Source organism: Strix aluco, chromosome 4, assembly GCF_031877795.1.
Source record: "Strix aluco isolate bStrAlu1 chromosome 4, bStrAlu1.hap1, whole genome shotgun sequence".
In the NCBI taxonomy this organism is placed as follows: domain Eukaryota; kingdom Metazoa; phylum Chordata; class Aves; order Strigiformes; family Strigidae; genus Strix; species Strix aluco.
In genome coordinates, this window is record NC_133934.1 from 34,711,827 (window position 1) to 34,783,915 (window position 72,089).

The window sequence follows — 72,089 nt, forward strand, 5'->3', positions numbered from 1 at the left end:
TTTTTAGTAGGCTCTTATTTTGCCAACCTTCTTTTATGATTTCACTGCATGGGTGTAAGGATGACTAGTATTTATGTGTCTATCAGTTCTTCTCATGAATTTGAATTTTTTACATGCACAGACTAAAAGTTAGTAGCCTTCTCTTTTGTTTATTTGAGAACACTGATGTTCAGGTTTGCTAGTGTATGTGACCTGCTTTGATCATATTGCAATAGAACTATATCAGTGATTTTAGAAGCAACAGGGTACAAGTTGATTTGCAGATTACTCTGAGTCCTTCAAGACTGGAACATTCTTATTTAATTAAATAAATTTCTCAAAAAGCTCATTTAAAATTTTTATTTTATGTCGTTGTGGCGTAGTAGTAGCTTTCTGTAGGTTGATATCCTTAGATGAAATGCAGTTTTCCATACATGATTCACAATACTAGGGAAATTTTTGTTCCTCTTACTGTCTTTTGAGCAAGTGATATTTGTGATATCTTTAATCTTTTTTGTTGTTTATCAGGCCTTTTGCTGTAATAATTGCTCTTAGAACTGTTATTTACATAGAATGAAATTTAGATTTTGTTTAAGCTAGATGTAACCTGACAACTTGAGTTCTTTCTAAGACTGTTCAAAGCCTCTGGTAATATACCTTTTCCCCTTTACACCCGCTTCATGTCAAAATGTCACCTAAACAGATGTTCATACACTCTAGACCTTCAAAAGTGTGTGTATTTTCTGCTAAAACAGCCTGATTGCTGGACGCAAACCAAATGGCAGTCTGAGAAAACAGCATATTGGAAAGGGAGTGTTGAATATGCACCATGTATATGTGTGCTCTATGTGTTTTTAAAGACACCTGCCAGACTACTGTAGATGTAAGACGTATGGGAAAACTTTTGGCATCTACCAACTCTTTTGGAATTTTTTATCTTGTAGATAGTGAAAAATATTCACATCTTATATAACAATTGGATTTTTTTTTAGGGCAATACAGAGATGAAGAGTTTTGGGTGGTTTTTTTGTTTGTTTGTTTGGCTTTTTTTTTTTTTTTTTTTTTCTTCTGTATTGTGTTTACCTTCTGCTAGTTTTCATTTCTTTCTTTGAGCTTGTCCAGTCGTATTTGTAGGACAAGTGGGACATTCCCTGAGGCATGACTAATGGGGTAGCTATATTCAATTCTGGACATTATCCAGTCAACTAGGTACTCCTTTTCCCCTGGAAGATTTTTTTTTCACACTTTTTAAATTATATTATTTTTGCACAGTTCCAGTGAGGCAAAATTCATGATCATGCTGAATACCTTTCAGACAAACACTTTTCCCAGGTGAAATTTTAACAGGTGTCTATTTCCATCTTTCACATGCCCATATGCTCAGTTCATGTTGAAGTCAACAGAGTCAGTGCAAGTCCTTTCACTTTAGTTCAGTCTGATTTCTCTTTCAGTTTAACTACCACTACTTCTGGGAACATGTGGCCTTGTGTTCCTATTGCAAACTTCAATTAAATATAATAGTCCATTTGCTTTCCTTCAGATTAATAGTTGCCTTCAAGGTAATACTGCCCCTTATTCCCCATGAAGAATTCCTCCTGCTATAGTCATTCTTTTTCCACATTTTTCACACTTGACTGGTGTTTTTGAACACTGCAAAGTGATATTATACACTGTCATTCTTATCTCTTTTCCCAAATACTCTTTCTTCTCTTACCTTACCTGTGGTCCAGAGCCTGTTTTCTATGTACTCTGGCTTTGAAAATGTTTCAGTAGCATTTTGGATTCTTTGTCATGTTTTTTCTTGTCAGTCTTGGTCATGAAGTCAGCAAAACTGACCTTTTACCATCAGTTTTATTTTGGATTGGATACTCTCTCATATTTGCCCTATTTTTATTGCATTGTTAAGCATAAACTGCGAGCTTTCCATCCCTCGGGATCTGGGACAAACCATGAAGCTTAGTCCCTACAGTGGTATACTATGTCCCTTTCTTGAAGCTCCTCAAAAAATGCTGATCTTCAGAATTCATTTGTACTTGATTTTGTTTTTCATCTTATTTTTGCTTCACCTCTTTGTTTAAAAATGCATAAGTTGCATTCCTCTTTTTTTATGTTGAGACTATCCCTGTCAGAATTCTGTATTAGAGAACACAGTAGCTGTTGGCTAAAAATAAAGACATAAAATATGGAAGAAGTCTTGGAAATGGCAGAGTATTTCAGTTCTTTTTTTCTAAATGCATGTATCTGACAATTGAACTGGCCAAACCCAAGTATTGGGGAAAATAATACAGAGGGAGACTTAGCCATTAAGTCTAGGTGCCTCAGGGCAAGATGTTTTTGTTGACCTGGTCTCATCCTTAGTTACATCTTTGTGTTGCAGTGCTCCCCTTAGGTATCTTTTTAAGATTTCCTTTTCCTAGTATTTTGTATGTGAATAGTTCTACTCTGGGTCAGGAAGAATCATTACTCCTTTAATGAATAATATTACTATAGTCCTTGAAGACCTTGGCAGGTATCTTTGTTGTTAACTTTTTTCAGCGGAGATCTCCTATTTCTCTTGTTTGGATTCTGGTGGAAATGTTGATATATAGACCATTGCTCTTTCAGGTGTTACACTATAAACCTTAATCTGTCTCTGCATCATATTCTTGAAAGAAGACACAAAACATTCTTTGGAGTTTCTATAGTGAGGGGTGATTGAGCTGTCCCTGTATTCTCCCAAAGCACCTATTTTAAGCTAGTGTCTTAAAACCACTTGCAATACCATTTTGATTCTGCCTCAGATGGTAAAGTATAATTTTTATCTATTTGGATACAGATTCCACTGGAAAAACTCCAAGCAGAACTTCACCCATAGCCAGTTTCTGTGTTGCAGGTTTCTTATCTATTTCTTCCATTCTCTCCATCATTAAACTCTCTTCTGTATTTCTTACACCACCAAGAAAGACACAAACAAAACTACTTTGTTGCCTTGTAAGAATCATGTATCTAGGACAAGAGCTTGATGATGTGACATTATAGAAGTCAGAGCAAAAGTTTTTGATGCATCCCTTAATTTGAGCTTAAATTCCCCCTCCCCCCCAGTAATTTTATACTTGTTCTACAACAAGATATGTTGAGTGAGAAAAATAGAACTCCTACCCGAAATTGTTCTCCATAAAATTCCTAGAGGCGAGGTGATGCTGAAAACTGTAATCAGATCTTAAACCTCAAAAGAACAGTGTTTTGTGACAGGAGGTGCTAGTTATGATGCCAAGTAAGAAAGGAAATCAGACTTTATAGAGTCTGTATCATTAAAGTATCAATTAAAATACTACTTGTTAGAGCTAACACAATAATGAGAGAATAGTGTAGATAATCTTACATCCTTCAGATGCTGGGAACCCTAAGCTGTGCAGCACCACACGTGCCGCCAACCAGCCTGCAGCACATTGTGCAGGCCCTGCCTGTAGAAAGAGCTACCCCGTTTTGGTCATTTGAGCTATTAATGGATTTCCTTACAAGAAAACAGATCTGTTCATAATTTCTACTGTCAAACAAAGAGGATGTTAACCTGAGAACTTCTTGCTGCACTTTTACATAAAGGCAAAGCAATGCAGGAGGTATAATTGCTGGAACCAAGGGGGAGTTGCCTGCAGGATCCTCCTCCACAATGAGCAGACTGAGGTTATCCTGCAGGCAAGGGGTTTGTGCAGCACAACACTGGCCTGAAGGCTAAACTGTACATGCAGCGCAGAACAACACTGCACAGCATAGGTCTGGTCCTACTCAGGTTAACCATCGTGTGGATCATTAACCCTTCTATGCACAGTTGTCTTCTGGTCAGGATCACTACAAACCATTATTTTTAGAAACTGTAAACAATTGTGTGTGTTGGGTATGTTTCTTGCTAATAATAAGGTTGAAGATCATACTGGTTTGGAAGATAAAATGTCCTTTCAACCACTGAGTGGCTCCCTCCAGGTGAGGGTTAAAGCACAGAAAAGAAACAGTAAAAAGTCTTGGCCTTATCCCTTCCCTGTGGTGTTCTTGTTTGGTGAATAAAGGATTGAAGTCATTACCCTGTCAGTCTGTTAGCTTCTCTGTGCATGAAGGAAGGATTTCAAAACTGCCTAAGTAGGATGTGAGCACTTAAGAAGATCAGGATCTTTTGAAAATCCCAGACTAAATTCAAATGATTTTGATGGATGTCAACATTTTCTCCCTGCTTTTATGAGGGGGGAAAAAAAAAGCAAGCTTTTGTCCTGCATATTTTTCTCTTTGATGGAAAAAAATATCACTATTGTATACAAGCTTTTATTTTTGCCCAGCCCACAAGTTGCTTAACTATCTTAACTGAGGGAAATATATACTCTGAAATATGTCCATCTCAGAACTAGACATGCCTGACCTACTTTGATGATCTGTTTCAGGATGACAGCAGGCATTTTAATGGTGCAGTACTGTAATACATCTTCAGACTGAGAGTTAACAGTAGCTCATAAACTTGTTTCTTGATTACCATTATTCTATGCTTTGGGTTGAGGAAACTGGTTTAAATATACTGTAACTGGGTTATGGTATGACTATTAATAAAACACTAACATTTAGCTTGTTAGGTAGCACTAGAGCTCAAGTGCTTTACCGAAAAACTAGGATGGGAAGAATCAGAGAGCCTGAGTGAAGGGGAAAATAATCCAATTTTAACTCATTCCAAAAATTTTCAGTTTACTTTTTCCTTAGTGTCTGTTTAAATGGAACAGTTAGAGTTGAAAAGACAATTTGATTTGGACTTTTGTTTTGTTTTTCAAAAACACTTTTCTCAAGGAATAGCTTGGGAAAAAGATTGTGTCACTGTCACTATATAGTATCTGCACATGTTCCCAGCCATTGTTTGGGGAAAGCTATTATAGGTAATAGATGCTGCTTCTGAATGAAGATGTATTTGGCCAAATGCTTCCCTCAGCTATGTCAGTGGAACTGCCAATACATCAAAGCCCATGAAATGAGTGATTTTCCAGAGGTATAACTGAGGGCAGATTTTGTGCTATTGTATTGAAGTATGTAGGCATTTTAAGAAAAACATGAAGTCTTTTGATCTGCTTATAACCTCTAGTAAAAGTACATGGAGTCATCTAGCAGAATGAAGCTCTTCTGTAGAATATTTCTGCGATCTCAATTACCTGATGGCTGTCCAGCTGATTCTTTAATTCATTATGCCATGTGTTACATTATTACATTTCATATTGTAGCCCTGAGAACATGTACCATCTTAACCTTTAAAGGTATTTTAATCTAGAAATCTTTCCCCAGAGAGGATGTATTAAAGAACTGTAGTGACTAATAATTACATGAAACATTGTCCTGACAGATTTATTTTTATGTTAAGTGATTAAAATTATTTTTGATTTTTATATCATATTGACATTTTAAATTTACAGAAATTTGGGAAATTTATGAAATGTCTGCAAAAAATGCTTCTAATGTTTGCAGCAGCACAATTCATCACTGATTTTTTTTATTAAGCTCTCAATAATTCTCTCTTTCAAGAGCTAGATAGGAAAGTTTGGGTTGTGCTGGATCTTAAACTCTCAAGTAGAGTTCTTGTGCTGGAGCTGTACTATGTAGTCTACAGCAGGACCGTGGTAATCCAAACCTATTCTGGTAATCCAAACTGCTGGCAGAAGAAATCATCTGAATACTCAAATAATTGCCCAAGTCAGCTCTCAAAATCATGGAGTCTGTGAAGAACTTTTCTTACCTGTGAACCACTGATGAAACTCCTCTCTCCTCTCGTGTTGGTGATATGGTTCTGCAGCTTATAGCCAAAAGCGTTATACAGTTGAGAATATTGACTGCTTTCTCTTTCTTGCATTCCTTACTATTGTAGATTTTCATAATGTGTTTTGATGTGTAACAAAATATTTAACAAGGCTGATATTTAAAGTATCCTTATTGGTGCCTGGGCAAACATCACTGAGATGAAGAGGGAATTAATGTAGCACAGCTATTGTTTCAGGCTTTCTGCCTACTTAGTCAATCATATTTGCATGCATGAGTCTTGATTCTTGTTTTAAAACTTTTCTTTGCATCTGAAGCAGACAGATGTGTTTCAAAAGTCTAAATAAAGCTGCAAGGCACTTTCACTGTCACTATAGCAAATGCTGACCTTACATAAACTCATATTGGTTTCTATGTGTGATGGGTAAACTACAAACTGTCCTCAGTTTGAGTTTGTTTCAGATATTTGGCAAAGCACAAGTTTGAGTCCTCTGAAATCTAATGGAAAGAAAACAAATGAAAACTTTCTCATGTGAACTCTTGCATTCAGCTTCTTGTCTTAGTGGGAAATAGGACAGCAGGAGTGTTCTTCATGGCATCAGGTTTTCTGGCATGCAAATTTTCAAATATTCTAACAATTTGGAAACTCAGTGAAGTATACTATTAAGTGGAGATAATAGCTCCTCTAACTATATGAAGAAGTGTTTGGTTTTATTGTTGTCTTTCAAATGTATCTATGTCCTTCTAAAAAAAATCTGCTAGAAATTACTCTTGTCATTGATCCATTATCTCAACCTATGAGAATGTTTTGTTGGTTTGTGAGTTTTTTTGTTATTGAAGGTTTTGAGGGATTTTTTTTGTTATTTATTTGTTTTGAGGTGTTTTGGGTTTTTTTACAGTTAAAGAATTTAATAGATTTTTCAGGCTAAAGACTCCCTCAGATTTAAAGTTTACTTCTAACTATCATACCAAGTTCTTCTGGAACAGAAATCTTTGCCCAATTCATGTAGCAAGTATAGTATATTTTCATATGACCTGCATAGAATTCATCAGCCCTTAGAAGTTATTTTCATATGAGTACAGTTCCTGCAGAATAGGACTGGGATAAAATAGGACAGATCTAGGGACTTAATATTGTGAATGCATGCAAGCATGCCTAGATCCAGGTGGATATATGTTACAGATGTTTTCACAGCTTGACTTATCTTTTTTAGCACAGATCAGTCTCCAGATCATGCTTTTAGAGTTAAAAAAACCCTTATTTGGCAAGAAATATTTGGAAGCCATAGGTCATTTTAAAAAATCTGTCATCAATGAGTATTTTACTATTTCAGAATAAAAACATCATATCGACTTTTGGCCCTAATTCTGGCTAGTCACTCTTTTCCCTCCTATTCTTCTCATCAATATGCTTGGTTTAAATCTGGATTTTATTGATTAAGGCCATTGTATAGTAACATGATCCAGACTGTGACATGAATAATGAAGTGACTTGATTTCTGTTCTTGGCAATGGCTCTGAAATATTTTTCAACTCTATCTGTCATCATTTAATTTTAGGAGTTTCAAAACCTGAGCTATTTCTGTGTCTAGACAGTACCCAACCCAAAAGGCACTAATTCTAGTGGGGATCCATCCAGCTAGCACTCCAGAAAAACAAATGCAACCCCAAGTAAAATAGCAAGGTCTAAAAGAATGGCTCTGAGTGACTGCTTCATAGAAATGAGAATATTCATAACTTGAATGAATCTGAATACCTTACCACTGAGAAAAACAATTCTGAGGTGCGGAACAATATCAGTTATGTGTTGAAAGTGAGCAGGAAAGAACCTGTTTCCAGTGAGAAATGAGCAGATCCTACCAGCTTTTACAATTAATTTCTTTTTCCCCTGGAAGATCTTTATAGTGTCTACAAGCTGTAAATACCCATGAGCCTGTGATGTTCTCCTGTTTGCTTATTTGGTGCAAACATGGTAGTTTCTGTTTTGTGCCAACTTTTATGCCATTATTTCAGTAAATTTCTAGTTTTTATCAGCCTCTTTCACTTTCCTAAGACAAAATCTTTGCATTTGATTGCTATGGATCCCTCAGGAAATATTCGTTTGAGGGAGCTGGTCCATTTCAGTTATTCTGCTGAAGAAGGAAGCCTTTGCTACAAGGATGGTTTCCTATCTTAAACCAAATTAAATTTTTAATCAGATTTACACATGTTGCATAATGTCTATGCAGTAATTTATATTATCTGAGAAAGATGATTGATAGTATATATAATTTTCAGCACCATTAAATCTTATACTTTAAAGTAGTTTTTGCAATACATACTTTCTTGTATTTCTGTAATAATGCAGTCGTAGTAAAAAACTTCATTTGCAAGGGGCTTAGCATACCTTTCCTGTTTAACAGAAGTTAACTTTAGCTCAATTATTTCAGTAGGTAACTCAACATGCGTTCATGTCAGTTCTCCCTCCTGCTCACAATTTCCACCTCTGGACAGGTTTTTATCTGCAGCAAGCATACTCAATCTGTAACAATAACACAAAGAGTCACTTCTGCTCCTGCTTGGGTTTTCAGTGAGGACAGTACGCGCACTACGAACTTACATGGGTTTCAAGGATACTTAGTCCACACAGAGACCTAGACTGCTACGATCTGAATATGTGCAAACTTTGTTTTTAAGACTCAGTCAAAACTGCAGACTGATTTTTTTCAGAGGAACAGCAGGCTGGACTTCTTGACGGCTGCTCTCAGGCAAGAATTCACAACCCTAGTTTTAAATGGTTAAAAAGCAGGACTTTAACCATACACTTTGTCAAAATGTCAGATTTGAGATTTGACATTATAAGAATGTAATTTCCCCAGCCTAATTTTTTAAATGGCTATTCTGACTGTGTTTTCCTCAAGAGCAATGGCTTGAGGCAGACATCCACCACAGATAACATCAGCTCAAGTAGTTACATTTTGGGAAAGTTTTTTTATAAGCAACTGAAAATGCCTTCCTTCATAGGGAAAAGATGGACTCTCTGAAAGGGGGCAGGATGAACAACCTGCTTCTGAAAAGAAATGATTTAGCACGGTACAAGATGTGCTTAATAACTAATTACATCATTAGCAGTTAGAACTCAAATAGCTTAATCAGGATTCTTATATATATCATCGCAAATGTTCTTTAATATGAGTAGATGGTTCAGAAGAAAACACTGTGCTAAGAGAACAATAAATAGATCGTGTCAGAGTATTCTTTTCATCTTTAATCCATAAAACCCCCTATTATTAATAAAAATCTTTATTGAACTGGTATCCAAACCAGAGTAAAAACTGTGCTGTATCTAGCAGAACCATAATTACTCTGCTAGGCAATACAGGGGTTAACTGTTTGTTGTTCTCATTAAGAGTTGCAGAAGGAAATGGTCCTTCACTAATTGAAGATACTGGCTTAACAAAACAAGGCTGGACTGGAACACTAAACAGCACATGTTAGGTAAGCAGTGAAATTAAGAGAAAATATATACCTGCTGATGATACAGAGGTTACTCATTTGAAATCATAAGCTCAAAGCTAAAAGTGATGGAAGGGGATGTATCTAAATTTCCTTGAGTTCATCCCTATTTCTGGCAACTTATCATTTCCAGGGAGAATCACAGAAATTGAAAATACTGCCTGTATTGGCTTTGTGAACGCACTTTGCCATGTAGTCATGTCTAAGGATAGGTGTGTCTTTTATATCCTAAATGTAAGGATGTGAAAGGAAAGAGAGAAGCAACATCATAGGTTTGAGTGGATGTCACCAAATTTTTTTCTAAAATATCATGTAAATTCAAAAATAAGCAGTGGATTTGCCTCAGACATATGAAATGACGTTAGTGTTGCATTGTATACAGTCCATTGAATACCAGCAAGGATTTGGGTATGAAAAATAGCTGTGTAGTACAGTTAGCAGCCTTGCTATAATCCAAAACATAGTGTATGAGGTTGTCTACCTTTGCTTTGAAAGTTTGTCTTCTGCTGTACAGATGGTATAATATTAACTGCCAGTAACAGAAAAGATCATCCAGGAGACTACAAAAGCTTCTGAGATTGTTACAAAAATATGGATTAAAGTTAAAACATTAAAGTTAAGACCGAAAAGCATGGTATACTCCAGTATAAATGGGGAGGCAGATCATATAGAATAAAAAAAGTGTCTCTGGAGTTGCCTCTCAAGAAAAGCTGTATAATATATTGTCTAAGACTAGTAACACTATATGTGCACTGGTGTGATACGAGATGAAGTACAAACATCATCATGACATAGTGAAAAAGAAACATTTTGGTTCTGTTATTCTTTTTTGGATGGACTTAGGTGAATATAGAAGAAAAATCAATTGATGTAGACTGCATAGTTATCACCCCATATATCACAAATCATCCTGTGGACCTAGATTTAATGGCCAGGAGACTTCACTGCATGGTCATTGTGCCAGTCAAATCCAAGCCCTGCTGACATTGCAGAGGACGTGAAAGCCTTAGCTGTGTGAGTGTGAGCATTCATGTTTATTCCAGATGGCTGGAACTGGTAGAAGGCATACATTACTGCTGCTAATATTCTCGGGACATTGCATGATATGCTTGCTGAGATGAAACACAGGCAGGGACTATTTCACCTCAGTTTTCTCTAAGGAATTGTAAATTACCCTCATGAGATATTCAGTAACACACAAAAGATCGGCTGTTTATCAGCCTGTTTCAGATCGGTTAGTGTAATGGTTTCTACAGAAATTCTCACTCCTTGTAATTTAAAATACGGGTCCTGGAGCACCAATATATGAGATTCAGTGCAGCAGGCTTTAAGGAGGAAAGGAGTTTTGCCAGCCAGCAGAGGAAGAGGCAGAACTGCTCCCCTTTAAGATGCAAGGTATAGCTAGATTAGAGGATTATATTTCTACCAGAAATCTGACAGGAACTTCTAGGGTAGGAAGTAAGGAAGAGATGGGGATAGTGGGACAGAATGAAGTTCCTCTGGCTGTATCTGTACAGAAGTTGAGAAGGTTTCAGTGCCTTTCATTACTTCTGTTTCCTGTTTGAGATTGATTGGAACTTTCTTCCCCAGTCCTTCTCAGTCTTGTTCACCCAGAATAAGAACAAAGTCTGATAATTTGCTGTCTCACATGTATCAACCTTTCCTTTTTACCAAATGCTTATCATCGTCTTTTTTTGTGACTGAGAAGAGATTACCCCTTGCCATCACACTGATAACAGTAATTTCTACACATGGGTAAGAGAGATTTGGTAAGTAGGAAGTTTCAGACAGGCAGGCACTCCTGCAAGGAGTTTCAGCCCTCTGCTTAGTGGTGGCTGGGAGTGACTTTAAGCAGCAGGCCACAACAGAGGTGAGAAGGTCATGTGAAAGGCATTGATTTTCAACCTTATTAGTGCCTCATATGTGATGGGAGAAAAGCAGAGTACAAACAACTCTCTGGCATCAAATTAAAAGATGGGTATGCTGGTAGCACACACCTGGAATAATCAAATGAAAATGATGATCTTCAAAAGTCTAGTTCAATGCACTACAGTAGTCTCAGCCAAGTCAGCAAAGATGTAGATTAATTCAACCTCACGTCTTGCTTTGTTTTCTTGCTTAGTTTGAGACAGATTGTATTTATTGCATAGGCCAGCAACACACCAAGCTACGGAATATTCATTCCCTAAACATCAGATGATTTTATGAGCTCACATTTAACAAAAGAAGATGCAGAGTAAGAGACTCACAGATATTTATGTGCAGACCAAACACTTGTTGAAAATTACAGAGGTAGAGCAGTATATACAATATCTTTAAAAGTAGTGGGCTGAGATAAAGGGATAAATAATAAAGGAGGCTACTGATCAGCTGTTGCTCCAGATTTAGGGGAAGAAAAAGAACAGGTGGTGTTGGCAACACAAAGAAAGCCACGTACATTTTATTCTGAGAGTAACAGCATGCAAGGCTTTGAGCCTATGCAGACAAGCTGAAGAAATTCCAAAAGTATGTGCTGGCACTTATGGAAAAGGTCAGATACTTAACAAATATGTATTCTGGACACTTCCTTTATTTCTGTAGTCCCATCTATATCCAAGATGTAGTTATGCAGTTATCTGTTGGATTATTTTTTGTTACTCATCAATCTACTATATAAATCGTAAACCAAAAATGCAATAGTTTCTTTTTTGCAACAATCAGAAATCTGTCCCTTCTATGATGTTGGGAGAACTGTTCTGCTTATGCCATAAGATTTCAGTGGTGTTATAAAAAAAGTGCATTTACTTGAGTCTCTGAGTTCCTTTGTGGGAGAAAGCCATATCTTCCAGTCTATTTGTAACATTAGACAGAAAATAACTTCTTTTCTGATACAACTTTGTGTCCAAGACTAAATTTCTGCTACAGCCGAAGTCATGCCAAAGAACATGTTGCCTGCAGGGCAGAATTTTTATTACTGTCTTGGAGCAGCACTGTCTTCCAGAATGGTTTTGCATTTCAGGCCTTGCTTAATATCACAGGTGCTCTAATACAGATCTACTTGCAGTGAAAGAGCTGCCTTAAGAACAATATTCCTACAGTTACAAAGATTTCATTCTGAGCATTTTCAGGAAAAACTCTATTTTTTTTACTTTGTTAGTAATTTTAGGAAAGACTCCAGGGAAGAGAGCAATCTCTCCAAAACAGATATAAATTATAATTATAGATTATTACTTAATGATGAGAAAGGGTGATGAATGAGCATACATGTGTATATAAAGATGTATAGCCAGTGGAACCCAACAAAACAAATTTCAGTATTGAGAGGAGATTACATTTCTCATTTGTAATTTTCCTTTTATGATGAAATCTGACTCAAGGGCAGAATTTTTGTAATTGCTGTTGATACCTGGATAAAATTTGAATTGTTCCTTTAAAAATTGCCTCTCCAAATTCTTAGCGGAACTCAGTTAAATGTTTTCTGATACAGTAATATTTCACACAAGGATTGAAATAAGTAGATGGGGTGTTTTCTCAGATAATATTTTTTTTTTAGTATTAGGAAATGGCAAGGACTATATTTTATAACCACATTACCATACTAGAACTTCTATATAGTGTAAACTACAGAGTTTTTACAAAGACTGCTGGTCTGTACTGACTCAAGCTGGAATGCATCTGTAGCATGAACAGTTCATTAAGACTGAAGCAAACAGGTATTTTGCAGTAACACAGAAGAGGAAACCCCCAAAGATTTCTCCTATTCCTTAGATTAAGCTTTCTCTTTCATTGTTCAGTGATGCTTCATGCGCAAGTACAACACACCTCTGCTAAGCAAGGACACCACCACCTACATCATGGTAGACAAACTGTCAGGTCTAGTACGCACCATATGGTGTTAACGTACAGTAATGACAGGTCAGGCTTCAGCGTTTCGGGAGTGGTGGCATAGGTGACATGGCCTTTTCCGTGTTTGCTTAGTAGCAAGTAGCTCGCCTCCGACCCGCTGCTGTTCTGGGCTGTTTGCCCAGAAGTCTTCCTAAGAAATACTAATGCCTGACAGCAAGAGGGATCATCCATCATGTGCCTGTCTGCGGAGATAGCAGTAGACTCAACTGCAAAACTCTGCTTGGTGTTTTTCTCTGCAGTGCTTTAAGGTACTCCTGCAAACCTGACAAAACGGCAGTGTCCCTGAAGTATAGTGGAAGCATCTGTTGAACTCAGGTGGCTGATCATGCTAACCAGCGAGGTATATAAGCAGTGAGAAAGAGTAGAAAAGATCAGTAGTATGTAAGACAGAGACTTACATACTGGTATTCATTTTGTCACAGCAATATTGTAATTTTTGTGCCACTGTTGATAAACTGTTGCTGTGCTTAATAAACCTCAGTCACACAATAGCAAATGAAATTGATACTGACTTTTAACAAAAAAAAAAAAAAAAAGATGAAGAAGATGACTGTCTTTGAATCTAGCCCACAACAATGACATGGCTGGGGTAGTCAGGTTTCTTGTTTCACCTCAGAACTTCAGTTTCATATGTTTGCTCTTCAAGCCACTTGCTAGCTCAAAATAAAGTGGAAATTTTTACACAGAAGGCTTAGGTAGAATTCGCATGTAGATTTATCTCTTGGGTGATATGGTTTTCACTACTGTACTGTTTAGAATATAGGTAATGTAATGGTGGTTTCAGTTAATTTTTGCTGAAAGGGGAGTAAAAAAGAAACCTTCACATCTGAAAAAGTGTTGTAAAGGAAACTGAATATCATAATTTGAATCTCATCTGTGTACTGAGAAAAAAAAAAGAAATTAAAAAAAAATAGATATTTGACTTATATTTTTCAGAAAATAGACTTAAAATGGCAGAATTCTTTCCATTAACATTCCACTATGAATACAGATAACAGCCAGTACAACATAATTTTGTATTTGTTATATAGAACATAAAGTACCAAAAGGAAATGGTTGAATTAATACTGGAAGAACTGAATTTATATCAAATGTATCATTATTCTCTGGTGTCCAGTAGTAATTAAAACTGGGAAATAGGATTGCAAATGAGCTTTTTGATGTGACATCAGCAAATCTACTGTAACCAAAGGATGATGGGCTGAACTGTGCCTTTCACATAATCTGATTGAGAATGTGTTTTACAGACACAAGTGTGCAGTGAAACTTTAAAATAAATTATAGTTTTTAATGCAGTAGAATAGACTTAATTTACAGAAACCCATATATTATTTTACACACATCTATCAATCATAGCTTAAAAGTGACACATAAAGATTTTACATGAACAGGTATTTTGTATGTTATGCAAGAAGGAAGAAAACCAAACGTGTAAAGTAATATATGAAATTACATCAAGTATTTCTCCTCTGTTTCATGTAAAGGATCTCTTAGTTAATAACACATATGGGATTTGGAAGCGTTGCATTTCTTCTAATCAGCCAGTGCTGAAATGAGAAGAAATTCTCTAATGTTTGGTGTTGAGGCTTACACAAATTACAGATAACACCTTAATATGCTGCTCTTCCTTTTGGGGGATACAAAGCAGTTTATCCAAATAATAAAGAATATTACAACCCAGCTGTGCTTCTGCTGTGCATTCAGGAACTTTCTGCCCTGTACCTGCTGGTGAGGACTAAAAGGTATCCACACTACTGCAAGATGTTTTCTCTTTTTGGGAGGTGGTAGGGATTCTGCACATCTATATTTTAATACTTTATGTGATCATGGAATTACATATTGCCTTATTGCACACAGCCCATGGGGAAGAGCTAAGGTTGTGGTTTCAACCCCGAATCTTGCATTTCCTGGCTAGTGAGCAATTAACATATAATGTTACTTGCATTTTAATACCTTTGGGCTGATCCTGTCACTATTAAAGAAAACAGAAAACTCGCACTTGTTTCAAAAGTTGAAATCCTTGTATGTAATACATATAATTGTATTTCATACCGTACATAATTATTTTATGCTTTTATAAGCTGTTCAAAGATCAGTTTTCCAAAATTTTCTCCTTATGTTTAGCATAATATACCATTTAAAGAGGAAGCAGAGATTTAGCATTATTAATGAACAAATTAAATGTCAATTAGCGCTGACATTATAGCATCAGAATTCTAATCCACAACAGAATTTCTGTTCAGCATACTAATCCATGCTCATTAGCTTCGTATTTGTGATGTTAATATTTATCTTCAAATTAAACAGCAAATAAGGCAAACTTTTAGAGAAAATATTCTATATATCTTGGAAGAATTTAGGGTTTCTGTAAGGTCTGTTCCATGAAAATGTCAGATTTTGAAAGTATGGGCTCAACAGTATTTTATTGCTATAAGTGACCTGGATTTCCTTGGAAATTAAATAAAAACAACACAGTTTCTCACCAATCCCCCTCTGCTATATACAAAAAAAGATAATTTGTGTCTAACCCATTTGATGTTTATTTGTAGATTTTAATCTCTTTGTAAACTTCCAATTTGCCAACATTTCCATTAAGAGAAAGTACTAGCAACAATATCATCACCTGATTGAAAGAGACAGGAAAATCTGTGCTTTATTATAATAAATAAATTTTAAAAAATAGAAAAATATGACACACTATTTACAAATCATTAGCCTTACATTTACTTCTCTTTTAAAAAGAAAAGGTAGAACTTCAAACAGATAATAGCAATTATGTATTAAAAAAACCCAAAACATGTTTGCTGATATATAATAATTGAATTCCAAACTGATTATTTAATAGTTGTGAATTTTTTTTCTGGCTTTCGTTAAGTCTAAATTCTGTCCTGAAGCTCTCAAAATGTAAGGTTCCCGCCAGTTCATTAATTATTCACTTTAACTAAGTTTCATGAATGTAGCGAAGAGAAAAACATTGTTAGTTTAGCTTATCTAGATATACTTCATGGATATCATAATGTTCACATTTCTGTACTTAACACATGCATAAGTAATTGTCTAAATTAGTAGCCAACAAACAAGAGTGTGTGTCTCTGTCAGTAAAGAAATTGGAACTGTGAAAAAATAGAAAAGAAAAAAAAGAGACTATAATTTCTCTTAAATGTTCAGGTAGGAAAATAGCATTTACTGATGTGATCTAACCCATACGATTCAATGGGTAATTCCATGCTGAAGTACCACAGAATATGTTTCAAAATCTGCCAGCTATTGATAACTCCAGGGGTCATATTCCAGACTGACCAACCTGATTCTGTTTTAAATCAGTGTACAACTTTTTCTCTTGCATTATTTAAATGTGCTTTGGAATAAACATTTCTAGAAGGAGAGACAAAGTGAGAAAAGCTCACTCTCCTAAGCAAACTGATAACTGCTGACTTTCCTTATAACCACAATTTTACTTTGTTACATGTAGCATTCTATGACCATGGGGATGTGGAGAAAGCTTTGGCATATTCATGGTTTATTTATTTTAATTTTTCAGCAAGTATCTCTTTTTAAAAGGCTTCCTGCAGAAACACAAAGTATGTTTCCCTCATCTAAAGAGCATGAGTTTGTTGTGTTGATATCACCTCAGCATTTCCAATTTCCATAACTGCAATTATGTCACAAACTTGCATATTGGTTTTGGGCAGGTATCAGGGAAATACACTGAAAAAAGTAACAGATTAAATTCAAATACAAAAAACAATTCCCTCAATCTTTACTACAACTTAAGATATACAAGAAGTCAAGTCAAGATTGCACAATAGTTCTCTGTTAATCATACAGACTAAAGACTGGATTTGAAGAGTTTGGGGTGTGTAAAGATGACATTGAATTAGACAGACAAAATGTACCAAACCCACTCATTAAACATTTAACTACTTTAAAAAAAAAAAATTAAATCTCAAGAGTGGGACCTAATTGAGTTGGAATAATAGGAATATTTAATTCATCTGTTGGCTGTCTACATTTAGCTTGCAATTAGAAGAGCATCACACTGGGAGCTGACAAAGGAAATCAGGTATTGATGTCTTATCAAGACAGATATTTCTCACAACATTTTCTATATGGAACTCTGATCTAGAAATGTGTCCCCAGAAATAATGTTTTCCTTTTTTCACTAGCTTGGTCAGATTTTTGCTTGTTTGGTATTTTGCTTAAATTATATTTATTTTCACTTTGTGAAATATGTTTTACTCAGTTATTTTTTTCCTACAAAAATATTTCAAAACTCAATGTCTCTAGTGGTGGTATACCTGGGCAAACAACAGTGGTTTGTGTGACTTGAAATGCAGATCTTAACCACAGCAAAAAATCAGTCTAAGAAACAAACAGGCCATATTTACATCAGGATATGTTGTGTTATGCTTGTTTAATTTAAGATCATTCTTAGTTATTTGAGATATAGATGTTAGTTTTTTACCATGTGTTATGAATGAGAAGTAATAACAAAAAATTGTGAATATTAATCTTGTGTCTAACAGAGATGCTACTACTTTGGTGAATATCTTTAAAGCTGGTAGCTAAAAACAAGTTTCTATTTTGATAATCATAGTTCAAAGACAGATCAAGACATGTATATGGTACATATTAGGGACCAGTTGCACTGGCAATTAATTGTAGCTGATTGGTGGTATTATGTCATGATCTGACCTCCATTTCAAGTAAACCCCAATAATATGATAATTTCTTACTGCTCCATATTTCCAGATAGTGAAATTGAATGAATTATATTTCTCAAGTGGTGATAATTTAAAGATAGTTTACGTTCATAAAGCATTTAGAAGAATTGGTATAGTTTGAAATTATATATACAGACAAGTGAACTAAGAGCTGAGCTTGTCACTATGCAATTGATATATATCTTTGTAATGACCCTTTCATTTAGCAAATGAAAAATTTCACTTCTTTATTTGGTGTAATAGTTTAAATGAATATTGTATCATAACTTGTAATGTTGATGTTATGGTCAATAAATTATATAATTTCTGATGACTACTTCTATTCACAGTGTTCAAAATATATATATTTGTTGATCTTCATTCTGCTGTTATTGGTGACAACGATCATAGCTTCAGATTATGCAATGAGCATTGCGCAGAGGAAGTCCCTCAGAGTGCAATGTAAGCCTTGTTATGATAAAGACAGGTAGAACTATTTCAGTAGTAGCAAATAAGTGAAGGAAAAACACAGATAATGAAAGCGTTAATTCACTTCATTCAAGAAGTATTTGATGGTAAGTCATGTGTTCATTCAACAGCTATGTCCATGCTTTGTGAGCGCTCAGACAATGAATCCAACCTCATTTCCAGCAGAGAAGAGAGAGGATGGCTTTCAGGTTATCAAACTTAAGGTCAAGTGTTTCAACAATATGAGTGGCTAGTATGTGGTTGTTAGGGGGTGTTTTGCTTTTAACAAAGAGAAAAAGGGAGGAAGGACTGAATATAAATCAACCCTTCTTTCATTTGCTATGAATGGTTATACAGAGACAAATGATATTTTTTACTTTCCCTGAGAGCGCTTGTATTCATAACGAACCTGAACCTGTAACTCTAACATCTAAAATGTCTCCTATATTATTTTTTGTTGTTCCTAGCCAAGTACAATACTACTCATTTACCATTTTAAATTATATCTTATTATTTTCAGAAAACCACCATGTTTCCTTCTGGATTTTTGCTCAATTTCAATGGTTGACCTAGAGTTTCAAAAAGGTGACCTCCTCTCCTTTAATAAGTGTACTTTGGTACGTGTGAAAAATACTCAACATAGCTAAGCTGTTCTGTGCAGTTCCCTAGGTACATTATTCTGCTTCTGCTTTGGGATAATATAAATATAATATGTGGTGAACTAACTGTAGGTACTGTATTAATTGAAAACAATCCTGTATAAAATACATGCATTTTCTGTCTGAAGTCAAATAAGGGGAATGGTATTTCCTATGACTGTATTGAATTTCTTCAAAGGGTCATGTTTGTGTTTAAACCTTACCACAAAACCATAGAATCCACACCTTCTTAGTTACATATAAAAACACTTCACATATAACAAGTCCTGACTGAATATGTACTTAGCTTTAAAAACAAAAACCTGTAAGGCTGTAACTCTTATTAGATACCAGATGCTTTTATTTTCTATGGAGACCAAAGTTTTCTTTTGTTCCTGTAATAGGATCATCTTTAAAAGGTTTTTTTTTCTTTTAGGAAAAAATACAAAACCCCAAATTTGCAGTGGTTTGTCCTAGAAATCTTTGGGTTTCTTATTATTATAGTATTCCTTAAAATACTTGCTCATTGTTTCTTATAAGGAAAAGAACTCCATAGTTTTAAGCTTTATTTTATTCTCTTTTGATGGAAATTGTTTTCTATTTTAAATAAAGGCCTATTTAAATGAGTTTGGTGTCTCTCACAAGCCTGACTGATCGGTGGATGAAGTTAAAGAATCATCCTGCTCTTTTGTTCCTTCTGGTTGTTTTTCTTCTGTCTCAGTTTGCCAAGCTAGTTCACCAAGCAGCTGCACAATTTCATATCAGAGCTAGAGACAGCGTGACAGAAACAAAAGACCCGCAGAAGGGAGAGCAGGATCTGCCTTAGACAATGCTAACATTTGTCATTTATCATATCAGCTCTGACTGGGATTCACAGAACAATCAAACCGGTCAAAAATTAAGGCTGAAGATCTCCTGTTCGGCTTGCGCTGACACTGGGATGATGTGCCAAAAATTAAGAACCATATCAGAGAGCTGATCAGGCTGAACACCCTCCCTCCAAAAAGCTTGCTACAGGCATGCGAGAGAGCAGGCAACAGCCTGCTAAATAACAGGTCTTTGCAAAATCCTGCAAATTGCAAGCAGACAAACCTGAAAACCGCTAGTTTGCTTCAAAGAATAGATGGACTAGAATTCAGGTATGTTGCCACACACATTTTATGTTTGGGCATGAATATGATAGGGAAACCCGTGGCTCCTTATATCAAAATCAGAACTTCCATTGACTTTAAGGAAAAGTTTTTCACCTCAAAGTACTTATTCTTCCACCAGTGTCTCTAGCTGGGGAGTTTAATAAGGAACAAACACAGGATTTTAAACCTGTTTCTAAACTCAGCAATATAATAAGAAGTTGCACCTTGATTATATGAAAAATCTGTCTGGTTCATGCAAATTTTACAGTAGCATTTTAAAATTGACTCCTTTTCTGGGAAAGCCCCCTCCCAATTTTTTTCAGGTTTCATCATTAGGAATTAAAATGTCCTGAGAATTGTGTTAACTTTATGAACTTCTAGTGTCATTTTTCCACGAGTGATATGACATTATGGTTCCTTCTTGTTGTTGATATAGGTAAAAGCTGGGGCCGTTTTACTGCTATTTTGGAACTATACAGTATCATGGAATGCAGTCCCACTATTTTTATTTTAATATATGTATTTTACATAGAGACACCCTAAAGGTAAAGAAGACCGAAATCAAATAATGGTCTAATACTCATCAGCATGCCTGTCAGTAGACGGATAGGATATGTAATTTTTGTTACCTATGAATGGGATTTCAGACGTAAGGGAAGCCAACTTTCCTTTAATCACGTTGTTCTCGTAGCCCACAGAGAAGGTCTCTGTCAGGCACCCAGGCAGACACAGGTGATTTTAACTAAGGAAGTTTCAACCTCAAGAACTGAGTGCAGATGTGAAATAAGGAGTGATACAAGTTATACATGCAGCAAATGTAGTAGTTTGTAGAAATTCCTCTTTGACAGAAAAAAATCATGGACAGTGGAGAACTGAATAGAAAGATATTTTTGAATAACATACTCTGTCTTGCCTTATACCTTCCTGCTATTTTTCCCCTGCCAAAAGATCACAGTTCTGTTTTGTCAGAGAGTAATTTGCACCTACCTATATTCTTGTTCCCACTTTAAATGTTCTTGTCATAAAAACATTGCTTGCTTAGTGTGTTACTTAAATATCCTCCATTGACTAATTGCCAGCAGGGGCAGACATAGTAGCAACAAAACTCCTTCATGGTGAAGTTAACCCTTAATGAGGAGGGTATGTATTGACAGAGGACGTAATTACAGGCAGGAAAGCAAAACTCCAGTGCCTTGTCCACTAGTATTTCTCCACACCTTTGTCAGCAAAGTCAAGAAAGAAGAGTCTAAAATGAATCTATAGATAAATGTAATCAGTTGTTTGCAGTTATTTTACAGGTTGACTTCTGATAATACAGTATTTGCTTTATTTATGTCCAAACCCCTGTTGTGTTTTTCTCCAACTTGATGAATTGGCAGAACTTGCAAATGAAGGAAACATCCTATATACTGCAAACAGTGCTGCAAAACCTCTTCTAGAAGGACTGAGACAAAATCATTTTTTTTTTTTTTGGTCATTGTTCTGTACAGAAAGCATTCTTTGCAAAGTGTCACTAGAAAAATACTTTGAAACCTAAAATACATCAGAAAGTATATCTACACTAGAGTTTTAGTTTGGATAAGAAATGAAATTTTTTAAGTAAATCTCTTCATTGTCCTCACTTACCTATACTTTTGTTCACATCTTGGGACATTTGAATTGGATTCCTTTTTGATGAAACTAGACTGGAAGGTGTGCTTCAGGAAGACTCCAGATGTACTCCACCTGTAAGTAAGCACCCAGTCCATGCCATTAGATTTATCCTACTCAAAGTAAAACTTCCCCAAAATACATGTATGGATGACAGGTCCCTAAAACCAAATTTTTTGTTCTATAAATACACTCAGACTATGCTGCTTGCAAAGGTAGAAAAGCCTCTGTACGGTAACAAGATACTGTACAATAACAAGATACTATTTTGTGTATGGCTTAGGTTTATGCCCACAAAAAATGACATTGATTCATTGTCTAGCTAGGCTACCTCAGCTGCAATTGTAATTGTAATTGTATGGTAGACTCGCATTGCATGTTGCTGTTTGGGTAAGTGGGTCTAGAAATCCCTGCTGCACTAAGGTATTGCTTAACATAGTGGTCAAATATAGCCCAAAGGCAATGGAAATAAACTTTGGAGTAAGTGAGATTTCACTGGTCTCTCTTTCCTTGATAATTTTCTTCAGCTCACTAGCATAGTTCTGAGTTTATTCAACTGTGCAAAATGGGAATTTCTGAGACATGGAAGTACTGAGTTCTTGAAAAAGTTCTGATGAAATAACAGATTTAAATTTTTTTGGGGGGACTATTTGTTGCGCAGACTTTTATCCACTCTCAGTCTGAGAAAAGTAGTTTCTCATATAGGAAACAGAATGATGTATAATAGAAGATGTTTCATGTGAATGACTTGTTTGCTCACTATAACTCTTATTTAGTCATGCATGCTTGCAAGATTGTCTCTACTCGTTTGGCAACATTGTCACTTTAGTATATGGAAATGGAGGCACAATAATGTTGACACATATAGTCATTCAGGAACCTTTAAAAAGATACTAGAAGTAAGTCTCTGCTGGAAACTGTACTTCCTTGCTCCCATAAACTGGATGTATGCCCTAAGAGAACTGTCCATGCATCCACAGAGAAAGGAATACCTTGAAGATGAGAAGTATCCTCTGAAAATAGACTGTGCCTCAGACAGATTTATTGGATCGGATTATATTCACAACAAGTAGTACAAATAGGTTAATTTGTTTTTATCCGTAAATCAGCTAACTGCATGTGAAGGAGGTAATCTCAGTTGAGGGAGACAAAAAATAGTGTTAATTACATTTTTAATGGCTATCTTACCCCAGCTGAACTTCTCAACAGAGTTTGTTAAACTTCAAATGAGCAATACATGTGCTTTGAGGTTTACAAACAGAGTGCTGGATATGGAACTAGTGAGATGAAATCTACTGTATTCATGATCATATCAATTGGTAATTCATAATTACTTAGAATCCTATTTTTGCCCAATATTTGTAACCATATAATTAACTCAGAGTTTAAGGGATTCAAATAACTGGGAACTGACATGGGAAAGTGAGTCCAGGAAATTAGTTCAAACAATTCTTAATTACTTTTTGTTGGTAATTATTAACTGTGAGATTTCAACAGATACAGTACCAATTTTTTTTTGAAGGATGAATTGATTAGTGTATCTTGATAATTTGCCTCTGAAGTCCTTTTTACTTTCCCTGTGATGTAAAAGGCAATTTAACGCTTTTTTAATAGCTAATTTTAAAATCAAACAGCCAATATCACCTCGATAGCTCTTCTAAGAAGAAGTTTTCTCCTAAGAACCATGGCTTTCTTAAAGGCCACTGCACTACAATTATTTGTTAGTCTCTAGGGCTTCTAAATTGTGATGCAACAGCAAAAACATATGGTTATTTCTATGATATGTTACATGTAGGGCTTTTGAATATGACTAAGAGGCACACATACACTGAGAAAGAGTATCTGAGAGAATTAGGAAAGAGAAAGAAGGAGTGTGAGAGAATGTGTTGGGGAGAGCTTCATTTTTCTATATGTCTAATAGGAGGTGAACTGTATCTGTTCTTTAGTTTTGTGGTGAATGGACTCAAGGTCCCTGGTGTCAGGTTTGAACCTGCTTCCTTTCCTTCCTTTCTTCTTTTTTTCTACTTCTCTCTCTCTCTCTCTCTGTCTTGCTGTATACACACCCCATGTATGCATGAACCACTTACATTGATTCTCACAGTCTTTCTAGATTTAAATGTGTTGATGAAAAGAGGATCTTAACTTAACTAGCTCTTTTTGGGGCATCAAGGTAGAGAATAAAAGATTGCTGTTAATCCTGGGCTGAGGCAGGGGAGGGGGTAGATGGCTGCTTCTCCTGGCAACACAAACATAAGAAATAAATTCCATACACAATGTAACTAAGGATATCTGAAATTATTTAAGTAGCATTAATTTCAGTTGCACTATCTTGTTCTTAAAATAGAAGTTATGTATACATGAATAAAACTGCTCTTTTGTTGTTGTTGTTGTTTTGTTGTTGGATTGCTGCATGGCATAAGGATGAATTGTTTTTTTTTCTCTACCTTGACTCTTTCTGCCTTCTGGGGAACTGTCCATTATCTTGTTCTTCACTGAAAATGAAAAACACGCCTCAAAATATTGCTGTTTTCTGAGATGAAAGCTATGTTTTCTGATTCTCAGTGTTGAACAAAGAATGGGTCTGAAGCATCTAGACTTCACCTTCGACTTTGTTGCGGAGTGCTCTGCTAGAAAGGTATTGCAAGAGCAAAAGTCTTGCTCACTCATTGCATTATAAAGCTGCTACCACCTCTGTTAAAACACCTCTGAAAGCTGATGGAGTGAGATTCTTGCAGATTTATATGCCATGGTTGGTCAGCACTGAGACTGTAAGAGAAATTTTCCCATGAGACAGATGAATGTGCTTTGGCAGTTTCTGGGATGTCCAAGTGTAAGCTAAGGCTACAGCCTTTCAGCCTTACTGGCACTAACAGGGTGTCTCCTCCTTAGTGTTAATTTCTGTCAGACAATACTGATCTCTGCAGGCATCCACTTTGTCCAGTTTGGCTGCAGTTGGCCAGAAGTATTGCAATTGTATGTGTGCACATACACACTTTGAAACAGCATGACAGCAGAAAGCTTATTCCCTCAGGCACGAGTTAAAAAGCAATGACCAGAAGCGAAGTCAAAACAACTTACATTGAAAAGAAGATGCACATTTTTAATCAACTGTAGGATTTGGGAAAAGATGGGCTAGTCCTTGCTTGGCATTTCAGGACTGTGCTGTACAGGAGCAAGACTATAGTCCACCCTCTCCTCACATTAATTCTGCTGAATTCTTTATTTCTTATAATCAGAAGTGATCCTAAGTTACTAAATCCTTAATTTTCATATTGATGTTATGCTATAGAGAAAACGTAGAATCAATGACATTGTAGTGTGGCACAGACGTCCTTTGTTTCCAGTAAGCAGTAAGCTAAACTTTAGTTTCCTAAAAGGTTAAAATTTCTGTTCTGAACAAGAAAATACAAATCCAGTGCCTCTCAAAATTGTTGAGCTACCCTTAAAAACATCAGGGATATAGAGTTGCCTCAGTTTTCCACCACTTGGTTGAAGAGTGCGTTGCACAAAATTTGTTGGGGACGAAGGCAGTATTCTCTGCTTATGGAGGGTTCTCGGGAGGTGCTGTGATTGGGGATGATGGTATTAATGGATTTTTTCTAATGCTGGAGTCTGCCTCTTTCATGTAAAGTAGCAAAGCTTGGGATTTTCGTGTATTTATTAGTATTTACACAGAAGATGCAGAAACAATATTTTTTAGGCAGTAAAATTATTGCAAAAAACTAGTACAATATCTGTGAAATTCAAATTATTAGGATGGAAATGCACTGAGATTAGACTTCAGTGCCAAAATCAAAGATCATCCTTATATTTAAATTTATTCTGTCTAGTGAAAATGCTAACTATATTTGTGATTGTTTTATTGTCCATAAACTGCATTAACTGTTGCCATGAAGATAGCTAGAATTGTTTCTTTCTAATGAAAGGGGGGGAAAAAAAATGATTTCACAAATGACTAGAAAGATCTTCTCACTTTTCAGAAAGGTGTCATGTTACTGTGACTGGACTTATTTAGTTGAACATTTTAAATGCCTTAATAAAATGCTTTCATTAGCAGTGTTTGCATTCACTTGCCACATTTTTCATCTTTCTTTTGGCTTTAGTAACCCAGTAGATTTGATTTCTTTCAAATTCAGCTGTCAAAAAATTTAGTTGAGTAGTAGAAGCTCTGTACTCAAGTCATTCATAAACTAGATACTTCATTTGAAATGGGTTTTAACAGTATAATTAGTTGTGTTTATAAGGGATATCAAGATTCTCTAAAAAATACAAAAAGAATATCACAGGAGTAAACAGAACATTTTACTCCCCTCACTTGTCAGTTGAACACCTTCATGAATATTGACTAATTTAACATACAGTGTTTCCTTCACCCCTGAAAAAAAGAAAGTAAAACAAATAATCAGAAGAAGATTAATTTAGTTGGTTATCCATTTGACAGCTGATGTGCTGAAAAAGTCTGGCACTTTGTGTACCTGAAGTGCATTTTTCTATCTGTCAAATACTTGCTGTCATGTGATGCTTACTTATCTGTAAATAAAAAAATTGTTACAGCAAATGTATTTCAGAAGATGCATCTTTAAACTACAGCACACATTACACAGGATGTATCAGAGCTGAAACCATTCCAATCATAAAGCCCCATAGTTCTTCTTATCTATATTTGCTAAACATTTTTAAGCAATCTGCTAAAAAATAGATTTGGGGAGATGAATTGGGTATGTTTTTCAAAACATAAAAAATAAACAAGTGTACAGCATACATATACTACACTACCCCTGCCCCTGCCATTCCCTGCCTTTTTTCATTGCTGTCAGAACCTGAGACCTGATGCAGTCATTCCACTTCATAATTACTGGCAGTTTCTCAAAGAAATCAACACTTGGAAGCATCTATTTTCTACCTCCTCCCCATTTCCAAACAGATTGAATTTTTAAAAGCAATATAAAAGTAATTATTTCTCTCTTTTTTTGCAAGAAAGCAGTTTAAAATTGCTTTTGGCAAAATGATGTTTCTACAACAATGGAATGACTATTATATAAACATTGCCTACAGGAAGGACCGGCAAAGGAGGATGTAAAACACTCCTTTGAGATGTGCCATCATTGGAAAGGTGGTATATGGAAATGCTCAAGAAATTTGCACTATGAATAATTTACTGGGAATCAGATGTGACATACAGTATCTTAAAAATCCATATATAAAAACAGCTTTCTTCAGCACACCTTCTTGTGAGTTGGTGGTTGTTTTTTTTTTTTTTCATAAACAGATTACTCTAGAGAAAATAGCTTTCAGATATTAAGTTCACATACATATAACTGGAGGGAATATAAATCTACCTGTGCTCCTGTTAGACCCTTATCCCCAAATCATCTTTCTATTAAAATGAGAAAAATAAACTAACTGCCCGCACCAAAAAGACTGTATTTGGCAGTAATTTAACAGTGACTAATGTTACACAGAACATTTAATTGTTTAGAGATAGACCAGAAGGATATTTTGTGAGAGAGGGAGAAAAACTGACTTTTTTTGAAATATTCCATCTATAAAGAAAGAGAAGACTAATCTGAAAAGGCATAATGGAAAAAATGGGTGTTTCAATAAAGTTTATTCAGGTGGAAATGGCATTTCCTGTAGTTCAAAACCAGAGGTAATGACTCCTCTACTCAGATTACCAAGGACAAAAATAAAGAGTTTTTTTGCTTAGTCATTGGAGAAATGGAGCACTGTGCCACTACACATGTGGTGCAGATCTGACCCAAAGAGGGCTTAATGCAAAAACAATAGTACAAAACTATTCTTAAACTATTCTTTTACAGAGTGAAGAAGCTACTTTTGCAGTACTACTCTGAATCTCTCTCAAATTGTCCCTTTATGATCCAATTCAGAGTCTGCTAACACAAACAGGGAAGCTAGCGCCCAGACTCTGGCCTTCTGCGGCCTCACGCCCCTTACTGGGCCTACCTTACGGATGCTCTGGCAGGTAGCTCCATTGCTTGGATCTGCTGCGGACACTGTGTGGGCAGTTGTTGGAAGACAGCTATCTGAGAAATAAATACCGGTCAGCAGAGGGACTTAGTTCTGCCCAGAGGCAAATGTGAAAATGGGGGCTGATCTATAAGGCAGCACAGCTGTCACTATGAACAGGGCAGCACTGCACAGCTGCAAAGGAGTTGCAAATCCAACTGTTTTGTCGGCTGCTCACAGTCTCACCCTGAACACCCATGGCTACTTCTAAAATGCCTGTGTGTTACGGAAGGATGGTGTATCAGCTGCCACCATTCAGTATTCTCATGCTTTTGGTAGGAAGAAAATGCTTTGCAGGAAAGCTCCTGTGCTCTACTGACAAGGGACTACAGCTAGCCCTTAGGTACTCAGAGTGCAGAGGGTGAGTTTTTTGCATATTTGCTGCTGTACTGTATTACATGTCAGGACTTTGATAATGTGGAATTTTTTTACATGCATGAAAAAAACTTATCTTCTTAGACATGTTAATAACTCCTGAAAAGAAAGGAATGGAAAACCCCTCTCTGATTTAATTTTCTTTCCAGTTCCATATTTACACATGAAAAGTACACTGCTGATTTATCATTAAGTTGGAGACTCAAATTAACAAGATACTTGCTGTTTCAGACTGATTGCTGTGATGTGGCAGAAGTAAATGTTGTGTTATAGCCAATTTCAGGCACACCACGAGAGCACAGCAGGGTTGCTGCAGGGTGTTAGGATGAGACTTTTCCTTATGAGTTGCCTGGCTGGTAATTGAGACTCAGTGTGTTCTTGTGACTGAGGGGCTGTGTAGGTAGGCTGTCCATCAATGAGGCTTCTGGGCATAGTTTTATCAAAACTCTGGCAAATCCCAAAAGGTCCACTCAGGGTGCCTGTTCCGTTTTTTTGTTGTCAAGTTTACTCTTTCTGTCTGTCATAGATCTATTGCGAGATTAAATTTAACATGCTTCCAGCTGTTAGCCTGCAGATTTTCCATGTATTATTCAAAATGCAGACTAGATATTTCAGATGTTATTTGATTAAAATATTTTAATATTTTATATTTAATATTTTAATATTCTTTAAGAATTTACCAAAGAAAAGACAAATAATAAGAAGCTACATGAGCAAGACCTGCAAGGAAAAAAGATCCAGATAATTCACAAACTCAGAGTCAGCATCATTCAGAAGATAAATATGGAACAAGAAAGTCTTTCAACCTCAGCATGTACCAAAGACCATCACTCTAGTGAAATAAGCTTGCTTAAAAAAATGCTTTTTCAAGTATATATAGACCATATAGATGTAGTCCAAATAGACCTCTCTAAACTCCAAACTTCCCTAAAACTAGGGAGTCTCTCTCTTTCCTTCATGTCTTATGTACAAACAAAGTCCTAGCAGTTCATGGTGAAACACTGTATTAATGTGAGCTCAGGTTTTGCTGTTTGCTATTCCTTCTTATACTGTTGAATGCTGGAACCAAAAACCATGTAAGCAAAAAACAAAGGAGACAGTATGATTGTCATTCTAAATACTAGTCTATGTTAGATTCTTATTTGCTACTGATTTTTATTTGATGCTGTATGGGTTATATCCTTCTGTATCCCTTACATTGATAGGTGTTGAGTTCCTGTCCCAACCCAATATCGGGGGAGGTTTTGATATGACCCCAAGGGCGAGATTAAGACACAAACAAGGTCAAATGCCGTATACCCAAAAGAGGTTTTTATTATTAAAAAAGTGAAGAGGGGTAGCAATAGGACAGAATGGAAGGAAATAAACCAAGGATGTGGGATAGGGCTGCAAGAATAGTCACCACCATGGATCCAGAGGCGTCCCATTGGTCCTCAGTCTTCAGTTCTTCAGTGGTGGGTGCACATGGATCTGGCTTCCATGGTGGATGCACACTGAGCAAAATTTTCTGCTGCCTTTTTGAGTTCATCGTATCTGCTGATTATCATATCTGCCCACCTTTAGGTTTTTTTTTCTCTGGTCCCACAGGTTTTGTTGCATCTGGCTTCAGGGCAGGAACTTTTGCCTCTTGTCACCATTAGCAATGCATGCATGGGGTCTGGTGTACACAGTAGAGCCACAAATGGCTACAGGATGGGGCCAACTCAGTCCACGTCTGCCCCTTTGAGGCTGCTCTAAAGAGTCTGACAATGCAACCGCAAAGAAGTGGGGGGGTGCATCCTTCAATACACTCTCGCTTCTCTGGGCGACACTCCCCAGACCAGTTCACAGGCTGCAGCAGCTTGTCTTGGAGGTTTGCACAGACACAAGCAAGCTTTGAGAGAGTCATATGACATTTCAGTCTCTCGCAGTTCCCCATCCAGTCTAGAGAGATTGACCATCTGACCCCCATTTTAAGTGTGGTATAAGCAAAAGACATTATTTTGATTTCTGGTGATTCTATTGTACAGATTACCCTGTTTCATTCCACCAGGGTGTGCATGCCTTCGGAGCCTCCTGTGATGCCAGCGAATAGCAGACCTGATTTTCGTCAACTGCGAGAAGGCACTTATGTGGATGATTAACGATTCCCTGCTCCAGGAGTAGTGTTCACTGGTGGATGTACTCCGCTAACTAACTTCAGATTTCTCTGGCAGCATGATCTGTAACAAGTTAGCATTTGTATTCAGTATGCAACCTTCCAATTATATTCAGTCTAAAAGGAAAAGGTGGCTGGGTCCTAACTTTTAGTGGAAGTCTGGTTGTATTATAAATTCAGAGAAATTAGAAGAATTTCCTTGCTCATGTTAAAACCGAGGTTCTCTGTTCTTATTGTAACTTAGCTATTACTCTTTGCTTTTTATTTTTTACCACTTTCAATATAATTATTTCCTTTTAACTCTCTAAATTCTTTGCAATCTCTGCCTTCTCTCTTTTACCATTTGCTATTTAAGCTGTCATAAATGTATGGAAAACATCCATTGAGATCCTAACTATCTGTTGAGAGTCCTAGCTAGTTCTTATACTACATCCACTGCATTTCTGCTACATTTTAATCATGTCAAGGAAGATAAGATTTTTCTCTTCAGTAAGAAAATTTAAAACCTAATGAAAACAAAAAAGAATAAGAACAACTTTGTCAAAAACTCCAACAATACTAATTTTAAGTCTGAACTACTCAACTAGTAGTTCCCCACCAGCACATTTCCTCTCTCTCTTTTTTTCTCAGTTTAGATAATTTTTGCGTAATCATTTTATGACAAAATTAGAAGATAACTTATCCTTTTAAAAGATATTGAAATAAAAGTTGCACGCATTCTACAAAGGAAATTTTACGATTTAAACATTTTGACTGTGAGAGTTTCCTTCCGTAGTGGTTAAAAATTTGAATATGTGCTGTGGTTTGAGCTCAGAGGGCAACTGAGCACCATGCAGCCACTCATCCACCCCTTCCCCCTCAGGACTGGGAAGGAGAAAATAAAGAAAAAGGCTCAGGAGTTAAGATAAGGACAGAGAGGGATGATTCACCCATTACAGTCAAGGGCAAAAGACAGACTCATTAGGGGAAGAAAAAGAACAACATAAATTTAATTCAGATGTTAACAACAACACTTAACAGACAAAGTAGGACAGTGAGAAACATTACCACATTTTAAAAACACCTTCCCTCCCCGCTCCTCTTCTTTCCCCGTCTTGGATTTACTCCTGATTTCTGTACCTCCTTCCCCTCAGCGGTGCAGGGGGCAGGTAATGGGGGGTGCAGTCAGTCCCACTGCTTCCTCCTCCTGGCGGGCAGGAAAATCCTCACATTCTTCCCCTGTTCCAGCATGATTCCCCTCTTATTGGAGACAGTCATCCACAAACTTTCTCTAACATGAGTTCCTCCCACAGGCTGCAGCATTTCCCAAGTTGCTCTGGCATGGGTCCCCTTCATGTGTTGCAATCCTCCCAGCGCTGAACTACAACAGCGAGGCTTCTTCCCACAGAGTCCCGGCCTTCTTCAGGCACAGCCACCTGCTCAGGGGTGGGTGGGTTCCTCCACAGGCTGCAGGTGGGCATCTCCTCCATCGTGGACCTTCATGGGTGGCAGGGGGACAGCCTGCCCTCTCACCACGGGCCACAGGGGAGTCTCTGCTCTGGCGTATGTCTCCCACTTTCTTCTCCTTTCTTCAACTGACCTGGGTGTTTGTATCGGTGTCTTCCTCACAACTCCTCCTCACAAATCTCCCTTCTGCCTGGTTCCCCTTCTTAAATACATTATCACAGAGGCGCAGCCACCATCACTAATTGGCTCAGCCTTGGCCAGAGGCGGGTCTGACTTGGAGCCAGGGGAGATATGAGAAGCTTCTCAGTGGGCCACGGTTGTAGCCCCTCCCCCGCTACCAAAAATCCGCCACACACACACAAACTCAAGACAATATGCCTGCCTCCTCTGACAGTTTTACTATGCTTGTCCTAAAAGTTTCATAGTTTAATTCTCACAATTGTGCAGAAATTATGAAGGTGATTCTAACAATTAAAAAAAGAAAATAACGTTCTATATATTTTTAAGGAACATGCAAATTTCAACAGAGCTATCAAGACAACATTTTTCCTCAGCTCCAGGGTGGAAATTACAGTTCATATTGTCACACAAAAGAGAATGCGAGAACAAAACTTGATCATCTTGGTATTCACCTAAATTGTGCAAGATGTAAGTTTTGTTTTAGACAACACGACTTGATCATGGATTTTCTACATGCTCTGAGCTTAGGCCAGACTCATGGTTCTTTAGTGGATAAGCCTTTCTTTTCTGCAGGAAAGACTCTGAAAAAAATTAAGAAAAAAATGACAGAAAACACTGTGGATTGGGAAAACAATTTTCTGTCAGTTCTGATCTCAAACTTCTTTGCTGATATAAGATTTATCTTCATAGTGTATTTTTAAGGTGATTATCAACAGTGTCTCCACAAGAAGTGGAGAAAGGGTATGTTACTTTCTTTTAATTTAAGAACTTTAAAATTGTGAAGAAAATAGTGTGTTATGTATTTCCTTAGGAGCGAAACAAACATGGCACTGGAAAACCCTTTCAAAAGAGAAATGCAGGGACTTTATATTTTAGTCAGTGCTCTTATAGAGTAAGGAAGAAAAAAGTCATTGCATATGACAGAATTGAAACATGAAGAACACTATTTCGAGGATGTAGTGTTAAAGGCAGGCTACATGTTGAGAAAATGGTGGCTGGTATAGTGGTCCTGAAGCTTGGTGAGGATGTGGTTTTTAGATGCTAGTGGCAACAGTTTCAGAAGAGATTACAGGCTGAAAGTCACACTGAAGATACTTGTGACAAAATACCATTTTCAGTCAGTAGAAACAAGTACACTTACTGACTCTTGGCATGCAAATTGTGTTTTGCTCTCTTTTTATCTCTTAGCAGAAATAAGCCTTATTTCACTAACTTGCATTCTGAATATTTTGTGATAACAATTACTTCGTGCCTACCTCTTAAGTTTTGTTCCATTTCATACTTTTTTTTTCTCTTTCTGAATGCTGAATAAAAGAGATAGTAACAATTGCAAATGTAAGGTTCCAAACAATAGAGTTTAAGATTTTAATATTTAAGTCTCATTCTAATGGGTTTGAATGTTTCTGTCATGTTTAATATGTGCTGGATCCAGGGACACAAAGTTCTTCATAATCTCATTTTATTTTATTGAGAGCAAATACTTAAATATTTATACTAAAATGACAGTTGGAGTAAGATAAAATGGCAGGAAAAATAACAAGACTTTGTATTGTGAATTAAGAGAAATGAGTATATGTACAGCTAGACACCCATCCACAGCAATCTAGAAATTTTGCAGAGTTCTTTTCCTCATAGTATTCATAGAATTTTCCCCCAAAAGAAACATCCACTGGTCACAGTGCTTTGTGAATAGAGTTCAAATTTATGCAGAATTCAAAAGCAGCCAGGGGACCTTGGGATCCCCTTATTTGAGATACCTTATTCATGAAAATTAAAAATGGCTGTTTTGCCTAGGGCTTTTGAGAACTTTTTTAAAAAAGCATAAAAATTGAAGAGAAATTCCTTTCAAAGGAAGGCATTCATGCTTAATTCTAAACAGATACTCAGCATGCCAGATTTAATGCAAACACTAGTAAGAATGCCAAAATACAAGAACTACACACTATAAGTGTCTCTGCATAAAATAAAATATAAAAAAAAGATTATAGGAAGATAAATATTCATTTTAGTCCTTGTGCTCTATGCAATAGGGAGAGAAGGATATGTGAACATCGGTGTCATTGTTTTCACAGGTGTGTGTAAGCGCTGGACAAGAACCAAAGTATTGAGTAGTTACAGTAAAATTTATTCAGACTTCTCGGCTCATTTCTGGTTAGCACAGGGGAGATGAGGGTGATCAGTGTGCCAGGAGAGAGGTGGACTCAAGTACCATTCTGAGCAAGGACTAAACTCTGCTCTCTCATCTTTAGCCTTAAATCTGTCGCTAGATGGGAACAGGCAGTGCTTTCCCACTAATGCAGGCACAAGCTTTGCTGTACCCCTTTTACAGCTCATTTTTTTTTATCTTGTGCTTATACAACCAGCACTCAGCACCTCTGATGTGTAGGATTAAACCCTTAAAGCTGGCAGATTATATTTGTAAAATATAACTTCTGCAAAGCAGGATATTTGATCTGTAGCAAGCTTATCCCACCATCTTTAGTTAAATCATGTATATCCGCATAGGAGGTTTCAAATGAATATGTCCATAGGGGTTATCTTCAGAGATATGAGCAACTAACAAAACCTCACCTGTTCTGCATTTCACAACACAGAAATGATTCAATGGGTTAGTTGTGAGTGACAGTAGGAGTGAGAATTACGGTGTGCATGTTCTACATTTCATCCATAGCAGAAGAAAGCAAAAGGTAGCAAAAGATGCAGGAGAAACTCTTGGCATATTTGCTAAGCAATAGTGTCAAAGGTGGAATATCACTTTTGATTTCTCTCTATTACTCTTTATATTGTTAATACTTAACAGTGAATGACATGCCTGAACCTCCTGAACTTGAAGTCCATAGATAACTTTGTTTCAATAACTGTATCTTTAAGTTTTATTTAAAATTTAATGTGAGCTTTTTTGGATGGGTGGAGCTCCAGTCAGATCTATTGTGTAGTTTGTGTTTTATCCATTTCAGGTAATTTTTAATTAATGTGTTAACTTGAGAAAAAAAGAAAATTAAAACCACCAAAAATCCTTTGGGCCTGAAAACCGTAAAGTTTATTTACAATGTTAATACAACTGGTCCTGCATTCTGTCTAAAACCTGATAAAGCACTCTCATGGACTCAGGTCAGAGAATACAGGGCGTTTATTACCTAACATTTTATCTGTGAATTACATTGAGACATGGCAGTGATTTTTTAACAGAAAATTAAAGAAGGGGACAATACTAAGTAACTATGATCTAATTTTGCAAATGCTATGTATGTCAGGGTCCCACTAATTTGCAGTCCTGAAGTTGAGTAGATTTTAAAGAGGTAGCAGTTCACATTAAAGATGTGTATTATTTGGTCACACAGCTCCCAGTAAGGAAAGAATTTACCACTGATGGGACAACTGACAGTTACCACAGTAACATTATCACTGAATGTTCTTAAAGTTAATTCACAAAGTTATCTGGGAGGGGGAGGAGGAAAGGATGATTAGATGCAAAGAAGAGTGAAGTCCTGCAAGGTAAAGAGAAATTGATTTTTTTTTTTTTGTTAGAATTTTTTGGAAAAGGCCTTATATCCCTGAGAAATCTCCTAAAGGAAGGAGAAATGATAGAATTAAAATTCTGCCTCCTGGACTTAGTACAGTTTCTGTTTATATCTCAGAAAGATTGATTTCAGCATTCCAGTGCATTCTTAGTTATAGTATCCAAATAAAATCCTCCATAAATGGAATTACCAGTGTAGCTCCCGACAGAGTAAACTATCTGTTTTTGGCTCATAGTCCACCCTAGCTGTTGTTTGACTTCTTTTTAAAAAGTTTCCTGCTGGAGAACTACACTAGCAGTGTAATTAAAAGCCCAGCAGTAAAAGCTATAGTATCTGAATACAAACAGTTCCAAAAAATAGCTTCTGGAGCAAGACTAAACTGCACTTACTCTTGTACACTTTGTTTAAAAAAATGTGGGTTTTTTCCCCCCTCAAACAACAAAACCAGTGTAGCTTTTCTGGTTGTAGTTGATAAAACTGATCAGACAGTAATTATTTTCCTAACTGCAGATTGTGTTAAATTCAAAATTGATATTATCAGCATTTCATTAAAGAGAAGCTTTATCTATATATATTTATATATATTTATATATATTTATATATATTTTAATATATATATATTTAACATAATATATAATTACGCCTGTAGTAAAACAATTGTCACTACATTAACCACACTTGCCTCACCACAGGGACTATATGCAGGAAGAGGACATTTTGTTCTGTTAGCGTAAGAAATCATCATCTTTATCAAAAACACTGCTGTTATTAAGCTAATAACCTTGAATAATTGCAGATGACCGATTCAGTTATCCAGTTCCAGGGTCAAGAGTAGCATGTTTGAATGTAACTTTGTTATCTCTTGTGTTCCTTAGTCCCTACATATCTAGCAATAGACTAAGCAAACTAAATGGATTTCAGAAAATGAGTTTCAGCTGAAAATCCTGTCCAGTAAATTATCTGAGAAAATCTAACAAGTCTGAATAGGATAGTGTCCCTACAAACACAGTAGGAGCTGGGGGTATATGCTGCTGGCTGCTGGCTGCTTTGTGTTTTTCATAGAATTTCCAAGTGGCTGGAGAATTCAGTCAGAAAATCATCTTGGAGGGTTTCAAATTCACAGCCTAATTTCCACTCTGTTGGCAAGACTGAGTAAGAGTAGCATACTGACTGAGGTCCAGATCTTGCAAAAGTGCTAAGAGTGTGTTTAATTTTACACGCTGTTAAAGTTTTCAATACTTATACATAAACTTCACCCATACACAATATTCATTTTGCAGCAAATATTTACTCTCTTTTCTTGGACAACTTGTTGCTCCCATCTTCTTTCTTCAAATCTGTCCATACTCTCTCTCTCTCTCTCTAAATACTCACCACTGTGTCTGTCCTTATTTTACTTTGAATCATTTCCTGGAATACAACAGGGTTAAATTCAGTTTCTGAAAAGGAAGAAATTAAACCAATGTTATAATATTAGCAGTCACAGATATTTGGAAGCTCTGTGATGAAATAATATGTACCGCTACATAATTTGAAATACAGAAAATTCTTTAGAGGTGTATTGATAAGCTTGTTCAATATAAACTTTATCAAAACTATATCAAAAAGAGAAATCTATCAAAACTATATATAAAAAAAGAGAAATCTATCAAAAGCTGTCATTATGATGATGAAATTAGTCATGCTTCTTGAAAAGGAATGTTTTCTTTGTGTATAACATGAATGTCTCATCTTTATTTTCCCCCTTATGTATAAAAAATGTCTAGAAAGACTATTTTAAAATTGAACTGAGTTCCACATGCGTGGTAGGGATAATTACTTGCTGATTTATATTTGACATGCTTCCTGAAGCTAATAGTCAGCAGGGTCTTGTTTGCATTTGAGAAAATGACACAGTGTAAGGACATGTGTAAATCCTGTATCAACAGCAATTATTCATAACTAGGTCAGGCTATTAAAGATGTCTAAGGAGACTGTCATGTACCTTTTAATTTTAAACTAAGTTATCTTAAAAAATCCTAATTGTCCGATTCACATGCATACAAAATTCACAAAATTATTAATTTATGAAAACATCTAATTTCCCTATTTAAAATCTTGACATTTAGCCTATGTAATTAAAATCTTGTGAACTATTCTAATTTGTTAACACACATTAGAAGAGAGTTGCAAATACTTCTAATTAATTTGTAATCATAAATAGTAGAAAACACTAAATACTGCAGCATGTCTATTTTGTTGTGTATGAACAATTACTCCTCTTTTTAGAATAAGTTCTCTTCCCATTCCATTTCCTTTGTTAAACAGAGGTACAGGTAGTGGCTGAGAGTTATTTTACAGATGATCCCTGATTTTCATGGTGAATTTCAGACAACTCCCTAGATCTATTTTGAGATGTACTAGACTTAAAGATAAGTATATAGCACTATCGTTTCTACTTTCTTTTTTTTTTTTTTTTTTTTAAATCATTACAGACATTACTTTTGTCTGGTTGTCAGGAGTGTGAGTTTTCACAGTGGAAACAAGCTAGCCATCATTTTTTTCATATCTGTTAAGTTCTTACCGCTCTCTCCACACAGGTAAAGCCACAATTTTAAGAATTTTACTAACATGCCTAATTCCTTCCATAGCATTAGACTTTTACTTAAGCATCAGGTTATTCAGTACTTGGGCATGCAAAGAGGCCTCTCATAAGCAATTAACTGTGGCTTCAGGACTGCAGTGTAGTCCCCCCTGCCCTTTCACTGTCTGCGTGGCAGAGCTGAGTTCTCTTCAGTCTTACCCGCTTCAGCTCTCTTCTGCTTAGAAATTATCTTTCATTTATATTTCCACTCTGTTAGACTGCTCTCTTTTCACTTCTCTGATAGACATTTTTCCTCTTGAGATCTTTGCTTACAAGTTTCTCTATCTAGCTTAAAACTCACAGTCTCTGCAATTTGCAGCCCAGTATGTCATTGTAAGAACCTAATATACTGCTCTGTAAGTGCTTGTGCTGTATTAATAAACATATCATGAATGTTGTTTTTTATATTGTTCCTAGTGCTTAGGTTTTCTATTAACTAATTTAGTTGTACTTTACTTCCTTCTTCAATTACACTTGCAAGACAAAAAGGCACACTAAAAAAGAAACACAGTATGGAGAGAACAAAGCAGAAATAAAACTTGGGAATTTTTTATCATTAAACTCTGTTAAGATACTTAAAACCATCATCAGGATATTAATTTTCAAATAATAAGTTTCTTCTACGATTTTCACTAGAGAAGCTACAAAAACTGTCTAAAAAAAAAGTGATTAAGGAAACTCATTGAACATTATGTCATATTCATATCCCGTGAATTGAGACACAGATGTCTCAATCAGTTATGTTTGCATTTATTTTTAAAAAAATTGCTAAACAGCAGATGGGTGAGACCCACTTTTTTTGAAATATAACGAGCAAGAAATGATGTGTTGAAAGTGTTTTTGGCTTAGTCTGACAGCTGCACTGTGATTTAGAGTCTGATCCTGCATTATGACCTCAAGCAAAACTCTGTAGATGTCAATGGGACTCTTATTTCTCTAAGAATTGCAATATCTGACTCTCAGCTATATGGCCAAATTATGTCGTATTCTGGATCCATCAATATTAATACTTAAGAATTGTACATTTCAGAGCAGCTCTGTGACTATATTTGCTAGAAAAGGCTTTTCAGAAAATAAGTCTTTTTGCTCTTGCACTTGTAAGAAAACAAGAACAAATGAACAAATTTTAGGATTCTTGCCTTCCATCTTTATCTCACCCATGGCCTAGCTCTGAAATGTATACTAACATTTTTGATGGTTCAAATTTATTATTATTATGATTAAAATGTTGGGATCTCTCCAGGCACAAGATTAATACTATAAAGTGTTCAGTTTGGGAAAATCCTCAGTAGGAAAACAAAACCAAACCAACCAACCAAACCTGGTTCTGCCTATACTGAATATTTTGGCTTTTGTGAATTTTCTTTATTTACTTTACAGTATATAAAATAGGTGTAATATAATCTCAGTCTATAATCATTGCATAGCTTAATGAAAAAGAATAAACTCCTCCCCATTATCTATATCTCTCTTTTTGGGCATGGCTAGGTAAGTGATCAGAGCACGCCTGAGATCTATAGTTAACAGCTCAAGAATGAGCTTGGATTCCATTAAAAAAAAAAAAAAAAGTCAGTGGGATTCTATTTCTTGTGTCAGGATCTCTTTTCCTCCTAAATTCCTTAGTGCAATTCTTTCCCCTCAGAGTTTCTGAGTAAATCTACTGACTTTGGGCTTGTTTGTATTCCTTACACAGCTGTTTTACTTATATATGCCTGAGTTCTTGACAGGACATCATTGAATTTTTCCAATTAATTTCAACAACAAGAAGGCAAATTGATGCTTAGATGTTTGGGTGAAAACTCTTTGGTTTGTCTCTTTTCTATAATTTATGGAAGCAAATCTTGCAATGTCCAGGCTGAATTATTGAGTAATCTAAAGAAAGCCAAGGAGAGAGTCATGTTCATGACCCGGCACAGTTACAGAGACCAGCATCTCATGTAGATTTTGTTACTATTATTGGATATTCCATCTTAAAGAAATATAAAAACCTTGAAGTATAACAAAGGTAAAGGAAAAATATTTGAGATTGCTTTCTTTCCTCAGACTAACATTTATTTCCCAAGTTCCTTTTTTCTATCACAAATAAGAAGGAAGAAATATGAGAAGGTAGAAAAGGGGATACATGAATTATGAAAGAAGAAACAATTTAAAAATAAAACTGTGGACATCAGGGATAGAAACAGCAAATGATGGTTTTTAGTAAGAAGTTCGTGGTGGACTGAGTGCTCAGCCAAGCACTCTGGGCAGACAAAGGCTATTTCAAGAACATGGAATTTTAAAAATGTAAACTTATTCTTACAGGGAAGTAAGGTTATTCCTTTGTTAACTCTAGTTTTATTATAATACGTCAGGCCTGAATGGATAAAAGCACCAAACCACACTGCAATTAAAGAGATCTACTGTAATTACAGCATGATTTGTCAATAATTATTGGAAATTAAAGTACATACAAAGGTCTATGAAAGATACAAACTGAAGGATGCTCAAAAGGACACATCTTCACTTCTTTACTACCAGTGTACTCAGACACACTCATAGGCACACACAGACACAGAGAGAAACCAACTTATACTTTGTTCTTATATTGAAGAGAAAACAGATGAAAAACCCCTAGCAGCTAAGGCTTTAGAACAACAGCTGCTTTAGAACAGCCAGAAGCCCTGCCAACCTGTAGTTTTGACATGGATATTAATTTACCTTCCAGCCATTTTCCATAAAGAGATTTACGTGGTTTGCGAATAACAATACTTCTGTCTTCAGAGTGTGAGGTCTGAAACAACATGTGCATGTATCTATGATTAAAATGTTATTCTATTTTAGGTGTTATATTTTTCAATTACTTTTTCAAAGCCACAATTTAAAAGTATGTGATGTTAAACAAAAGTTTTTCAAAAGTAACTACTTTTTGCCTCTTTTTGCACTTGTCTGAGAGCATTTCTTTACATTCATTTCTTTTGAATAATAAGCTGTATGCATCCACTCAAAGAAAAAAGCCTTTAGAAACAAAAATATACATTACACTCAATGTGTGTAAGGACATTACAGAAGATCATTATGTAAGGGCAATGCGCTTTCTCATGGATCCTAACTCACAAGCAAATTAATTAAATAGATCAGTTCTGGCATTTACACAGGTTGTACACAAAAAAGAAATAATTTTTATCTTAAATGACAACACATGTTAAATTGTCTAAAATCTTACTTTGTATAATACAGCAGTATATAATACAGGAGTGTTGCATTCATCCACATATATACTAGTGGAGCAGAGCAGCCTGTTTTGTTTTCTGTACTTAGCCTCTTTCTTTCCAATGACAAAGTATGTATGACCACAGAGGATGGAAAATATGAGAATATACTTCAAATATTATGGAACACATGTAACTGAAGTTTGTGACATGTGTGCGTTTAAACAACACATACAACACTCCTATGGGGAAATGTAAGGAACAAATAATATGTGACAAAAAAAATTGCATAGTTTAACCAAAGACACATGGGAGAAGTTACATATTTCCTTAATGACCAACTTGAGGCTGATTACGTGTTTTGATTCTAGGATGCTGATGCAAAATTTAATATGAAAATGGCTCTTTCTGTGTCTGTAAGGTATTTATTACCTTAGTTCCTCTTCTTTTGTTGCTATAGTGAATCACATATATCTCTCTTAAATTGCGTATTTGTTGTGTGTACTCTTGGCTTTGCTCTGGGGGCACTAGACATGGAATTGTTTTAAAGTAGTGGGACATAACATTGATTAATAACAGTATACATGCTCTGATCTTGCATAAATGACAGTTAGCTGGGTCTATTGTAGTAAAATATATTCTCCAAAGAAAAGGAGGTTTTTGCTGAGTTGATTAATAATTGGCATCAACTATTAAAACAAAACTGGTCAGAAATAATGTTAATAAAAAATGTTGTGACTCAAAAAATAAAAATCAAGACAGAATAATATCCTTTTTCACACCTATTAGGCACAGCTATAACAGGAGTTGAAGCAAAAGCCTATGAATGGCCTGCTATTTATAGAAGCTCAACATATTTCTGTGCTGAAAAATAGTAAAAGCTGCAATAATGCTGGCAAAAGATTACCTTTCCTCAACACATAGTTATTTAAATAACTGAGTTCTGACATAGACCATGATTCCCTGCATCCTCCTATCCTGTTCTTTGACCCACAACTTCCATCAGCAATTAGCTGAGACCATTTAGAGATGTTTTTCAGATATTATCTTCACTTTACATTTCAGTGGCTTTCATGAAAAGAAAGAAAAAGAAAGTGTTGAGTGGAGGTCATTGAACTGAAAAATGTTTCTTTTTGGACAAAGAATAGTCACTGTGTATGTGTGTATGTATATATGCATATACACACACAAACCACCAAGCCCCCCCCGCCCCTTGTGTGTATATACATATGTGTGTGTGTATATATACATATACATACACATATATATATACACTTTAACCTCAGTTCAGTTTAAGTGCACTTGAAACTATGATGATTTTAAAGAGGAAATATTTTTGCACTAAAATAGAAATTGTTTAGTGAAACATGATCTATCAACAGGACTTTTCCCGACAGATTTCAGTTGTTGGAGACTCTAGCTACCTTCAGTTCCTTTGATTTTACCTACTGGTCCCCATCTCATCATCTTTTCTTCTCAGCTCTCAGTATCTTCCTTCTGAAGGAAGTCACATTTGGAATAATTAAAATAGAATAGATACAAGATTCTGAAATGCTTCAAATATTCTTTCTATACTATTTCACTATATTTTTATCCTGAATGTGTCTGCCAAGTTATTCTTATGATTGCCTGACAGTTTCTGTGATCTTACACATAAATTAGTAGTTTAGAGTCACTGAACTTCATTGTAACTCATATGGTACCTCAGCATGAATGACTAAATGAAGAGCTCATTTACAAAGCTAAATGCAGTTTTGATCTTTGCCTGGCCTGACTTCAAGCCCTGCATATGTGAGGCAGCATGTATTTACTTTTCCTGGAATGGAGCATCATCATTCTCCTATTCTTAGACTGGGTCTTCCCAAGTGTGCCTGTGACAGATCCTGCAGGGCTCTGCATCTGAGATTCTGCACTTTGGAAATCTCTGGCAATGATTGCATTCTTAAACTAAAAATATTTTTTGTTAATCATGTGAGCTGAGTGTTTGATAAAAGTTGCTCTACTTGCTGAATAATCTAATATTCTGAATGGGACATGAATAAATCATGGGACATGGATAAATCAGTATTTTTCCAGATATTACTCTAATCTTCCTTTAAGGGTTCGAAAGTCTTGCTTTTCCTGTGTGCGTGTATGTGTGTATTTCTGTTTGCACATGAGAGAGAAGAGAGATAGAGGGAAAGAATAAATCAATCACCCAGTGCCTGCTTTGTCATAGTGACTGTAAATGGATACTGGAGAACATATGACAATACAGAAACATGATAAAACTTTCCCCAAATACCATGGTAGTTCCTTTGAATCTGGAGTCCAGAGTTGTAATTTGAATGGCTATGTTTAGCAGACCTTGAAACACCTTTCCTCTGTGAATGTCTCCAAACAGTTTCTGAACCTACTTATGTTTCAGGCCTCCATAATTTCCCATGGAGATCAGAAAGTTTTGTAATATATTATTTGCTTTGTGAAAAGTACCTTCTGTTTGTTTTAAACCCAGTGCCTAATAATTTCTTTGGCTACACTTTGTTTCCTCTGGTATGAAACATTATAAATAATCATCCCCTTCAGCTCTTCCTGTGGTTTGTGATTTTGTTGATTTCTGTCCATCATCATTATTGAAGATACAAAAGTACAGTAGATTTAAAAGAGTACCGGTGTTTCTCTTTTGCTCATTGTTCTTTTTTAGTTTTTACCAGCATCCATTTCCTCTTCTTCACCATCACAGCATATCATCTATGGGCCGACACTTTCAAAGAACCATTCAAGATCTCTGTCTTCCATCTAGCTAGCATACTCCCTTCTTTCTACACTCAACAATGACCTTTTTGAATGTAATTGGTTCTGTAACCTTAGCTTCTTCACTGCTAATTCCCCTTCAGCCTCTTTGTGCTGTCTTCTTGCAGTACCTATAAGCACTCTTACTGGTATTAACAACCTCAGTTTCCTCAAAACTTGGTAGCCTCTTTTGTATTCTCATCCTTCTCAATGTGCTGCACTTAGTTGATCATAACCTCCTACAAGCAACCTATTCTCATGAATCAATGATGTCCTACTTCTTTAGTTTGTGCTTCTTTATTGTCCTACTCAGTTGCTGTCTTATCATCCTGTGACTCATTTTAATCCTATCAATGGGCACTGTTAAATCCTGAGAGTCTTTCCCTTCCATACCACAAGATCTTGGTAGGTCTTGTAGAAAGAGGGTCCTACATAAAGAATCTTATCTCCATGGGTTCTATCCATAAAACTTCCCCTGAATCATTTACTTTATTTGGCCTTGTCTATTTTCAAAACAATTCATAGGCCTGTGCTTAGCTTATATCACAGTCTCACTATAAACTACCTAGTATATGACCTCTGTACGTGTCTATGAAACTATGTGATAAAACCCAGTGCTATGCTACATGCACAGTACTATTAAAAATGTTTAATGCATGACTTGTCTTGATGATTTATCTTAAGTACTGGTTCCTTATTTGAAAAAGTGTACACTTTCCTTAGGCTAATAGCTCAATTGATAGTATTTACTTCTAGATTGCTTTTGTGGTGAGTCTAACAGATACTTATGGCTAATCATGTAGAACAGATATCACAGTAAAGCAGCACAAAATTCACGGGTATCGCGAAGGCATGTTTGTCAGTATGCTGATGGGTAAAACAATGTTTTTCTGTGGAACTTCAGGTACATAGAGAAATGTATGTGTGAGGTCTTTTAGTCATAAATATATCATCCCAGTGTGCAGAATTTAGTATGTAGTTCATAAGTAAACACAAACTTATTTTCCCCCTTGAAATATAAAATGCTATTCACAAATCTAATAGCTTCCTTGGGTAACTTGGAATTTAAATGAAAGTTTTATCAAAGAGTTGGCAGAATATTTTTAAAACTATCTGCTCAGAGACCTCAGGAAATTACTTTTTCCTATGGCTCTGATTAAATATTTCATGGCAGTACATGTTTATTTATTTATACTAGCTATGTCAAGATAAAAAACTCAAACAAACAAAACCCTCTTTTTATAGTAAATACACTTATTTTAAATACGGTCCCCATCAAAACCAGAAGACCTGACCTAGGCAGACTGCTGAGTCTGCAGGCTGAATGTTGTCTCATGCTGAAACTGAACATACAGGAACATTCCTCACTGACAGCTTCTGGAGCTGGTTTGTTAATTTAGCACTTGAAGAAATACATCGAAGACCATAGGCAATTTGTTTTACTGAAAGTGAGGGGAAGCATGTCTAACTTTAGAGCTTCACGTTGGTATAAAATCAATGATAAATAACACAAGCTGGTATTTTTTCTATTTTTGAAATTAACAATATTTTGATAAGTTTTAAACCCTTTTTCTGGAATAGATGTAATATTTTTCTTCCTCATGAGCATTTTAGATTACTAGATTTCCTGTAATTAAACACTGATAAACAAAACTGACCACAGGCCTAGGTCCATTCTAGCAGTCACTGTGTGACTATCATGGGCAGCATCCCTTTTTTCATTTCCTTTTTCCATCCCTGCTTTACAAGCCTATGTTGTCTTCTTTCTCTCCACCACAACACTCCCACAACCTAGAGTAAAAAAAAAAAAAAAATAATAGAATAGCTTTTTTATTTCTTTGACCAAAGTTTTTACTTGGTTCATAAAGTATTTGAGGTTTGAGAGCTATTCCTTCCTCAGATGTAATATAAAGGGTAGACATCTCCAACCCTTGCTTCTAGGATGTCCTATCTGATTCAGTATTAACTCTTTTTGAGCATCTCAGAGAAGCTCTTACCTAGCTTTGCGTTCAAATAGCAAATTCATTACTGCAAAGCAGTTGCTTTTACTGCTGTTCCAAGCAGCTAATTTTGCATAGATTATAGCAGAACCTCCTTGCAAAGGATCTGCTTGTAAGGCATGTATTCCAAGAAATAAATAATGAATCTTTATGCTTTTACTTTGACATCAGGAAAGGTTAGCAAGTTTTATTATTATTTATTTTAAATATCTGATCCATAACACCCTTTAGTCTGGAGATTTTTTTTTCCATATGCCTGAGGCATAACATAGCAAAAATATTTTCATCTTGAAGAAAACTAGAAATCAAACCTTCATTCATCTGGTGGATAAAAGCTATGGTAGAATCTGTGCAAATTTCATAAAAAATTAGCTAAAAATGTCATTTAATTTTGTAAAAGACACAAATCTTATTCATTATGTTATTGCTGGTTTTTGTAATTTTTGTTATGATTGTGATCCTAACATATATTGGCCTCTATGTTGTACAGCTATATACTGAAAGACAAACTGTCTCAAAGATCTTTAAATACATTGTCTGATGCTATCGACGTGCAAATAATTTTATGCCTTTTTTGTGAAGCTACATTAAATCACTTCATTTCATAACTCTGCTTGTATAGGGACCAGCTCTCGCTATTTTTTAGGGTAGGTGGGATTACCAGTTACAGCTTCCCTCTGTTAACTTCCTAAATCCTCAATAAAATACTAAGAGAAAGCAATTAATCACCCTTGCCAATTTTAACAGGAAACAATTATTGCTGACAAATAATAAAAGTTTCACATTTACAAGTTTGCAGTTTTTTTGGCACATGCAGCTTCCTGGAAGTTTAGAGTCTTTCTCTGCCTGCCTTTAATTATACAATCAATGGGTTTCTTCAAGTGTTTGAGTTTTGGAAGAATGAAGAAGTTAGGTCTGAAATCTGATCTTGTACTGCACACTATGGACTTAAATAGAGTTCTGCATATTCACAGAGATTGACCCATGTGATGTGATGACTGATTCAGTCATGGCTTATAGAAATAATATAGAAGTTGGTGGAAGAAAGAGAAATTTTGTCTTTAAAAATTTTACAGATATTATTAATTTTCAGCAAATGAATTTGTTCTTCATCCCATGGAATTCACATGCATTTCTACATTATTATCCACAAATAATGATTTATCTTTTGACTTCAGTTTTTGGGACCTCACTAAGTATTTATGAAATTTTTCCTTTTTTTTCCAGATGACAGTTAAATATTTTCTAAATCTTTGCAGCTGGTAATTAAAGAAAAAATATGTCATGAAATGGAATATTAAGCCTTAAAATAATGATAAACAATAAAGTTATGCAGAGTGCTATCAGACTCTACAAAAAAATTTTAAATTCATTTTTTTCTTGTGCTTCTTTATGCTCATATTCATAGAAGCAAAGTAATGGATTAGTGGACATAAAAAGGTGAACAAGCCTTAAAAATCAAAGCTAAGCAGAAAAAAAAGATAATATAAAGTTGTTTTACTGAAGTTAATAAACCTCACATTCTGAGACAAATATCCTCAAGCCATTTGTTTAAACAAGCATTAAGTTTAGCAGTACTACACCATAACATGATACTCCAAATTAAACTTTTGCATCTCAAGTGACCTTTATAGCAGTTTTACAGTTCATAAATTCTTTACAATAGTGCTCTGTGGAGTAGTTTTAATAAATCTTGATTGTGCTGTAAATGTTATAGCACATACTTGAAATGGCATTTCCAGTCCTAACAAACACAAGTGTGGAACGATTCCCCTATTCCATATGGAGAATTTTGCTTCAGTATTCATGAAATACTGGAGAATATTCCAGTAATGAGGGGGAAAATGTCACAGGTAACCTGGTCCTACTGGAGAAGAAAATCATGACTGATAAACATATTTATCAAAGTGGATGGAAAGCATACAAACTCCTCATATACCAATAGGAAAATCTTCAGTTTGAAGAGCTTCTAAAGTACTCCAGGAAAGCTGGATAGAGACAGGATTATGTTTTCCATTTTCTGTTTTGTTTTAAGACTCGGTTACTTGGCAAAGTGTCAGATCCATAGAACTGTAAACTGTGTGGTCTGTTTCATTCTCCCCAACACACTGAGATAAGTGAGCCTAGTTAAAATATGTCTGCTTAATCTCATTTATCTGTTTAACATGATTTTTTTTTTTTTTCTGAAAAAAGAAAATTTAGTTAAATATTATACTGGAAGCACTCTGGTAATGTGTTAAATCACTTGTTTTGATATTAATTTTTTTTCCAGCTGTATATTCTCCAGCTATTTATTTACTTTTTGACTGCTTAACATCTTTTCATATGTTGTAGTTACATCTGATGAAAAACTTGTCAACCCTTGAGATAGCCATGAGATTTTCTATATTAACAACTTCTCTCTCTTTAAGAGTTCATTTATGAATATGTTTTCTCATTCTTGTACATATAATTTAATATCTTGTTTACATCCCTGGGAGACTTTTTCATTGTTCATAAGTTTCATGATTTTATTTTCTTTTCTTGATCTCAGCCCAACTTTTTATCCTCACTGTATTGTTACCTTTTCTCCCTTTTTCCCCAGATGTGAGAACACGAATAAACTCTGTCCTTTCTCCATCATATAATCTGTTAAAGGTGTTTCTACTCAGATAAATTTATGCATTTGAAACTAAAAGTTTTCAAACTTTACTTTCTCTTTAGTTGCTATTGAAAATAAGCCAAGCTTGAAAAATATCCCCACATTTCCATGAATGTTAAATTATGGATTTTGAAGTCAGAACTCTAAGCCTTTACTCATTTTAAGGATCTTATTCATAAAAAATGCACAAGTTAATGATGAATTAGTTAAAAGATAACTACTGCCATGCATGTTCTGTTCTTTCCCTAAAATAAGCAAAACCTACAAGGTATGCAAACCTGTCTTGCTGCTTGAGGGGTGCACAGTGTGACTTTGAGAAAGTGTAATCTACTAATTTGCTCATAAAAAATGAACTATATAAATGAACAAAAAATAAAGATAGTATATTGAATAGACAGATACAATCAAACTGAAATAATAAATGTTAAGGTCTGATATAAATTATTAATGCAGAAAATCCATAAGAGAAAAATTATTATAAGTAACCTTGTAAGAAAATGTATAATGTAGTATTAATGAATCTGGGTTACAGACCCATTATTAGTATTAGAGACATTGGTTTTTAGCAGTAGTTATATGTTGATCCACAAAGACAGTTTAATAATGAATGACAGATTCCAAAACCAGTCTATTCCTCCTGAGGGTGGAAATATGCAGATCAAGCTATCTATCTGAGCAATTTAAAGAAGACAGAGGTTAATAGTCTCTATAATTGCCAGAACCTGTAATGAGTACTTAAAGCAAACAGTCAACTCTTGCAACATATGGTATCTATAAATTACACTATGGTATTAGGAGTGGGAGTCGATTTAGTATACTGTTTTGATGATTTTGCCTATAATTATGGAATATGATATTTTTTTATCTGCTTTAACACTTTACAGTTACTCTGTAAATGGCTAAATGTATCTGTGAAGACAGACAGCAGAACATGATATCTAGCAAATGTGACACAATCAACCTATCCTTGATTTGTTTTCTAGATGCATTTATAGGTTTTTTGAGACTCTGATTTGATATTTGCAAGTTTTGCTGTCACATTTTTGCCCTTAGGTTGTGTTGAGTAGAGTTTTTAAGTGTATCATCCTTAGAATTATCTCTATTAAACTTGATATTGTAATAAATGCCAATGCATTGGTCTTAAACATCTGATTTATACTTTCTGAGATAATGACTGTCTTGGCTTTGGAAGTTAGATGAAACTTTTAAAAGCTTTCAACTTTTTTTTTGTGTTTATTATTTAGATGACAGTGGTTCAAGGAAAGCTCAAGTGAGATTGGATTCTGAATGTGCTAAGAACTATAGGAAAAAGTACTGTGAATCACTTCTATTCTGAAACAGGTGAGGCAGAAGTGGGAATTGAGGCATAAAGAAGCAAATGTTTTTGCATGAACGATAAGTATCACTTGAGCTTTCTGTTTAATCAAGGCAAAAACTAGACAAGTAGAGATTAACCATTACACCGCTACAGTGGTCAAGCTTGTTGGCCAAAAACAGCCCAGAGCCCAGACTCAGAGATGTATAGCCTTGTGCAAATTAGCAATTTCCTTTTATATCTTAAGTACTAAAATTTTAACAAATGATGCAATCGTTTTCTTTCAACACTGAATAGTGCTGATTATAAATTAGAGAATCTCATCTGCATGTTGATGCTTGCTCTATTTCTCTGCTTCATCCATTTCTCCTCTTCACACACTCTTCACACACTCTTACCCCTCTATTCTTTCCTTTCCTGCCATCTTTTTGCTTTCTCTGCAGACTCCATGTCGTGTAATCGCTCCATCCCCGCACTCTTTCAGTTAGTTGCTAGAATTGTAATGATTGATGTGTGAAAGTTGAAAAGAACTTAAGTGTAGGAAATTCTGAGGCAACCATAGATTGCTCATAAGAATTGTCTCCTTTGCAGGAACTGAAGTGTTTATCACAGAATCACAGAATCAACTAGGTTGGAAAGGACCTTGAAGATCATCTAGTCCAACCATTAACCTAGCACTGCCAGTTCCCATCTACACCATAACTCTCAGCGCTATATCGACCCTACTCTTAAACACCTCCAGGGATGGGGATTCCACCACCTCCCTGGGCAATCCATTCCACAGCCTAATAACCCGTTCTGTAAAGAAATACTTCCTGAGATCTAGTCTAAACCTTCCCTGGCGCAACTTGAGGCCATTCCCTCTTGTACTATCACTTGTTACTTGGTTAAAGAGACTCATCCCCAGCTCTCTGCAACCTCCTTTCAGGTAGTTGTAGAGGGCGATGAGGTCTCCCCTCAGCCTCCTCTTCTCCAGACTAAACAACCCCAGTTCCCTCAGCCGCTCCTCGTACGACATGTGCTCCAGACCCTTCACCAGCTTCGTTGCCCTTCTCTGGACACGCTCGAGTAATTCCATGTCCTTTTTGTAGTGAGGGGCCCAAAACTGAACACAGTAATCGAGGTGCGGCCTCACCAGTGCTGAGTACAGGGGTAGGATCACTTCCCTGTCTCTGCTGGTCACGCTATTTCTGATGCAAGCCAGGATGCCATTGGCCTTCTTGGCCACCTGGGCACACTGCTGGCTCATGTTCAGCCAGCTGTCAATCAACACCCACAGGTCCCTCTCTGACTGGCAGCTCTCCAGCCACTCCTCCCCAAGCCTGTAGCGCTGCTGGGGGTTGTTATGGCCCAAGTGCAGCACCCGGCATTTGGCCTTATTGAACTTCATACAGTTGGCCTTGGCCCATCGCTCCAGCCTGTCCAGGTCTCTCTGCAGAGCCTCCCTACCCTCGAGCAGATCAACACTCCCACCCAACTTGGTGTCGTCTGCAAACTTACTGAGGGTGCATTCGATCCCCTCGTCTAGGTCATCAATAAAGATGTTAAATGGGAGTGGCCCCAAAACCGAGCCCTGGGGGACACCACTTGTGACCGGCCTCCAACCGGATTTAACTCCGTTCACCACAACTCTCTGGGCCCGGCCATCCAGCCAGTTTTTTACCCAGCAAAGCGTGCGATCATCTAAGCCTCGAGCAGCCAGTTTCACCAGAAGAATGTTGTGGGAAACGGTGTCAAAGGCCTTGCTAAAGTCAAGGTAAACTACATCCACAGCCTTTCCCTCATCCAATAAGCAGATCGCCCTGTTGTAGAAGGAGATCAGGTTTGTCAAGCAGGACCTGCCTTTCATAAACCCATGCTGACTGGGCCTGATCCCCTGGTTGTCCCGCATGTGTTGTAAGATGGTACTCTGGATGAGAATGTATTGCTACTCCTAAAGCTAGAAAACCTACAAAGTCTCAATTCTCTATAATCTCTTCAAGTTAAAGTTTAGATTTCCATAAAAGAAGTAAGACTAGACCACCCTTCTTGCTTAGCAAAAGTAACTTCTGTACATAAATCTGACAGACTTCAAACCAGAAGTTATTCCTCAGAGAATGTTAAATTATGGACTCAAACAAAAACGGATGCTAAATTAGGAAATGTTTCTGCCAGCTTTCATTATATAATGTAAAATTGGAACAATTCCTAAGCCTGATGTTACATTTTTTAGTCTGTGTAATATCCTAGCTGATCATAAAAAGTGCTATATATGATAGCCAACCAGAAGCCTAGTAACATTTTGAGAATGCTATATTCTGTTATAACCTACTCAGTGGAAAAAGATATGACAAGATATCTGGGACAAAACCACTGCAAAAGTGACACTTTTATATTGCCTGGTTTCAGCTGAGATAGTTACTTTTCTTCCTAATAGCTGGTACAATGCTGTGTTTCGGATTTAGTGTGAGAATGATGTTGATAACACACTGATAGTTTAATTGTTGCTAAGTTGGGCTTATCCTAAATCAAAGATTTTTCAGTTTTCCAAGCTCTGCCAGAGAGCAGGTGGACAAGAAGCTGGGAGAGAGCATGTTGAGGACAGCTGACCCAAACTAGCCAAAGGGCTATTCCATACCAGAGAACATCATGCTCAGTATATAAACTGGGGACAGTCGGCCGTGAGGGGCCAATCGCTGCTCAGCATTGGTCAGCGAGTGGTGAACAATTGCACTGTGCATCACTTGTCTTTTCTTGGGTTTTATTTCTGTCTCTCTTTTTGCTATATTAGTTGTTGTTGTTGTTATCATTATTATTATCATAATAATATTTTATTTTATTTTAATCATTAAACTGTTCTTATCTCAACCCACAAGTTTTACTTTTTTTGTGATTCTTCTCCCCATCCCACTGTCAGGGGAAGAGTGAGTGAGCAGCTGTGTGGTGTTTAGTTGCCAGCTGGGATTAAACCGCAACATATATACAGAAAGGACCTTTATTAGATTTTCTAGTAAGAAAATGTACAGATTTTCTATTTCTTTTAAGCCATCTTCCTACTCAGAAATAAATTCGACTTGCAGTACAAATGTTAACACTCAGTGGCAGTATTGAAAATACAAATAATCTCAAGAGCCATCAATAACAAGGGTAGGCCACTGAAATACATTTCCTGACAGAAAGAAGCAAAATATTTGATTTTTTTTTGAAGTGTCTCTTTTTAGTGAAAATGCACTGAGATTGTTGGAAAGTAGTTATAGTTTTCTGTCTTTTCTTTGACTGTAAAACATGCTCAAAAGGAGACCTTGGCCACACTGAAAAATCACATGAAGAATTCTTGTTACTTATGGTTATGAACTTCTGAAATCATCTCTGAATTAGGAACATGCATTAAAATGTATATTTGGAGATGTTAATGTTGCCAGCATTGTTCTTTGTGAATACCTTTCACGCAGAAAAGCAAAACTCAAGTAATACTGAGTAGAGTTTTCTATGAAAAATTATGTTAACTGAATACCACCCACAGATTGGAAAACATCCAGTTAAGTCATCCTCTTCTCATTTATACCATCACTCATAGAACATACATTCCAAAACACGTGCAAAGATTTATAGCAAAACTAAATCACCTAGAATAATATGTATTAGGTTTAAATATAAACTATCCTGAGCCTGAGTGACAGTCTGTTTATACTGCCTAATAATGCAGAACTTGAAATGTGCAGAGTGGCATATTTTACCTGGCTAATAATAAATAATTGTTCAACTTCATATGGAAAAATATTTTGGAACAGGTTGTTATAAACTATTTATCTTCTTGGTAACAGGAATTCATTTAATCTCCCACCAGCAGAGAAATAGCTTGAGGAAGAGTCATCTCAGTTGACATAGAATTGTGACCAAACACTATGAAAACAGATTTCTGAAAAGTAATGACAATGCCAATAAAAGAAGAGTCCAGTTCCAGTAGTTTTCTACTTCTTGCCTCTGTCTTGTAAAATGGATTCAGCATCATGATGTTCCTTAAGAGACTATCTATTGTATGGGTTTTTTTAAAAATAATTTTGGCTCTCCAAATCCAGGAGAGATCTGTCATATTTACTCTAAAATATTCCCTTGGGTTATTTCAGTGGCCTTGAGAATTCAGCTGATTCAGAATCCTACAGAGAGCATTTAGGGAAGAATACCTTGTTGCCTTGAATTGAACAGGTGAATATCCAGCACTGGGTTGTGTTATTTTTGGTTCCTTCTAAATTATTTGTCACCTGTGTGTTTCCATGGCCATTTATCTATTCCCATCCAAAGGAAATGGAGACTAGAAGCTATGCTAACCCCAAAGTCAGAAAGATTTGTCCAAGGAGGATGAAGAGTTAAGATAGAAAAAAAAGCTAGATAAGAAAAAAAGAAGTGAGAATTATATTTTGATACTCTTTTGCTGCTAAAACAGTAAAGTGAAATTCAAAGCAAAGCAAGAATGACTTACCCACTACTTTTTAGAGATACTTAAATATATAGCCTACAAATATGGTAGTTTGTGCAAAACAAAGTTCCCAGGGTTTTCAATGTTTCTGTTATGAGTAGTATTTTAGACCTCAGTGCTGATGAAGAAGATGGTCCAGTCCTGCATATATATCCAAATTTTTATTCAATTTACCCCTTCATATTCCAACACATACCCTGTGACAGAACACTGATGTGAATGCATAATAACGTATAATGGAAAAAGGAAATCTTAGTAACGTAAAAAGCAAACAAACAAAACAAATGAAAACAAACAGTTAAGATAACGGATAAAATAAACACATAAAAATTAAAAAAATAAAATAAAAATGGTGAAAGAAGCCAATTTATTTTAAATAAATGTTTTCTGACTTCTGCTTCTCTATGGAATATGGTTAGCAGAAGCTTTTCTTGTGTGAAGAATATTGTACACTGGAAAGCTAGGCCCTAGCTCCTACTTTCCTAACTTAAGGAGATGAGCACCCACAAGCAGCAACAGAGAAGTCAATTACCTATGAGTAATTTAATTTGTATATAGATGATCTGCTAGAGACTGAGGTTACATAACTGTAGGAAATCTGTCCAGGTTTCACATACGTTCCAAAATGCAGGCTATATGCTTCACTGTATCATAAAATTTTCAAAAGCACAATGGAGCTAAACATAAATATTATATTGCTATGTTTTAACTGGGCACTCCATATTCATTGTGACAAGGGGATGATGCAGCTTTTTGTGCATGAAAACTGTTCCTGACTCCATTTTAAGTTTCCTTTTCTCTTCTACTGCAACAGATTTCCAAAACTAAGTTCCTCCAAGCAGAGTCTCCATTCAGAGGTCAGTCTCTGGAAGCTGAGGGCAGACTTGTGCTTACTTCTCTTGCAATTTTTGAGCACTGAAAAGCTAGCTGTGCTGAAAAATCTTGCATCGTGTTAAACATGACAATGGTCTTTGAATATATAAAAGATTGTTGCAGAAAGGAAAGCGATAAACTGCTTTCCATATCTGGAATGTGTGTGACATGAAATAAATTAAAGCAAGGTAGATTAAGGCTGAAATACCTCAGAAGACTTTATATCTTTAAGGACAATATTGCTTTGGGAGACTGTGGAAGCACCATGATGGGATGTTAGACAGTATCTGTCAAGCGTGAACAAGGTGCTCTTGATTTTGGCTTGAGGAAAGAAACAGAGTAGATAATCTCCTAACGTTCCTGCCAGCTGGGTTTTCTATTATTCTTGGTGACTAACATTAGAAAGAAATCATGTGTGATTTATCTGTGTGCCAATGGATACACTAGTTTCTTTCCATTTCAGTGATTAATTGTTCTAACGCAAAGTTCCCAAAACTTTATACTACAGCTGGTGAGACTTTTGCACAACTAAGAAGTTATTAATATATGACATCCAAACCCACTTTGAAACTGCTTTCAACCAAAACATTTATAATAAAATTTTTGCAAGTTTCTTAAACACATGGATTAAAAATCATTTTTTTTGTGGATATATGTAATAAATCCCTCATTAGCATGTCAAATTCTAGTTTATGTTTCCCTTCAGGTTTGAAAAAAAAAAGTTAATTATTCATGAACACTACATCACTGCAGATAATGATGTCTTAAGAGACTGATGAGAGCAGACATGTACAAGTATGGTAGAATACTGTAGCTCATTTCTGACTGATTAGACAAACTTGTTGACTCAGGATGAGAATAGGATGTGCTATATTTCTAAATCAGATTATATAACAATGTTGCTCTTTTTGTAATGTTTTAGAATTTTTAAAAGCCTTTGATTCCTTTTTTCTGATACAAGAAAGCTCATTTTCTCATTGATCATTTGTAGAACTAGCATAACATCATAGCTCCTATGAAAGTAACCTACACTTAACTGGATAATCAATTTGCAAAGGGGAGGATCTGGTCCAACAAGCAAATTAAACAAGGAAGGAAACCTAAGTAATTCAGGAAGGGAGGGAAGGAGGGAAATAAGTGATAATTCAAATTTGGAAGGCAAATTCATGGCAGATGACAACTGAAGGTCACAGTAACCTTGCATTATATTACATATACAAACATATTATCAGAGCATTGTTCTTGCAATATTTCCTGAGACTCTCAAACAGTGGGAATGTTCCACTTACTTTTCTGGAAAATGTTTCCATGAACAATTCAAGGAAAACCCATACTTAGGTTCTGTTAAGTTCTGTTTGTAGTGTTAGAATACCAACACAAATTTTTTTTTTGTCCAAATTCTGATCTTCACTTTTTTTTAATCTTTTAGAGTTGAGTATCCAGTACAAAATTAGTCTTTTATTACTGTCCATTTATTCCTAAGTCTTAGAATTAAGAAAATATGATGCTGAACCACATTGATCTTAACTCTAATTGCAGCACTTGCTGAAAGAAAGTGTAGATCTGAATCAATAGAAACTCCTAGGAGGTTGCAGTTAACTTAAGAGATGTCAAGATTATATAATTCCTGTTCCTCATTCATATATCAGGAAGAATGTATTAATGTCTGTGAGATGCTCATACTGGTAGAGTCATAGGTTTTAGGAACTAGTGGCATAGATTTTACCTTGCAAGCTGGATCTGTCACTACTTAATATCTAAAGATCCAGAGCATACAACTTGATCTGTGACAAGAGATTTTTATTCTGAAGGTTTGTTAGGGTCTTATGAATTTAATCTTTTACCAAAGAGTAGGTGTAAAAATCCTGTTATGGAAGTAATTGTAGGGCTTGAAAGTGACATATTTTATGCAATTTATTATTTTATTCTAATTTTTAATGAACTTAAACAATGGGGAAAAAATAAAATAACATGAAATAAAAAAATTCAAATTTTCAGTTTGACTATTATTTTTTGTTGCCACTGGAAAAATTAAAAATAAAGAGTTAATTTAGGATTTAGAACACATTATTTATATAAACAAGATTACATAAAAATGATGTAATTCAAAATTGAGCAAGTAAAATTGTTCTAGCTAAAAGTAATAATAATTTTAAAACATTTCCAGTGCTTCCTATTCTTATTTGGGCTGGAAGAACAACCTGACTTCCAAAAAAAGGCCTCATAAATGTTTGCAATAATTAAAAAAAAGACAAAATAGTTATGTATTTCTGATATTTACAGAATGTCAGAAAAATGTTCTTGAAAAAGTGATTTGAGAAGTCGACTTTAAGCTTTTTGAATTGAGTCTTACCCTCCTTTGGGAATGAGGACACCAACAGAGATGTATATACAGAAACTTCAGAGGTAAATCCTTTAGGATGGTAGCACCAGGAAGGCAATTCTCACACAACAAGCAACACATAGACATTGATTTGTTTTTGAGTATGACCTAAGCAGATGACAGTTATCCTTTTCCTATTGTCACTGTGTCAAACTAATTGCTTCACTGTCTCCTGTGGTACAGATTTATGGCTATACGCCTGGTACTCTATGTATCAAACATAAGTGTCCTTAGCTCTAAAAAATATAGCACTCTGTAACAACATCCTGGGGAAAGTAGACCTGCTTGTATGAGGAAATGCAAGGGATAATTATTTCTTTATCTTGCTGTGTATTTCTGAGGAGCAGTATAATGCCTCCTTTTGAGAGGCAAAAGATCAGCTCAGTGTTCAGCTTGTGCAAGGCTCAATCTGAGCTGTTTAGAGGTAGAGGAGAATTAGTTGGGGAACAGGTCTGTATCCACTGTATTTGCACTGGTTTCACATTGCTAGACTACAAAAAAAAAGTTGCACTGAGCAATTAATAATTAGCTGGTAATCCTCATCCAGTAGGGACTATCTTGTTGCTGTCTAGCAGGCAGAACCGTAAATATGGAGTTTCAGAAGACTTCGTTATTGTAAAGATGCATTTCTACAAACTGTCATGAAGTGAAGGGAATTCTTCTGCACTATATGTCTTCCAGACTCAACATTTTCCTTGCATAAACTAATGGCTATTTTCCTTGCATAAACTTGCCCTAGTTTTTGCACGCTCAATTTTAAGTATTTTTTTTTTTTTTGCCTGTAGGTGGTAACTTTCAATCCGATACAAAAGTATAGTCTTAAATTATTATTCTCATTTTTATCCAGTTGCAAAGAGAATGATGAGAAAAACAAATCAATGTCTAATAATGTGCTATAAATCTTGGGGGATTTCTGGTGGGTTTGAGTGTCCTTGTAAAATAATGCTCTGATTGCACAGAGAAATGTCAGCCTGGGTAAATTATCTGAATAAAAGTGGGTGATGTTATGATAGTTATTCTTGGGGTCACCTTGAAAGCTCTGCTAAGAACAGGCCACAGTCCCAGTCTCACATTAAAAACCAAGAACAGTAGAGATTTAAAACATGCCTTCCTTCTGTTTCTTGTTTTTTTGTTTTAAAGAAAAGCACTGAAGGGTGGATTTTGACTGCAACATGTACTATAAGATATTGATAAATTATACTTATCTAGTGTAACCATAGGCCTGTCAGTCAGACAGAATTGCTGCTTCAGGCAGTATGGTAAAAATAGTAGCGCTCTGTGAAGTACTTGAAATTTGTAAATTAAAAGGTATCAGAACAAGATATTAATAGGTGTGAAATAGGATGGACCGTAAAACAGTATCTGTTGTTATTAGATGAATGCAGGCAACTTATCATGAAGGTCAGAGATGCAAGGTTTCTCTGCCCAGCGGTGTGATGAGGGGGAATCAGGTCTGCTCTCTCCTCACCTCTCCAGCACCTGTCCTGCGGTGGGTTTATCCAAAACCAGTTCAAACCAACCTGTCTTTCTAAACCACTGAGTATATAGCTGATGGGGAAAAAGGCATTCCTTAGTGTTTCTACTCAATTGTCATTATCAAATCAGAACCTCTTTCACTAATCTTAAAAAATTCTGCCTACGGAGATAAAATCTTTCTCCTTCCTACCATTTTCCCTGGCAAATATGCTGTTTGAAGTAATTTCACAGCAAATCTGAGTGTTTTCTTTCTGTATCAGATTCTTCAGTCAGATAAGAAATTACAAAGTAATTTTAACAATTTTTTTTACACTTTTCGGTAAGAAGATATATAAAACCCCCTTCTTTTTCTCTGTTTTGATCAGGGATAGATATACCTTTCTTAATTTGGCCATAGCAAGAAAACAGGAATGCGTGATACATGTAATCATTGTAGTGCTATATTATGCATGTAAGAAGAGAGAGGTTTACATTGGTTTTTGCTCTTGCTCCCCAATTTTATTGTTTTCATCAAGCACTGAAAAGTGAAGATAAAACAGTGCCAAAAATATGACGAATGCTACAAAACAATATGTGACGTTTCCTCATTGCACGAAGGATATATATGATATTAACAGTAACAAAAACAGAGTACTAGAATAGCCCAAAATAAGATCTAGCCCACCTTGGTACACTGAGATAGGATTGAGCAGATGTAGACCATCGCTACCTGTTGTTTATAACCCACGTTTTACCAAAACAAAAAACTACAACACCAAAATATCAAAACCTTTGAACACTGCCCACAGAAAGTGTTTTCTGTCCTGGAGAAATTTTTTTTTTCTAGAATCCAAATTAAAGATATTTTTATACATTGGAAAAAGATATTTATTTACTCTGTAGCTCTGTCTGTTCACTAAACAATCATCTGTTATATACCTAATTATGTATCCTCTCCCTATTTCTATACTACCTAAACTTTTTGTTTCATCTTTACTCACAAATCACATCTTCCAAATAATTTACTAATTTTACCTGAGTTTGGTTACAGCTTCATGTCACAGTATTCTACCTTGATGAAGCAGCAATCCATTTTTCCTTTGTCCACAAAGCCAGGTACCCTGTCTAAGAGAATCAAATTAATATGAGATGATCAACTCTTAGGAAATCCAAAAAGCTGTTACCATCTGTCCTGGTTTCAGCTGGGATAGAGTTAATTTTCTTCCTAGTAGCTGGTACAGTGTTGTGTTTTGAATTTAGTATGAGAATAATGCTGATAACACACTGATGTTTTTAGTTGTTGCTAAGCAGTGTTCATACTAAGTCAAGGATTTTTCAGTTTCTCATGTCCTGACAATGAGAAGGCTGGAGGGGCACAAGATGTTGGGAGGGTACACAGCCAGGACATCTTACCCGAAGTGGCCAAAGAAATATTCCATATCACATGATGTCATGCCCTATATATAAACTGAGGGGAGTTGGCTGGGAGGGGCAGATCACTGCTCAGAGACTGGCTGAGCATCTGTCAGCAGGTGGAATGGAAACGTCTTTAACTGTACTATAGTTTCCCATTACTTTTTTTTTTTAATGTTAGGTTTGTTTTTCCAGGCATATTTTAGACATTACTGGCAAGTTTTAGAGGATAATTATGGCTAATCAGAGGTCAGGAACTGATCAGGGTTGTACCTTATAAAGATATTTTCTTCAGTAAAGTATCAGTTATTTTAATATTTTTTAGATGTTCCCTCCTCTGGTGTACACCATTATTTCCTGGTTAAAATTGAATTTATTAAATATTTGAAACCAGAGAGCTTTTCTAGATGCCTTTTTTGCTTTGTTTTCAGAAAGACTAGAGCACAGATACTATTGAATCCTTCAATATTTTTTGAGTCCTTCTTATATTTCTCTCCTTTGCTGTTAAGCATCAGGTCTATGTTTTTATTTCTTCTTTGTGCATTTAGGGAACCTTATCTTGTTTCCTTTTATGTTCCTGTGCTTTTCTGATTTTATCCTTAAGGGACATGAGCTGTTCCTTTGTATTCACATTTAGACCTGTAATCTTCTTCCATGTTTTATTTGATTCTTTTTGAATTTTCAGGTCACTGGAGAAATTCTGATGCTTCCACAGTAGTTTCTTACTATTCTGCCATTCCTTGCTTCACTTGTGTATAACCTACCGCTATGCATTAAATATCTTCTCTTTTGGTAACTCCCAGCAACACTGCACTCGCTTGCTCTTTAAACTTTTTTCCCTTCACAGTAGATCATCTCCTATTCTCCTGGGACAGGTGAACTTTTCCTTTCCCCTCAGCCATCATTTGCCTGCTCTTTTACTGTCATATTAATATTATTTCTCACAGTTTTTCGATAGTCTTTCACAATTTCAGTTGCTGAATGTACCTTTAGTTTACATTGTCTATCATTTTTGTTAGTTGAAACAAGATCTAAACCAGGATCTTCCTTTGCTTTCCAAAACAAAAGCTGCCCCAAAAATATTCTGTGGACTGACTGTGCCATCCTGCTTCGGTCTTTAGGTATCCCTGAACAATTACAATCTCCTTTTGTTACAAAGGCTTTGGTTTTAGAAATATTTAATTATTCTTCCAAAAAATACCTAACCATCTTGTTTTCTGGCCTAGGTGGAACACGTGATTTCAGCTCTGCATTTATTTTCCTTTTTTATTGTTAAACAGGAAATCTAACAAATCTCTCTCCATTCCAAATGTCCTCTCCTTTCCAAAAGTACACCTTTGATACATGGTACACCTTTCTCTCTTGTTCTCACACCTGCTATTCCTAAGGAGATAGTTTACCTATAACAGTAATGTACCCCTGTGGTTTAACTAACCAAGTTTCTAGGATGCCATTTTCATTAGGTTTCGACTGTGCTTTAACAAAGTAGTTCTTCTTTCACACTCCCATATGGGGCAACTGTTGAGACCAAAGGTTGGTCTCCTAATTGACTCTCTCATGACTGTGTTGCAGATGATTCTCCTCTGCCTAAATTTAGACAAAAAAGTAGGCTTTTGGGGTGTGGTTTTTTTTCCCCTCTCTTCACCTCTGAGATTTTATCACTGATCCTAATTAAGTCTATTATAAAATCTCCTTCCCTGTGTGCACTTGAAGATGTCCTTCCTCTGCCTTTTTACATGGACCTTAAATCTTTTTTGCTATCTCCTTTGTGTAATGCCATGCCAGATGTCATGACACCTATTTATGCTTCTTAGTCTTCTGAAACATTCACCTTGGAGTCATCTGTCTCCATCTGCCTCTATGATCTTTATCATGTCATGCTATCTCCCATTCCACCACTGTGGTGTCAGACTCTTGCAGTCTCTTTTATAGTGCATAGGATTTACTATAGCATTATCATTAGGCTCATCTAAATAAGTAGCATGATGAAGTAAACCAGAGGCATAGAGATACCTTGCTTGTCTTTCTGAACTAGACTTTATTGTGGCTACAAGCAGGAGCTCATTCCTGAAACTATGTGTTGTCTGTGCTTTAAGGTAGCCAAGGTCAGGACCTTCCAATAGACCTTTAGGTAATGATTTTTATTTGCAAATGGTCTTAGGTACCAGTACAGGCAAGAAGTGATCTAGGGATAGTGTTTCTATTTCAGACTGTTCCACATGTGAGCACTTATTCTTTCAAGAAGAGGTAATAATAGAAAACTAAGAATAGAATGAGTCAGAACAGAATTAAAATATAACCTTGACTTTCTTGCCTGTTAGACCCTCAGGAAATCACATGGTGATTGTACAAGTTGCTTAGTATTTTCTATGTTCCTTTATTTTGAGCCCTTTTTGGGAAGCAGAAGTCATCATGTCTTTGCTGTTTCAGGGACAGGCAGCTGACTCCCACTCTGGAAGCACTGGAATAAGCAGAACCTCAGGAGACAAAATACCTCTGGGGCAGGGTAATTATATGATTTGTAATATGCCTTCCTCTCTAGTCTATATTTAATTTCTGCTTATTGCAGTATCTGGCCATTGGTCTCCTATAGTGATGTACAAGGTACAACAGAACAGACAAATGTGGGCCAAGAAGAGCATATTTTTAAAATGCATAAATATGCAGCTGTACAATTTCACCAGATTCCTGTGGTTTTTCACTGAGTATGCCACATCAATGTATTTTGAGTAGTAAAGAATGGATTTCTCTTGTTTCTAATATATAATGCCATATTTGATTAGGTATTGTATTTGGCAATGTTTACATTACTGTGGTTATATGTTATACAGACTGTTAAAGTTGTGTCAGCAAACTCAGTACTTCCAATTTCATAAGCCCCATTTTTTTCAGATGTGTAATCCAATCACAACACTTTGCTCCAGACTAAAAATTCTCTTACATTCTCACCACCAAACACTTTTATTTATTTTAATTAAAATAAAACATCCATTTAGTTTTTTAATGTTTTTACATTAACCATACCAAACTAGAGATAAAGTATACTTGCTTTGTTTGAAGCTTTTGAAATTTTCCATATGTCAGTAAAAAAGATAAAACTAGAAAAGGGTTCAAATGAGTAATTAAAAAAATCAACAGACATTTTAACATTTACCATTATTTCCATATTTATCATGCATTATCTCTTACTAACTGGACTACTTTGCATTGAGACTGAACTTCTTAATATATAATGGGACTGCTATTCATGCTGATTTTGATGATATAATTTGATCCATACAGGAACCAACCTTTCTAGGGCATTTCAGAAGTTGTCACAGCTGTCTAAAAGTGTATTGTACAGTTTAACATAAGTATATTCAAGAGTTAGACCTTGGAAACATCCATTCAGACTGAGGCCCCACACTTTAGTCACACACTTCAGACTCCTGCAAGAGAGCCTGCTGACTGTATATGTTATTCCTAATTATCTAGTGCCATGACAATGGCAGATCAATCACCCTGAGCAGTATTTAGGGTAGGGTTTGCTGCTGTCACTTGCCCTGAGTATTACCTGCTTACAGAGAAACCTGCTGCTCCCTGAGAGTGGCAGTATCTGGTTCCTAATTGCCAGTAATTCCTTAGCTCCTGTGCTTGTTTCAATACAGATGCAGTCAACATTAACGCTGGTGTTAGAAGTATTATAAAATCTCCACTATAATTCCTCTTTAATTAGCATCCTATTATCTTAAATTGCTTCAACATTTTTTTTTTTTTTTCCTAAAGCTCCTCCATTCTTTCAGTAATACCGTTTTTGTAAAACTGCCTAAGTATTTCACCACTGGTTGGATGTGCTACAGTTTTTCACTTTGTCTTTTAATAGCTTATTCAAAAGGAGAGAAAAGCACAGTGGGTTTTTGGTAGAGTGCAGTAATATCGGTGTGAGTGTTCTCAGGGTTTTTCTTTCTCTGGAGCATAATGGTTGAACTAAGTCTTGTGGTGAAGAGCTAACCTACTGGGCTAATGGCAATAAACTTGCAAACAGTGAGAAACTTGTTCACCCAAGTTCAACATGTGAATAGCTCTGTGCAGCTCTAATTAGGACCCTGGTTCTGAATAGGTAATTAAATATCAGATTGGTTATCCAAGTGAAAGGATTAAGGTAAAAATATACCATTCACATTTATAGCAAAATACAAAGTTCTGCATTTCTGTTGGCTGACTAGCATTACAGTGAACTCCATTTGGAATAGCTTTAATTGTGCCTATGTGAGACAGAAAGAGACACAGCTGAAATGTAGCACACTGTCTGCAATGAGTCTCTCATGGCAATGATCTAGCCACTGAGTAAACTAAAGCTGACATTTTGTCTTTAAGAAAGATATTCCTTAGCCTTTGGAAAATTAAGCGTTATTGTGTATCAATAAAAATAAAACAGTGCAATCATTTCAACTGGTGATTGTCTGTTTTGACACCTCTCCCTCACTCTCACACCCTCAGTTATTTCATGGATGGCTGAGTGGAAACTACAATAAGGCACGTACATATTTGTGCTTTAAGGGCTGTTTCTCAGATGGATGGGAATGTTTAATTTTAGTAATCTAATCACCTAAAGCAGATACCTTGGACTCACATATTTTATGAGGTTTTAAAACTTGTGAAATACCTTTGGCTAAACCCACCAATTTCTTTGAAGTTTCCCTGCTTCCCAAGGCTAAAGCCCAGTTCATTTTTTCCCCCTTCACATTAATATTTCAGCATTTTAAAGTGTTTAAAGATCTTTTTAGGCATTTCATTTGTATTACTGCTTTCTGACAATGCTCATATTGACATAGCAATATAGTTCAAACAAACACTGCAGAATGTAAGGCCAAGGACAGCCAGAAAAGAATTCAAACTGGAGCAATATTTTGGAAATTTTAGAAGTATGCAGTAGCAAATATTTCTTACTATTCTCCTAAACAGGATTTCATACACTTGTTTAGAGGACACAAAGCTATTTATGCTCTATGCCAGAATAAAGGTTAATTGATTGTCCTGGGTTTGCTGAAAATTAGGAAGGAGAATGGAGTTTCATAAGTGCCAAGAAGTGATTGGTAAGGACAGAGGAAAATGTGAAACAGTTCAATGCCTCAGGCTGTACATTCACCCGGACATGCTGATGTGCCCTTACTTCTACTCTTCCCACTTGTCTGTACGAAAAGCAAACATTATGTTTCTACAGAGCCTTCCAGCTGTTTTCTTCCATTCACTGAAAACAATTCAATTACAGTAAATTTAATGTTTTTTTCCTTCTATACCAGCATGTAGGTGGAATGAGACAGTGCATAACTATTTGCCTAAGTTTTCAAAATTTAGACTTCATTAATTTCAGGAACAGAAAGTGTTATGATAACCTAAGATGACTTTTTTTTTTTTTTTTTTTTTTTCATTGCACCGGTAATCTCATTTCCAATTTCATCCAATAATTCATTGTAAAGGGTGACTGACAGAGCAAAAAGTCCTCTACTGAAATCGCTATTGTCTGCCTCCTAATCCCTTGCAACTTCTTTCTGCCACCAGTCTCAACAATTTATAAAAGTTATGGTGACAATGGCAATACATACTGCACAAAAACCATTCATCGTGCCCTTATGAACCATGGTTTAGGAATCACTAATATTTTTCAAGATCTGCACTGTTAAAACTTGAACTATTATATATGTTTTCTATTCAGATTTCTTTACTCAAAATGAGGAATTTGGTGCTGATATTTTCAGAAGTAAAAGATTACACAATGACAGAATAAAGACAGTGGACTTAGAGGCATTTCCATGAAAAGTAAAATCAGTTGGTAATGCAGTATCCTGAAGTAAATAGTATCTTGAAAGTCTCAGTGGTATTACAAGTTCACTGGGTGCCAGTTTGAATTAGAGGAAAGTCCAAAATATCAGAGCAAAAGAACAATATATTTTTGCACATCTTAATGAAAAATAAATTTATTTTAGAAGTCACCCTTAAAAATAATAAAACATACCTGGAAGACTATAGTATCAAAATAAAGTGAAACAAAAATAGAAAAGATTGTATGTATAGAATTATTTATCTTGATGTTCCCAAACACTATAATTTGTCATCTTTGCTACTGTATTTCTTCTTTAATGGGAGAAAATCATTGGGTATCTTTTAGTGGAACCTGCTGTATGAGCACCCCTTATGAGTTTTACACCAAATTAGTAGTGAAACTTTTATTTTGTCACATAAATATATGAATAAATATTCCTCATAATAACACTGAACACAATAAATAGATATGAGTTTCAGAGATTTCTGTATATAGTCTACTGGAAGTTAAGATCAATTAACATGTTTTCAATAATATATTCCCTTTGTGAACAGGAGCCCATGTAAGCATTAAATATCGATTTTTTCCTGTATGATTAAAAAAGTAATGAAGTATGTGATTTTATTTAAATTCTGTAGAAGAGAAGTTGTACTATAAGTCTTACCCTCTTTTGTGAGGTGATCACATGAGACTTCAAGATCGAATGTTTTTGTTCATTCCTACAACTACTTGTTTCTAATTAACCACAATTACTAATGATTTAATTATTTCGTAGCATACATTCGTATATTTTGTTAAAATGTTTACTTCATTAATCACATGCCACATAACTAATCAAATGTAATGGACCAAATTAATTCTGATTTAATTCCTTTGAAGAAGATGATATTACATGAAGAATGGTCTTTTAATATAGGCTGGAGCGGGACCTCCTGGCTCTTGACCATAGTTTGGTACTGTTCATAACTTATTTCTTCATAAAGATCTGTGGATCTTCACCTTACAGGTGAAGATCAACAGATGAGAATGTGTGATAAAGAGATCCTCGATATCCAACAACAACAACAAAAAAGTCCTGGCTTACTGTGGACATTGTCACCCTTGTCACTGATAGTCTCTAGGGCATGTCTTTATAATTTATTCTATTACATTTTTAATAATTTAATATTCAAGACTGCCTAGGTTGTTATGCACAATATTTTGAAATACGGATAATGCCCCCTAAATTTATGTAATCTGCTAGACATGTTTGTCACATTTACTTTTTTGTACCGAGACGTTTTGATGTAAATGTTAGGAAACATGATTAAAGGCTTATCACCAAGAACACAGAAGACCACAGAGACACAACAGCAGGCAGGGAAACCTCAATAACACAGCCCCCACTCTAATCCCTCCTCCCAGGACTGTCCCAGGGGACCCTCAGGCTCATGGGCTGGGGTGACACCCATGCAGAGGAACAAATCAGAAAAGTTCTCTGGATCACCTTTTGGACTGAGAAGGTTGGCAACCTACAGATGTATGGGGCTCACTATGGGATGCAGGAAAAAAACACCTTGGGATTGTAGAAGACTTATTATGGGGTTTTTAGGGGAAGCATCAAAAGTGGGAAAAGGGAGGGATCAAGGTGGTTAGGGAAGGAGCAGGCATGGGAGGGAAAAAGAAAGGGGAAAAAAGAGTATAAAAGGGGTTGATCACATGTAAACAGATTGTTAGTTAGCCACCTGTCTGGCTGTGCTCTGCACTGATCCCTCCAGTCTATTCTGTTTTCTCACTTAATGTCATTTCCAGCTGTTTTTCTGGGTGAGGGGACTCTATTTTGTGTGACTGTATGTGTATGGAGGTCTAAGTGCCAGCAACTGGAGGGGGGCCTTTGGTCATAAGGGCCTGGGTACCAGCACCTGGAGACACCTGAGTTTGTGCATATCGTGTGGGTAGGTACACCAGTGTGTGATCACAGCCAACATCAAGCTAAACTGACCAGCAAACAGGGGGAGAAGTCTGGGAGCCAAGTACTGTAGCCACCATAAGTCGGGGCCATTTATTGGAGAGACCCAAGGGTCTATGAGTCCACTACTGGAGGGACCAGGATGTCCATACTAGCAACTGGAGAGGCCATGGGCTCTGGGGAATGGTAAGGTAATGAGTCTGGACCAGCTACTGGGGAGACCTGCTTGCATTTCTGTATCTCTGTTCATGAGGCAACTGGGAGACTGGGGAACACAGGGGCCAGCTATGGGGTCTATTGGATGTCTAAAGCTGGGTGCTGGAGGGATCCATACCACACGCATGTGTGTCCGCACATGTGTGTGTGTCTGAGTACCAGCAGCTGGAGAGGGGCTGAATCCTCTGGTGAGACTGGGGATCCAGGGATCAGGGTAGATTGAGTGTCTAAGGTCAGCTACTGGAGGGATCCATACTGTATTGTTACGAAGGCTCTCAAAATAAACAAACAAAAAATTTTTTATCCACACAATTAACTAGCCCTCAGCAACCGTTCAGATTCAAATGCCTGGGAAAGGAGAACAGAACAACGTCCTAGGGTTTAACGACAACCCCAAATGCAAAACAAAGCACAACTTCCTAGGGTTTAATGACAACGCAAACACTTCATCACTCATCTAACAATGAGGACTCTCAACCTTGAGAAACTTCTCAGGGCAGCATTCTGACCTCAAGGAGTTTGCTTGAGTAGTGTCCCGACCCAAAGGGAGGATCCTAGATGGTAGCGTGCTACTCCCGGAGGCACTAGGTCAAAATGGCTCCTGCAGGGGACTGCATTTATAGCCAGGCCGAATCTGATTTGTGGTCAATAGGGGCTGCCATTGGCCAAAGTCCCCAACTACCCTGAAGCCCTGAGAACAAGGGCACTCAATAGCTGCTACAGTTCAGCAGCCAAGAAGCCCTATTTTCATTGGGTGGGTGCACCTGCCACATGTATATATGTATGTTTATGTATATACTTTCCATTAGTGGGCTTTCACCAGCCAGAGAAAGTAACAAGATGAGGCCATTGGTGCTGTTTGTGCTCGTGCAAGTGCTGCGTGTGTCTATCTGTGATGATCTGTGTGGCTGGCTGTGCATATACATTTTTTTTATGGTTGGACTCGATGATCTTAAAGGTCTTTTCCAACCTAAATTATTCTATGATTCTGTGATTCTACGTGTGCACATGTATGTATGTGTGTGTTTATTGGGAATACATGCTCAGCCTTGCTACCTGCTGGCCATGAGGAGATGGGGCTGTGACAGCCTCAGCTCTGTTGGACTATTGGATTTGGCAGCTCCTAACAAATATGATCGATTTTTGAGGGAAGATAATAGAACTTTCTCTCCTCTTTCTGCTTAATAGCTTCCACAATTCCATGTTCTTAGTCTTGCTACTTTTGTACTAGCTATCTTCTTCAGCTAAATAGTATCCTTTCTAGTTCTTTGCAGAAGAGCAGAGGGAATAACTCCATGTACGTGACAATCAAACCAAGTGTTAGGTTAATCAGGAGTAGATGTGGTACTAGGTCTACTAAATAAGAATATGACCTTCATTTCACCTTTTCCAAATTTAATTTACAATAAATGAATGTTCCTCTTTGCAGTAACTCTGTCCTGAGCCCCAACAAGTTAACTTCAATTGATACCTTTGAAAGAAAGGTTAACTCTAAAGACTCAGAGAGCAATGTAGACACTTTCTCTATGTTGCCTATTTTTAATGTAGCTTCAGTGTGCTAGTTACCCAAGAACCACTGATCCTCTTCAGTTATTACAGGAGTTAACAAGATTACTAAATAAAAATTATATAACTATATTTTATTCTTAGCTGGAAGGCAAACCTTAATGAAATAAGGATTTCTTAAAAATGAAAAGGATATATGGGGGGGCTAGTTTAGTCATTTCCTATTAAAGACTGGAAACAAAGATCAGCAAGCATCCCTTAATTGTTTCTTCTCTTCATCTAAGACTAATCACATAGAGGGCACATTCTCCCCTTCCTCTGCCTTACTTAAAATAAGTGACACTAAATCAGACAGATGCAGGCTCTGTGGCTCAGCAGGTGATAATTGAACCCTTACAGTTTAGAAGTGCTCTTGTGTCCATTTGCTCTGGGCACAAATCCATTTCATAATTCATTTTTTTCTCAATTTAAAGAAAACAACTTGCATTACAAGCTAGCCATGTAATTTGAAATTACATGTGATGGATGCTAAATGGAATCTGATTAAATATGAAGAACATGAGTCTGTCTGAGGAGTAGTAATAGTGAAGAGACTAAAGCTGAAGTGGAAACCCAAGAGGCATAAACTAAAAACCATGGGGTGTATCTGTAAGTCTGGCCACCGTGATGAGACAAAAATTGTCCAAGACATATTTTTGGACATGTGAGACAATGGCCTTGGTATATCTGAGTAAAATAATAAAAAATAAATGCATGCACAGGCTCCTCCATACCTAGGACTTCTCTCTTTCTTCTCTGCCCACTTCAGCACACCCTGAATTTTATCAGCCTACTCTTCCTGACAGTCTTTGTCTTTCCTCTCTGTTCCTTTATTACATTACTTCCATATTTTCTTCTCTTCACTCTTCAAGTATAAATATGAACTGTTATTTCTAATACTGTCTCTGTAATTCCACTGAAGAAAAGGAAAATTAATATATAAGAGTAGTTACATTCTTATATACAGATATTGCTGATCCATGAATAGGGTAAACAAAGATAACTTTATTACTGGTTTGCACAAAGGTTTTAATATGGTTACACTCAAGTTTTGTTATTAGCACATTCAGAACATTTTGTGCCTAACCAGTTGTATTTGTTTCTTTGATATTAAAAGTTAACCAGAAAAACAATCTATGTCAAAGTAGATTGATGCAGAACAGAGAAAATCGTTACTAGAATTACAGAGTAAGTCACTTGCAGAGCTGTTTTGTCATCCTTATGGACTGAATTTTTTCTCCTTCATCTCTCAGAGAGAAGAAAGTAATGCAAATTCCTATTTTATATAGCCTGCTGAGAAGATCTGAGCCAACTGCTTTATTTGCTGTTTTCCAGTTGGGAAATATCAACCCTAATTTGTCAGCTTTTTGTTAGAATATCTGAGCATGTGATTATGTATACAATGTTCTGGATCTAATGATGCTCATTCAGTGCTTTAGAGAGCAATTATTCACTCCTTGATTGGCACATAACTGTCTTGAGTTGAAAAACTGAAGCATCATTAGATGACTTCCCAAAATTATGCACTTAAATTTAGCTCTGCTGTGGTTATTCCATGCCAGATGAATAATTTCCGTATGTGCCAATGAGTGTTTTGGATATGCTTATCTGAACAATGTAGGCTACCTCTAGGCTTCTATGGTAAGAAACAGCCTTATCCCTGGTAAGTACCAGCAGAAATATTCCTTCTCTACTTCTCCACCTTTTCTGTGCTTCTTCACACAGACTAACTTTCACAGTAATTGTCACAACTCCCTTTTTTCTGCAAGAGAGTTTAGGATGCAGACTCTTTCCCTCTGAAGAACTCCACAAAATTAAATATCAGTCTCAAAGAAAAAACCTATCAAGCCCTCCCCACTAGCCAGTAATGAATGCCAGAGCACAACTTCCTATCTCGCAAATGGCATGGCAGATGTTTAGCGTTGTTCATATTGCTTCTCTGACCACCTTTGTCATTCAAAAACAGATTGAAAGAGAGACAGATTGATCATTTCTGCTCATACTCTAACACTGTACAGGTAGATTGCATTTCTTAGCTTTAATTGTTAAGGAAAAGTTTATGGA